This window comes from Coregonus clupeaformis, chromosome 35 (assembly GCF_020615455.1).
Source record: "Coregonus clupeaformis isolate EN_2021a chromosome 35, ASM2061545v1, whole genome shotgun sequence".
In the NCBI taxonomy this organism is placed as follows: domain Eukaryota; kingdom Metazoa; phylum Chordata; class Actinopteri; order Salmoniformes; family Salmonidae; genus Coregonus; species Coregonus clupeaformis.
The window spans coordinates 28782124-28854212 of record NC_059226.1 but is presented as its reverse complement, the minus strand read 5'-3'; the positions used below and the strand labels follow the sequence as shown (position 1 = coordinate 28854212).

The window sequence follows — 72089 nt, the reverse complement described above, 5'->3', positions numbered from 1 at the left end:
ATTAAGTTAATGTTTAGTTCTTATTTAAAGTTAAATGTTTTTCTTTTGTTTTTTTATCAAATACATTCTGTTGTCAGAATCCAATAATTGGAGTAGCTGTTTAAATGTTTTCTCTTGTAATTGAGTTTGAGACTAAGTATGTAGCCATATTCCACCACAGTGGTTTTTGTTATGGTGTGTAACACTGTGCCCCCGTAGTTATCACGATGACACACACCCATACAAAAACCTCTCCACACACCAGAGACCAATACATCTATCAGGGACCTGTCATATGAATGATCTTATTTTTACCATGGAAATGTGTCTTTAGCCAGTAGAGTTGATCTTGCCAGATTTTATCATCCAAATGTATATGAAAAAATGCCAATCCATTCCGTTCTCACCGGCCATTGCGTTTGAAGGAGAACGTGCACAGATGAGCATGGATAATAATACATCTTAGAGTGAGTTATGCAGCATCTCTTTAGGTTGTAAAATATATGTTTTTTGCACTACAGGAATATGAATGAGAATGAGAATTTGTAAGAATGTGGAGTGTGTTACATATTATGGTACAGTATTGGGACATCATTATGTAGAACAGTGGTATTCTAAGAAGCGGCAGTGACCCCTAGGTCGGCCACAGAGGTATTGCGTGTGCATATGTGGCATAGTTTTGGCTGGGTAGTTTTGGTGCAGCTGCCCCAGCAATTTCAGTCACGGTGTCTCTCGAGCACAACAATAAACAGCAGAGTCCTCTGCTCTCAGACTCTTGGCCTCTAAGAACGGTGTGCTTGTGGAGACAATCTCAGTCAGGGTGAACTGGCCTTTCAGGAGTCTGAGTAGTCTGGAGCATCTGTTGAACCAGAGTCAACTCTCCCAATCCACTCCAGAGCTTTGCATGGTTTCTGCCTTATCCAGTTCATGTAGTAGCTTGTCATATCAAACCCAGAGATTTTACAGGACAATTTAACAGTGTCTCCAGGTATTTTCACCTGAGAAGGTGACAGATCAATGTCATCACAGCAAACTCCTGCAAACATCACGATGGTCATTCAATAAATTATTAATTCAACAAATGTAACTTTTCTGGTGAAAATGTACTGGCTTCATAGTCACCCTATATGCATGCTAGTGTGAAAATAACAAAACCACAGCTGTTCAAAATAATTCTGGTTTCTGAAATGTCATATAACTCTAGTAACTAATGTATGTGTTGAATGTTGAGTTGGCAACATGCTGCTTTATACACAGAGGGGAAGGGAAGTAAGTTAGCATAGCTCTCCCTCTGGAGGTTGGCCACAGCTAGCACTGGGCTATTCAACTTATCTCCTGTAGGTTCTACACCTATCACTGAATAGACTTACTATTTATTACCAAATGCTGCATAGGATAGACCTTTTCCATATTTTCCATCATTTGATTCCATATCCAAAAATAATTATTTTGAATAGCACTAGAGATCAAATCAAAGTTGCCGTAACACCTGCAAATCCTATACATGATCAATAAACTTTGATTTGATTTAATCTCCAGCACTATTCAACATTATTCTCTCTTAATAATACTTACTGTATTATATATGGCAGAGATGAGGGCCAGTCTCTTATTACAGTAAAAATACTTCCTTCATGGTGTGACTTCACAGACCTCCAATAGATGATAGTGTTTAACTGGTTTACAAGAGCTGCTGTCCTGAAGCTCCCTGTAATTGTTAGCAGAAGTAGCCTCATGCACTGAATACAAGAGTTGCTGTGGATAGCAGCTCTGATGCCCTGGCAGCCTGTTAGTCTCCAGTAGCATTTACACATATAAAAAGTGACCTGTATCTAAGTCAGTGGTTCACAACCGTGATGGGATATAACATTGGATAAAACATTAAAAATCAAAATCAGTCAGTTTAAGCTAGGGATATATCTGTTTTGTGTGAGATGCCTTCGGCATCTGAGGTGGGAAGTGGCAGGCTACAGTGCTGTTTTTCCAGACCAGGGGACATCTCGAAAATCGGTCTTGTCATTAAAATCTGTAGTGTCTGAATGGATTGGCCAACAGGATGAGACTCTCACAAACACAATGGTGTTCTCTGTTTTGTCCTACAACCCCCAGAGGTATCATAAACCCGGTACCGGTTTGTAAATAACTATATCCTGAGCTTTCTCATATCTTTAGATATAGGATAGACAGTTAAAAACCGTATTACTTTTAATAGATTTGTCTGTTTGCCATTTATAAATGTTTATAAAGGCCAAATTTACTATTTTATGAAATACAAGTAATTTGTTTATTTATTTTTGTTGATACCAGAAGGGGAGTCCTCAAATTCCAAATCAAATAGATAAATGATCCATGTTATGACCATCTTAGCAATTCCCTGTCACGGTTTCGGTGAGGCTGCTCCTTCTCCTTGTTCGGGCAGGCTTCAGCGGTCATTCGTCCCGGAGTACTAGCTGCCACCGTTCGATTTGTGTCTATGTGTGTTTGGTTTGGTCTGATTTGTTACACCTGTTGCTCATTTCGTCTTGATTATGTGTCCTTTAAGTTCTCGTTGTTTCTGTCTTGTGGTTGTGTGTAGTTGTTCTATGTCAGCAGGTGTTACCAGTCAGTTTGTGCTCTATGTTATTAGAGAGTCCATGCGTTGTGCGTTTGCTGTCTCCCTACGCTGAGTCGTTTATTTTCTCCTTGTTCAACCGGCTCTGTTTATAGCCTTGTTTCTGTGGACTTTATTAAAGTGTTTTTGGACTTGCATCTGCATCCTGCAATTGATTCCACACCACACCTACGCCTGGCCTTGACAGAACTACACACCATTCATGGAATCAGCAGGGAGCAGCAGCAGCGACCGAGTCATGGGAGGAGCGCGTCCATGAACAGGATAACAGGATAGCCCAGATCACCAACGCATTACAAGGGAGTAATGAATACTCTGCATCGCCTGAGACCAGTTGGGCACCACGCCTCCTCCCACAGTACCACCAGCACTGGTCAGTCCCTTAGTCCACGCTCCGGAACCCAGTGGGATTCGGCTCTCCTCCCGAGGGCGTATGATGGTACCCGCTGCCGGGTGTCAAGGTTTCCTCCTACAAGTAGAACTCTACCTCGCCACCGTACACCCGGTGCCCTCGGGACACGAGGCGTTTCCGCCCTCATCTCCTGTCTCACCGGCAAGGCGTTGGAGTGGGCCCAACGCCGAATGGAGGAGAATAGATCCCTACGATCACCTATGCGAGTTCTCCCGTCGCTTCAGGGCTGTGTTCGACCATCCACCTGAGGGAAGGCGGCGGAGAACGTCTATTCTACCTCCGACAAAGAGAAGCGCCAGATTTTGCACTGGAGTTCGGACTCTGGCGCAGACGCAGGGGTGGAATGAGCCGGCCCTCACTAGACCACTTCCCGCTGCAGCCTCACGGGACGTCCGTCGTGAGTTGGCCTGCAGGGACACCACCCTCACGTTTGACCAGTTAGTTGACATGGCCTTCGCCTCGACACCCTGTTGGCCACCCGCGGGCGTCCTGAGTGGGGGTCGTCCATTCCCACCCTCCAGCACCTCCGAGCCTAGACCTTGGAGCTCGAGGGTGCTGCGCTAAGAAGGAGAGGAGAAGGGAGCCCCAGGGGAACCGAACCCCTTTACCTACTGCGCCGTGGAGGACACAGCTGCGAAACCAGGTGCTGGGGGGTCTCCTAGGGGAGAGATGGCAGGCCACGCTCTGGGAGTCCCTCCAGGTGAGTAGGCGCCCCACTTACCCAGAGCTCTCTGTTGATCACCTAACCATACTGTTTCTTCCCCCAGGTTGCACCTCATTCCCATCATAAGGCGCTAGTAGATTCAGGCGCAGCTGGGAATTTTATAGATCGCGATTTTGTGCTGAGTTAGGAATTCCCCTCCTTCCAGTCAGTAGTCCCTTCCTGTACATGCTTTAGATAGCCGTCCGTTGGGATCGGGGGTTGATTAGGGAGGTCACAGTTCCACTTAGGATGGGGACGCATGAGGGTCATCCGGGGTTTTGGACAGGTGGCAGCTCCCATACGTCTCTACTAAAGGAGGTCCGGTGCGCTTGCAGTGGTCTGCTGAGGCAGATAGGGCTTTTGGGAGACTGAAGGACCTGTTTACCTCGCGCCGGTGTTGGCGCATCCGATCCCGACTCCCATTCCAGGTCGAGTAGACGCGTCTGAAGCCGATATCGGGGCCGTCTCTCGCAACGATCTGGCACGCCCTGAAACTCCGCCCCTGTGCTTTTTACTCTAAAAGCTCAGTCCGGCGAGGCGAAATTATGACGTGGGGGACAGGGAGCTGCTAGCCGTGGTCCAGGCCTAAAGGTGTGGAGGCATTGGCTAGAGGGGGCTCAACACCCTTTCCTCATTTTGACAGACCACCGAAACCTGGAGTACATCCGGGCAGCTAGGGAGACTGAACCCTCGCCAGGCTAGGTGGAATATGTTTCTGGCCGGTTCGTTTTTAAGATCACGTACATCCCTGGGTCCCAGAATGGTAAAGGCAGATGCTCTGTCCCGGCGGTATGACACGGAGGAGAGGTCCGTTGAGCCCACGCCCCATACTCCCGCCGTCTTGCCTGGTGGCACCGGTGGTGTGGGAGGTCGATTCGAAATCGGCCGGGCGTTGCGATGCAGATCCTAGCCCTCCACAGTGTCCTGTGGGTCGGACGTACGTGCCGTTCGAGGTTCGGGATCGACTTATATATTGGGCTCACACGTCACCCTCCTCTGGACATCCAGGGATTGGCCGGACGGTGCACTGCCTTAGCACTAAGTACTGGTGGCCAACGTTAGCCAGGGATGTGAGGGTTTATGTTTCCTCCTGTTCGGTATGTGCCCAGTGTAAGGCACCCAGACATTTGCCCAGGGGTAAGTTACAACCCCTGCCCGTTCCTCAACGACCCTGGTCTCACCTCTCGGTGGATTTCGGTTACTGATCTTCCCCTCTCCCAGGGAAATACCACCATCCTGGTCGTTGTGGATCGGTTCTCGAGGCCTGTCGTCTCCTTCCCATGCCGGGTCTTCCCACTGCCCTACAGACCGCTGAGGCACTATTCACTCACGTCTTCCGGCATTACGGGGTACCCGAGGATATAGTGTCTGATCGAGGCCCCCCCAGTTTACCTCTCGAGTCTGGAGAGCGTTCATGGAGCGCTTGGGGGTCTCGGTGAGCCTTACCTCGGGGTACCACCCGAGAGCAATGGGCAGGTTGAACGAGTAAACCAGGATGTGGGTAGGTTTCTGAGGTCGTATTGCCAGGGCCGGCCGGAGGAGTGGGCGAGATATGTTCCCTGGGCCGAGATGGCACAGAACTCTCTCCGCCACTCCTCCACTAAACTAACCCCTTTCCAGTGTGTGTTAGAGTACCAGCCGGTTCTGGCACCTTGGCATGAGAGCCAGATCGAGTCCCTGCGGTGGATGAGTGGGTGCGGCGCTCGGAGGAGACGTGGGAACGCTGCTCACGTACATCTGCAGCGGGCCATCCGTCGACACAAGGCGGCGCCGATCTCCCCGCAGTGAGGACCGTGTACGCACCGGGAGATCGAGTCTGGCTCTCGACCAGAAACCTGCCCCTCCGCCTGCCCTGCCGGAAGCTGGGTCGACGGTTTGTGGGGCCTTTTAAAGTCCTGAGGAGGTTGAACGAGGTGTGTTACAGATTACAACTTCCTGTTGAGTATAAGAATATTAACCCCTCGTTCCATGTGTCTCTCCTCAGGCCGGTGGTAGCTGGTCCACTCCAGGAGTGTGAGATAGCAGAGACTCCCTCCGCCCCGCTGGACATCGAGGGGGCTCTGGCGTACACAGTTCGGTCCATCCTGGATTCGAGACGCCGGATGGGGGGTCTCCAATATCTCGTGGAGTGGGAGGGGTACGGTCCAGAGGAGCGGTGCTGGGTGCCGAGGAGAGATATCTTAGACCCGTCTCTTCTGACTGAGTTCCATCGTGGTCATCCCACGCGCCCTGCTCCGCGTCCTCCTGGTCGTCCCCGAGGCCTGGGTCGGCGCACGGCTGGGGGCCGCAGCGTCCCAAGGGGGGTACTGTCACGGTTTTCGGCCGAGGCTGCTCCTTCCTCCTTGTTCGGGCAGGCTTCGGCGGTCGTCGTCCCCGGAGTACTAGCTGCCACCGTTCGTTGTGTCTGTGTGTGTTTGGTTTGGTCTGATTTGTTACACCTGTTGCTCATTTCGTCTTGATTATGTGTCCTTTAAGTTCTCGTTGTTTCTGTCTTGTGGTTGTGTGTAGTTGTTCTATGTCAGCAGGTGTTGCCAGTCAGTTTGTGCTCTATGTTATTAGAGAGTCCGCACGTTGTGCGTTTGCTGTACTTTACGCTGAGTGCGTTTATTTTTCCCTTGTTCAACCGGCTCTGTTTATAGCCGTTGTTTCTGTGGACTTTATTAAAGTGTTTTTGGACTTGCATCTGCATCCTGCAATTGATTCCACACCACACCTACGCCCGGCCTTGACATCCCCCCTCCCCCAAAGGCTTAAACTTTTAGGGTGAAGAGCGTCCCACAAATCTGCTCCAGAAATATATATTTTTAGCTCCAGTAAAATAGGTCTTTACTTTTGAATGGTTTGAGCTGGAGACAAGCTGTTTTCCGCATTGTAAAGGCACAACCACGGACACAAAGCCATGCTCCATTTGTTTATACCGGCAGATGCTGTGCTATAGCTAAGCCCAGAGCCATATAGAGAATACAATACTCTGGCTAAACATAATCATACTTTCGTGTGCTTAAATGGTTTTCACAGACTTTGCCCTTGTTGGTTGCCCCTCAACAGCCTGAGGGCACTGGACTTGAAACAACGATACAGATGTAACCATGTGTCATTTAATGTATTATCTGACCGTCACTAGTGCTCTCAAGTCAAAATTTAATGTGGATTAATTTCATGAGTGATCCAAGTTTCTAAGCATACCTGATAGTTTCTCAACTCACACCAGTGTGTGGCGGCACATCGGTTGGGAACCACTGATCTAAGTTACCAAGTAATCAACAACTTAGAAAAGAAACCTACGTTTGAACGAAATTAATGACTTTTATGACATAAACTAATTCCAACCTATTGGAAATAGTGGAAAAATATATTGTGTGCGTGGTAGCCCAATTATAGAAATACAAGCGACACACCCAAGTTCACACGACCATACGACATACATAGGAAAATCAAAGCACAAAAATACTTTAGGTTTTGTTTATATATATATTTATGTACTGTATATGGGTGTGTGCTTGTGTGTGTGTGTGCGTGCATGCGTTGCTTTCATACAAGCAGTGTTTCTCTTCTTTCAAATAAGTATATTTGTGTTCCTGGCAGTTGCTGGACAGTTTCAGTTCCACAGGTGTGGTATCAAGGGGATAGAGAGAGGAAGCTGCTTTTGCACGACACTATTATTAGACAAGTTAGAGAACCAAGAAACCACCTCAGATCAACTGATAACAGAATGTTGAAGTTTTAGTTGAGTATTACAGATATAGCCCAACGTTGTTTTCATCTGTCCTGGGAGGGACTACAGCCGTAAATTGGCTCCATAGATAACTCTGCCAAGCAGAAACACTCAAATCAGTAATGTCTTTGGATATAGGATGTGTCCTTCAATTACAATCCAGTCGATGTCTCGGTAAAACACAACAACTAAAAGTTAGACTTTATTAAAGTGAAAAAGAACACACAAACATCACAGGATACACAGGATACAATATAAATCAATGAATGAAAAATAACATATCACCACAATGCTTGTATAATATTGAGAACAACAATACTAATCAATCATAATCAATAACGTATTGGATATATACATAACATTATTACTAAAGAACACTATGCCATAACCATTCTAGACCATTTCCTTTCTAATCTAGACACATCTATCTATGCAGTCCATCATGTGTTCTTCACTGCTTCATCTGAAAAGAGGCAGAGACAGACACAGGTTATTACAATAAACAGACAGCGAAGTGGAAAAACGCAGGTTACCTTTGGCCCACAAAGAGTTTCTCACCTCTCCTCCGTGTATATAATCATATTTGGAAGAGAAAGGAGCAACCCTCGCTCACAATCAAATCAAATAAAATAAAATGTTATTGGTCACATACACATATTTAGCAGATGTTATTAAGGGTGTAGCGAAATGCTTGTGTTCAATTAAACACTTGATACCTTATTTTTCATTTAAAATCGTGACGTTTCAGCTGCCAATGGCCTTCATCAGAAGTCTACAATCACATGAAATAAGCGGTGTCAGTACCTTGACCAGGCTGAGCACTGTGCTGTACGTGAGGGAAAGAAGGAAGAGGTTGATGAAGGAGGAGGTGGTGGACCAAAGGCTGCTGAACTCATCCTCATCGTTGTCCGTGCAGCTCAGAGCGAAGCCCGCCTCAGGCTCAGTCAGTAGGATGTTCTCTGAGAACAGGGAGAGAGACAGGTGGTGAGGAACGGACATACGCTTGTGTCTGCGTGTGTGTGTGTGTTCATGTGTGTCTGCGTGTTTGCGTGTGTTTGCGTGTTCATGTGTATCTGCGTATGTGTGTGTGTGTGTTCATGTGTGTCTGCGTGTTTGCGTGTGTGTGTTCATGTGTGTATGTATATTGTACACCTGTATTAGTCTTTATCATATTCTAACAAATACAGCTACATGAGTTCAAATTATATGGACACACACAGACACACACATCAACACACAAAGAACACATGAAACTGAGCTGTGCAGACTTCTATCTTGGCCTAATGTTAACATGCACATCCACTCACATTTATGTCAAACTACACCTATACACTAAATAGTACATCCATGACCACCTTACTGGAAGCACAGTACTACTATGTAGGCTATTCAGTACTGTTGTGTCTTTTCATGCCAAAACAATTGTCTTCATTCTGTTTTTATATGTACAATAGACCAGTATATTTTCTAAGACTTGAAGTAATTGATATAGGAACACGGAACCATGTGATCTCATATGCGATATTGTTTATTAGCCAGCCTCCACATTAGGAAGGCACATTGAACAATGACAGAGGACAACAATGGCAACACAAGACTGTGCAATAGGACTGACATCTTACAACACAATAGACTGGACAATATCACATTAAACAATATACATGTCTACAGTCAACAAAACAATGACAACACTAACATGTTAACTTTAACTCAACAAGGACAACAAAGATGACAACAGTGGACACACCTAGTAATTGGCTATTCTGACCCACAGAGGAGTCAATAAGGAGACACAACGACACAACACACACAGATTAAAATCACTTGTCTTCACATGTGTTACCCATGGACTTCGACACACTCCTCTCCTTAGGTGCGGTGTTGTTGTCCGAGCCGGCGTACTTGACGGCGCATGTGAAATGCACGTTTCTCTGCCACTCATTCTTGGTGGTGGTGAAGACGCTGGTAACAGAGTCGTTGCCTTCCGGGGTTTTCTGAGGACGGCTGGTGAGCCCCTCCTGGTACTCGCCTCTGCCCACCTTCCACATGATGTAGACGTCACAGAGAGACGGGCTGACCACCAGGCACACCAGAGTCACTTCCCCTCCTCCTTCGTGTCTTCCTCCGGGAGAAGGTGGACGGACACTGAAGGGGCTCCGACCTGCAAGAGGATTGATTTTAAGGAGAAACGTTACACTCATGTACGTGTAGGCACCTATGAAAACCAGTGTGTGAATATCAGTTTAAAATCCAACCTAGTAGTCCTTAACCCTAGTTCTGGAGCACCACAGGGGTGTGCAGGTTTCTGTTCTAGCCCAGCACTGACACACCTGATTCAACTAAGCAAAGGTGATGATTAGTTAATGATTAGTTGATTTGCTGACTCAGGTGTGTTAGCGCTGGCTGGAGCAAAAGTCTGCACATCCTGTGGCTTCCTCTCCAGAACCTGGAGTATGTGACCACTTATCACAACCACATTGAGATGTCTCAGTGACCTACATCCTTTGGTGAAGCTGAGGTCCTGAATGACCGGTGTGACTTCACCACTCTTCATGGCCGAACACTGGAGTTTGTTCACTTTGGTCCACTCCTTCATGTCTATGGTCAGAGTACTGACCCTGCTGTTCAGGTTGCACTTTGATTCAATAGGTTTCAGAAGGATGCCATCCATTTTGGCCTGTCCATTGACCTGCCAGGTGATAGTGGTACCAGACACTGTGTCCTTGTCTGTACCAGTGATGACACAGTCCAGCACTGCTTGGTTGTTCAAGAACACCTCAAATCAAATCAAATCAAATCAAATTGTATTGGTCACATGCGCCGAATACAACAGGTGCAGACATTACAGTGAAATGCTTACTTACAGCCCTTAACCAACAGTGCATTTATTTTAAACAAAAAAGTAAGAATAAAACAACAACAAAAAAGTGTTGAGAAAAAAAAGAGCAGAAGTAAAATAAAGTGACAGTAGGGAGGCTATATATACAGTAAAATAAAGTGACAGTAGGGAGGCTATATATACAGGGGGGTACCGTTGCATAGTCAATGTGCGGGGGCACCGGCTAGTTGAGGTAGTTGAGGTAATATGTACATGTGGGTAGAGTTAAAGTGACTATGCATAAATACTTAACAGAGTAGCAGCAGCGTAAAAGGATGGGGTGGGGGCAGTGCAAATAGTCCGGGTAGCCATGATTAGCTGTTCAGGAGTCTTATGGCTTGGGGGTAGAAGCTGTTGAGAAGTCTTTTGGACCTAGACTTGGCACTCCGGTACCGCTTGCCGTGCGGTAGCAGAGAGAACAGTCTATGACTAGGGTGGCTGGAGTCTTTGACAATTTTGAGGGCCTTCCTCTGACACCGCCTGGTATAGAGGTCCTGGATGGCAGGGAGCTTTGCCCCAGTGATGTACTGGGCCGTACGCACTACCCTCTGTAGTGCCTTGCGGTCAGAGGCCAAGCAGTTGCCATACCAGGCGGTGATGCAACCAGTCAGGATGCTCTCGATGGTGCAGCTGTAGAATTTTTTGAGGATCTGAGGACCCATGCCAAATCTTTTTAGTCTCCTGAGGGGAATAGGCTTTGTCGTGCCCTCTTCACGACTGTCTTGGTGTGTTTGGACCATGATAGTTCGTTGGTGATGTGGACACCAAGGAACTTGAAGCTCTCAACCTGTTCCACTACAGCCCCGTCGATGAGAATGGGGGCGTGCTCAGTCCTCTTTTTTTTCCTGTAGTCCACAATCATCTCCTTTGTCTTGGTCACGTTGAGGGAGAGGTTGTTGTCCTGGCACCACACGGCCAGATCTCCTGACCTCCTCCCTATAGGCTGTCTCATCGTTGTCGGTGATCAGGCCTACCACTGTTGTGTCGTCGGCAAACTTAATGATGGTGTTGGAGTCGTGCCTGGCCATGCAGTCATGGGTGAACAGAGAGTACAGGAGGGGACTGAGCACGCACCCCTGAGGGGCCCCCGTGTTGAGGATCAGTGTGGCAGATGTGTTGTTACCTACCCTTACCACCTGGGGGCGGCCCGTCAGGAAGTCCAGGATCCAGTTGCAGAGGAGGTGTTTAGTCCCAGGATCCTTAGCTTAGTGATGAGCTTAGAGGGCACTATGGTGTTGAATGCTGAGCTGTAGTCAATGAATAGCATTCTCACGTAGGTGTTCCTCTTGTCCAGGTGGGAAAGGGCAGTGTGGAGTGCGATAGAGATTGCATCATCTGTGGATCTGTTGGGGCGGTATGCAAATTGGAGTGGGTCTAGGGTTTCTGGGATTATGCTGTTGATGTGAGCCATGACCAGTCTTTCAAAGCACTTCATGGCTACAGACGTCAGTGCTACGGGTCGGTAGTCATTTAGGCAGGTTATCTTAGAGTTCTTGGGCACGGGGACTATGGTGGTCTGCTTGAAACATGTTGGTATTACAGACTCAGTCAGGGACATGTTGAAAATGTCAGTGAAGACACTTGCCAGTTGGTCAGCACATGCTCGGAGTACACGTCCTGGTAATCCGTCTGGCCCTGCGGCCTTGTGAATGTTGACCTGCTTAAAAGTCTTACTCACATCAGCTACGGAGAGCGTGATCACATAGTCGTCCGGAACAGCTGGTGCTCTCATGCATGCTTCAGTGTTGCTTGCCTCAAGCGAGCATAGAAGTGGTTTAGCTCGTCTGGTAGGCTTGTGTCACTGGGCAGCTCGCGGCTGTGCTTCCCTTTGTAGTCTGTAATAGTTTTCAAGCCCTGCCACATCCGACGAGCGTCAGAGCCAGTGTAGTATGATTCAATCTTAGACCTGTATTGACTCTTTGCCTGTTTGATGGTTCGTCGGAGGTCATAGCGGGATTTCTTATAGCGTCCGGGGTTAGAGTCCCGTTCCTTGAAAGCGGCAGCTCTACCCTTTAGCTCAGTGCGGATGTTTCCTGTAATCCATGGCTTCTGGTTGGGGTATGTACGTACGGTCACTGTGGGGACGACATCATCGATGCACTTATTGATGAAGCCAGTGACTGATGTGGTGTACTCCTCAATGCTGTCTGAAGAATCCCGGAACATGTTCCAGTCTGTGCTAGCAAAACAGTCCTGTAGCTTAGCATCTGCGTCATCTGACCACTTTTTTATTAGCCGAATCACTGGTGCTTCCTGCTTCAGTTTTTGCTTATAAGCAGGAATCAGGAGGATAGAGTTATGGTCAGATTTGCCAAATGGAGGGCGAGGAGAGCTTTGTATGCGTCTCTGTGTGTGGAGTAAAGGTGGTCTAGAGTTTTTCCCCTCTGGTTGCACATATAACATTCTGGTAGAAATGAGGTAGAACGGATTTAAGTTTCCCTGCATTAAAGTCCCGGCTACTAGGAGCGCTGCATCTGGATGAGCGTTTTCCTGTTGATTAATGGCCTTGTACAACTCATTCAGTGCAATCTTAATGCCAGCATTGGTTTGTGGTGGTAAATAGACAGCTATGAAAAATATAGATGAAAACTCTCTTGGTAAATAGTGTGGTCTACAGCTTATCATAAGATACTCTACCTCAGGCGAGCAAAACCTTGAGACTTCCTTAGTATTTGATTTTGTGCACCAGCTGTTGTTTACAAATATACACAGACCGCCGCCCCTTGTCTTACCAGAGTCTGCCGTTCTGTCCTGTCGATGTAGCGTATAGCCTGCTAGCTGAATGTTATCATTGTTGTCGTTCAGCCACGACTCCGTGAAACATAAGATATTACAGTTTTTAATGTCCCGTTGGTAGGATAACCGTAATCTTAAATCGTCCATTTTATTCTCAAAAGCTTGAGCGTTGGCTAATAGGATTGATGGGAGAGGCAGTTTACTCGTTCGCCGTCGGATCCTTACAAGGCACCCGGATCTGCGTCCACGATATCTCTGTCTCTTCCTCACGCGAATGACGGGGATCTGGGCCTTGTTGGGTGTCTGTAGAATATCCTTGCGAACGCCTCGTTGAAGAAAAAGTCTTCGTCCAACGCGAGGTGAGTAATCGCTGTCCTGATATCCAGAAGCTCTCTTTGGTTATAAGAGACGATGGCAGAAACATTATGTACAAAATAAATTACAAATAACGCGGAAAAACACACATAATAGTACAATTGGTTAGAGGGCTGTAAAACGGCAGCCATCTTCTTCCGGCGCTGTTGGAGATCCTCTTTCACACTCGGTGGGTTCAGAGTCACCGTCAGTGGTTCTGAAAGGGAGGGAAGCAGTGGGAAAGCATGACATGTTACTGTTACTGATGAGGAACTTCAGTAAATAATAGAGATCCTGTATGTGAGCATGACATCAATTGTAGTACAGTCTACTCCTATGTACAGACCTGTTTTGGAGATCGTCTCGGTGATGGTTTGTTCCTGGTGCTGCACCACACAGCTGTACTGGACCTTGTTGTTCCAGTCAGTGTTGACGACCTTCAGCAGACTGCTGGCTGAGAAGAGGCCTGACTGCTGTTGGCCTACAGTAGGTTTCGGGCCCTCCACCTCCTTGTCATTCTTCTTCCAGGTGACAGTGACTTTCTCCGGGGCGAAATCTTCAATCATACACATCAGGTACTGGGTGGTGCCATTGGGCGCCGACAGCAAAGACACTGTTGGAATCTGTGAGACTGAATAGCGGGAGGTAAAAGAAATGGGCTCATGTTAGTTTAACACGTTATTGAAATTATATTGATATTTTCATACAGGGTAAACAACAAGCATCATTCTATAATCAGGTTTTCTAAACATAAATAGTTTACATCACAAACATTAAAATGCAATCTTTAGAAAAATAGAGCCAACTTCAATATAATATAATGACCACATCTTATCTGTTTTTTTAATGTCTGCTGTCTTTTCACCTCCAGGATGTTCCACTGAACATTTGAAAGTCGTTGAGGTTTTCCAGACATTCTCATCCACGCGGAGCTGACTGACTCCTGTGTAGGTTTCCCCGCTCTGGACCGCCGGGTACTGGATGAAGTCCGTCAGCGCACTCCCGCTGGCGTCTGTCCATTTGAAGGTGAGCGAGGAAGGAGAAAACCCGGTAGCGACACAACCGATGCTGTAGGCGTTGTTAGTAGGGGTTCCACAGTTCATAAGAGTGAGCAGAGTAGGGGGGCTGTGGTTGCTGCAATAAAGAAAGAAAGAAAGAAAGAAAGAAAGAAAGAAAGAAAGAAAGAAAGAAAGAAAGAAAGAAAGAAAGAAATGTAACACTTTATTTGAATGTACAGAAATGACATGGTAACTACTAGGAATTACCGTGGTAAAATGGTCATTACACAGTTATAACCTAAGAACTACATGTTAATTTAATCTTGCACTATAAGGCACCATTTAGTTATATGTAGTTGGTTGTCTTGATTTCTTTGAGATATAACTACCACTAAGTTTAATATTTTATTAGTCGTATGTACAGGATACACATGGTGTGCACCGTCTAATGTAATGCTTACTTGCAGGTTCCTTCTCAACAATGCAACAACAATAAGAAATAATAAAAGATAAGAATACAAACATTAAGTAACTGGCTCAGTAGAATAGAAAAAACTTTTTTGAAAAGGAACAATACAGGAAGGCACAATTAAGTACACATTAACTCATTCAATTGCAGACACATTTACCAGTGAAAACAACCATAAAATAAAACATGCTGTTCCTCTAATACCAATTAATTGAAATAATTTTAATTAAATGATGTATATGGATTTAGGTGATGCCAATTAACACTCAATTCCATATGGGCTAAGATGAACTCTGCTCATATTATCATACCCTTCATTTGGTTTATGTGTTTGACTCCTACATTTTCATTTTCATAGGGTCATTTTCGACTTAAAGCAAAGCCTACATAATTAACCAATTAAACACCAATCGCAAACAGTGAAAGAAGTATGTGAGGAGATGAACAAACAATACTGCCCTACCTAGGTGTACTACGCTAATAACAATATCCAAGTCATAATTTTAACTTTCCTCCATAAAACAATGATTTATCTACAAACTATAGCAATTTAACTGCGTAAAAAAGACACAAAACAATGGCTTACCTGATGATACTGTGACCATTGTCCCTTTCCCCCAATAGTCAAAGTAGCTGAACACAGTGTGACAAGGGCGTATGCCAAGCAATACAAAAACTACCCTCTTTACAGCAATCAGTTTCAACTAATCTTGATAACTTCATCACAAAAAAAATCTAAATAGATACTACATTCTAACATAGTCACACTTGGTCAACAATATATTTCCACAATATGGATCATTTTCTCTTAGACTGTCATTTTTTTCTAAGGAACGAAGGGTTTTCTATTTATAAGACTTTAGGAAACAAACTTCTGCATTATTCAACAACAGCAGAACCTAAAAATTGAGGAACTATTTGACTTTCAAGGAAATAAGTAAACCATTTCTTTAGTGGACCATGAACAGGTCTATTCAATGACGTTTTGCATCTGAAAAATGCACAAGACAACATATGTTATTTCTACACAGAAAATAGAATGGGAAAATTAAACATTTGATGGATGTAATAAATGTAAGTTTGCTTACCTGTTGAGACGGTGACTTGTGTCCCTTTACCCCAGTAGTCAAAAGCATCACAGTGCTATGTCTCCATTCACTGCCTGTACAAAAACCCTGCACCTCAATAGGCAGCTTTAAAGTCATGACACTGAATCCAACAGACATGAAGATATAACGCAATATCGTAATATTATTATACACCTGATTTCTTAAGGACTTACGCTGTGAATTCAGTTTTGTATACCTTTTAAAAACTGATGCTCAGGTCCATGTCATGACATCACTTACTCCATCAAAACATACTTTAAAAAATGTAAAACAATTTACAATGGGGTTATATCAATATCAGACGATCATTTGAAGAATATTGTATGGTTTCTCCCCATTTTCCTATCCTCAGGCAGATATAATGCAAGTTCTGTCTCTGAGGTTTTTTGTACAGCCTCATTTCACTGTGTACCCCACCCCATATCACAGTGATATACCCCAGCACAAAAACACCTCCTTCACATCTCCATAGGGATTCCATATGACTGTCTGCTCTCAGTCAGGTATAAGAAACATAAAACCATGGCTAAAACTATACATTGTAGCATTACTACAGATTCTTACAGTATTATATTCTCCATGAGTTGGTGGATTAATCTTCAATGTTTGTTATTATTGTTTGTGACTAAAGGTGTATCCATTGTCAGTTTGTGACAGTTGTTTGCAAATGTATGGATTTATGTCACAGTACAAAATCCAATATCATGGCTATGGCCAAATCATGTTTATGGTGAGGTTTCATTAGGTTTACATTGGTACCATTGTCGTGGGGGTGTTTATTTGACCTGTTCAGTGTTGATGTGTCCATACAGGAGCAAAGGGGTTTTGTATGCGGCGTAATATCACTGTGGCCCCGTATAGTCACAGTGATACACACCATAACAAAAACCTCCCACCAGTACCAAACACCTGCTCTATGAGGATAGCAACACATTCAGATGGTTGTGGATAGGTAATAACACACATATCTATTATTTCTTCAAATATTTTGAATATTTTAAAATATTATATATTATAACATGATTTAAGTATTCTTTAAAATTAGAACATTTTACCTAAATCCTGCAGGTACAGTGCTTTACAACTGTTATAAACATCTATGAGACTTTTTATTAATGAGCTTTATAATATTTTAATTTTCAACTCACTCAAAATAATTTAGTCAAAATTTGTATGAATGGTTTAACCTTTATTAATATTTGTTACAAAGTCAGCATCAATATGAATGATTTAACCTTTAATAGTTGTTATTTAGTCTGCATCATTATGAACGGTTTAACATTTAATAGCTGTAATTCAGTCAGCATCATTATGAATGGTTTAACCTTTAATATAGTTGTTATTTAGTCAGCATCACTATTAATGGTTTAACCATTAATAGTTGTTATTTAGTCAGCATCATTATGAATGGTTTAACCTTATAATAGTTGTTATTTAGTCAGAATCATTATGAATGGTTTAACTTTAATAGTTGTTATTTAGTCAGCATCATTATGAATGGTTTAACCATGAATAGTTGTTATTTAGTCATTATCATTATGAATGGTTTAACCTTTAATAATTGATATTTAATCGTCATCATTATGAACTGTTTTACATTTAATAGTTGTAATTTAGTCAGCATAATTACGAATGGTTTAACCTTTAATAGTTGTTATTTAGTCAGCATTATTATGAATGGTTCAACCTTTAATAGTTGTTATTTAGTCAGCATCATCATGAATGGTTTAACCTATAATAGTTGTTATTTTGTCAGCATCATTATGAATGGTTTAACTATTAATAGTTGTTATTTAGTCAGCGTCATCATGAATGGTTTGAGATTTAATAGTTGAATTTAGTCAGCGTCATCATGAATGGTTTAAGATTTAATAGTTGTTATTTATTCAGCATCATTATGAATGGTTTAACCTTTAATAGTTATTTAGTCAGAATCATTATGAATGGTTTAATCTTTAATAGTTGTTATTTAGTCAGCATCATTATGAATGGTTTAACATTTAATAGTTGTTATTTAGTCAGCATCATTATGAATGAATGGTTTAACCTTTCTGTTTAATACTAGGCACTCCAGCCCCTTTGGTGCATTTGGATATTCATTATTTCTATCACTAAAATAACGAAGAAAACACATAGTATCACTTCATAAGAAAAACCTGCTTATAACCTGCTTATAAACATTAAACAGTTTTGAACTTACATGTACAAGTCTGTTAATCATTACATTTACATTTACGTCATTTAGCAGACGCTCTTATCCAGAGCGACTTACAAATTGGTGCATTCACCTTATAGCCAGTGGGATAACCACTTTACAATGTGTTTTTTTTTTTTTTTTTTTGGGGGTAGAAGGATTACTTTATCCTATCCCAGGTATTCCTTAAAGAGGTGGGGTTTCAAATGTCTCCGGAAGGTGGTGAGTGACTCCGCTGTCCTGGCGTCGTGAGGGAGCTTGTTCCACCATTGGGGTGCCAGAGCAGCGAACAGTTTTGACTGGACTGGGCGGGACTATGCTTCCGCAGAGGAAGGGAGCCAGCAGGCCAGAGGTGGATGAACGCAATGCCCTCGTTTGGGTGTAGGGACTGATCAGAGCCTGAAGGTACGGGAGTGACGTTCCCCTCACAGCTCCATAGGCAAGCACCATGGTCTTGTAACAGATGCGAGCTTCAACTGGAAGCCAGTGGAGTGTGCAGAGGAGCGGGGGTGACGTGAGAGAACTTAGGGAAGGTTGAACACCACACGGGCTGCGGCATTCTGGATGAGTTGTAGGGGTTTAATGGCACAGGCAGGGAGCCCAGCCAACAGCCGAGTTGCAGTAATCCAGACGGGAGATGACAAGTGCCTGGATTAGGACCTGTGCCGCTTCCTGTGTAAGGCAGGGTCGTACTCTCCGAATGTTGTAGAGCATGAACCTACAGGATCGGGTCACCGCCTTGATGTTAGCGGAGAACGACAGGGTGTTGTCCAGGGTCACGCCAAGGCTCTTCGCACTCTGGGAGGAGGACACAACGGAGTTGTCAACCGTGATGGCGAGATCATGGAACAGGCAGTCCTTCCCGGGAGGAAGAGCAGGTCCGTCTTGCCAAGGTTCAGCTTGAGGTGGTGATCCGTCATCCATACTGATATGTCTGCCAGACATGCAGAGATGCGATTCGCCACCTGGTTATCAGAAGGGGGAAAGGAGAAGATTAGTTGTGTGTCGTCAGTGTAGCAATGATAGGAGAGGCCATGTGAGGATATGACAGAGCCAAGTGACTTGGTGTATAGCGAGAATAGGAGAGGCCTAGAACTGAGCCCTGGGGACACCAGTGGTGAGAGCACGTGGTGCGGAGACAGCTTTTCGCCACGCCACTTGGTAGGAGCGACCGGTCAGGTAGGGCCTTAATCGAAGAGTGAGCCGCGCCGGAGATGCCCAGCTCAGAGAGGGTGGAGAGGAGGATCTGATGGTTCACAGTATCAAAGGCAGCAGACAGGTCTAGAAGGACAAGAGCAGAGGAGAGAGAGTTAGCTTTAGCAGTGCGGAGAGCCTCCGTGACACAGAGAAGAGCAGTCTCAGTTGAATGACCAGTCTTGAAACCTGACTGGTTTGGATCAAGAAGGTCATTCTGAGAGAGATAGCAAGAGAGTTGGCTAAAGACGGCACGCTCAATAGTTTTGGAGAGAAAAGAAAGAAGGTATACTGGTCTGTAGCTGTTGACATCAGAGGGATCGAGTGTTGGTTTTTTGAGAAGGGGTGCAACTCTCTCTCTCTTGAAGATGGAAGGGACATAGCCAGCGGTCAAGGATGAGTTGATCAGCGAGGTGAGGTAGGGGAGAAGGTCACCGGAGATGGTCTGGAGAAGAGAGGAGGGGATAGGGTCAAGCGGGAAGGTTGTTGGGTGGCCGGCCGTCACAAGTCGCAAGATTTTTATCTGGAGAGAGGGGAGAAAGAAGTCAAAGCATAGGGTAGGGCAGTGTGAGCAGGACCAGCAGTGTCATTTGACTTAACAAACGAGGATCGGATGTCGTCAACCTTCTTTTCAAAGTGGTTGACGAAGTCATCCACAGAGAGGGAGGGGGATTCAGCAGGGGAGGAGAATGTGGCAAAGATCTTCCTAGGGTTAGAGGCAGATGCTTGGAATTTAGCGTGGTAGAAAGGGGCCTTAGCAGCAGAAACAGATGAAGAAAATGTAGAGAGGAGGGAGTGAAAAGATGCCAGGTCCGCAGGGAGTCTAGTTTTCTTCCATTTCCGCTCAGCTGCCCGGAGCTCTGTTCTGTGAGCTCGCAATGAGTCATCAAGCCACGGAGCTGGAGGGGAGGACCGAGCCGGCCGGGAGGATAGGGGACATAGAGAGTCAAAGGATGCAGAAAGGGAGGAGAGGAGGGTTGAGGAGGCAGAATCAGGAGATTGGAGGGAGAAGGATTGAGCAGAGGAAGAGATGATAGGATGGAAGAGGAGAGAGTAGCGGGAGAGAGAGCGAAGGTTGCGACGGCGCATTACCATCTGTGTAGGGGGCAGAGTGAGTAGTGTTGGAGGAGAGCGAGAGAGAAAAGGATACAAAGTAGTGGTCGGAGACATGGAGGGGAGTTGCAGTGAGATTAGTAGAAGAACAGCATCTAGTAAAGATGAGGTCAAGCGTATTGCCTGCCTTGTGAGTAGGGGGACGGTGAGAGGTGAGGTCAAAAGAGGAGAGGGAGTGGAAAGAAGGAGGCAGAGAGAAATTAGTCAAATGTAGACTTAGGGAGGTTGAAATCCCACAGAACTGTGAGGGGTGAGCCATCCTCAGGAATGGAACTTATCAAGGCGTCAAGCTCATTGATGAACTCTCCAAGGGAACCTGGAGGGCGATAGATGACAAGGATATTAAGCTTAAATGGGCTAGTGACTGTGACAGCATGGAATTCAAATGAGGAGATAGACAGATGGGTTAGGGGAAAAATTGAGAATGTCCACTTGGGAGAGATGAGGATTCCTGTGCCACCACCCCCGCTGACCAGATGCTCTCGGGGTATGCGAGAACACATGGTCAGACGAGGAGGAGCAGTAGGAGTAGTAGTGTTTTCAGTGGTAATCCATGTTTCCGTCAGCGCCAAGAAGTCGAGGGACTGGAGGGTAGCATAGGCTGGGATGAAGTCTGCCTTGTTGGCAGAAGAACGGCAGTTCCAGAGGCTGCCTGAGACCTGGAACTCCAGGTGGGTGGTGCGTGCAGGGACCACCAGGTTAGAGAGGCAGCAGCCACGCGGTGTGAGCGTTTGTAGCCTGTGCGGAGAGGAGAGAACAGGGATAGGCAGAGGCATAGTTGACAGGCTGCAGCAAATGGCTACAATAATGCAGAGGAGATCGGAATGAAATGAACTAAACATCTGGGAAAGGAGAGAGCGGGGCCTCCCTCAGCACAACTCCCAAATATAACTCTCCCAACTTCCACCTCAGAAACTATAATTGTTGTAAACTACAGCGGTTCAATGTTTCTAGGAATAGACTAACTCAGTTTATTCAGCTAGCTAACTAGGTGCAGTATTATTCCGTGAAAATCGTCCGGGCATCAAGTCATATGACGCCACAGCCAGCTAGCATGCCGGACTCCAGCAACACGGTTTAGCGCCAATACTCTGCCACAACAAACCACCAGTGTATCAACACGCAAGCAGATCGTCCGTGTCCGTGCCTAACGTTGTGGGTTAGTCCCGACAGCTTGAGCGAGTCCGTCGTCAACTTATTCAGCCAGTTAAGTTAGCTAGAATAGTTAGCAAACTAGCTAGCCATTGCTTTCAGACAAAGAAGAACCCCCTCCTTTCACGGCACGAACACACAGAGAGAGCCAAACTAACGTTAACTAGTCACCCATGTCCCAAATTCCTTGAACGACTTGGGCTATCAATATGTAAAAAACTAAACAAATGTAGGTTATGACTTACCCCTAGCAGCTACTGTTAGCTAGCCAAGTGCAAAGTTAGCCACTGAATTGACTCAGCCAGTTTGTCACGCTCTGGCTCCGGGACTTTGTATGTTGAGCCAGGGTGTGTTCGTTTTGTTGTGTTCTGTTTGGTTGGGTTGTCATGTGGTTGTTTTTCCTTGTTTGTATTGAGTGACTCCCAATCAGAGGTAACGAGTGTCAGCTGTTGGCTCGTTAGCTCTGATTGGGAGCCATATTTAAACTGTGTGTTTTCACCTTGTGGTTGTGGGTTTTGTTCCTTGTCAGTCATTGTCACTGTGGACTTTACGATCGTGTTTTGTTTTGTTTCGTGTACTTTTTACCAATTAAAGTCATGTTCGTATCGCACGCTGCGCCTTGGTCCACTCATTTCGTAGACGATCGTGACAGAAAAACCCACCATCAAAGGACCAAGCAGCGTGTCCAGGAATCGGCAGCCTGGATGTGGGAGCAGCGTCGGAGGAACGAAGGCACCCCCAATAATTTTTTAGGGGGGCACAGGGCATGGACGACGGGGCTGACGAGGCAGAGAAGGGGCGAATTCAAAAGGCCACCTGGTCAAAGTAGGAAAGGAGGTTTAGAGGCACGGCGAGAGGTACTGGGGTGTGTTACCAGTCCGGTCCGTCCCGTTCCAGTTCCCGGAGTAGAGCCAGTGGTGTGTGTCCCCAGTACGGTCCGGCCTGTCACGGCCCCTCGCACCAAATGGACGGTGCGCGTCTCAGCCCGGTCCGGCCTGTTCCTGCCTCTCGCACAAAGCCTACGGGGTGCGTCGCCAGCCCAGCCCGGCCTGTTCCTGCTCCACGCACAAAGCCTACGGGGTGCGTCGCCAGCCCAGCCCGGCCTGTTCCTGCTCCACGCACAAAGCCTCACGGGGTGCGTTGCCAGCCCAGCCCGGCCTATCCCTGCTCCACGCACAAAGCCTACGGGTGCGTTGCCAGCCCAGCCCGGCCTGTCCCTGCTCTACGCACAAAGCCTACGGTGTGCGTCGCCAGCCCAGCCCGGCCTGTTCCTGCTCCACGCACAAAGCCTACGGTGCGTCGCCAGCCCAGCCCAGCCTGTTCCTGCTCACGCACAAAGCCTACGGTGTGCGTCGCCAGCCCAGCCCGGCCTGTTCCTGCTCCACGCACAAAGCCAGGGGTACGAGTGGTCGGCCTGGTCCAGCCTGTTCCTGCTACCGCACCAAGCCAAGTGTGCGGAGTCGTCCAGCCTGGTCCAGCCCGTTCCTGCTACTCGCACCAAGCCAAGGGTGCGAGTCGTCAGCCCATGTTCAGCCCGTTCCTGCTACTCGCACCAAGCCAGGAGTGCGAGTCGTCGGCCTGGTCCAGCCCGTTCCTGCTACTCGCACCAAGCCAAGGGTGTGAGTCGTCAGCCTGGTTCAGCTCGTCCCTGCTACTCGCACCAAGCCAAGGGTGCGAGCCGTCCAGCCTGATCCAGCCCATTCCTGCTACTCGCACCAAGCCAGGGATGCGAGTCGTCAGCCTGGTGAGGCCCGTTCCGAAATCCACGCATCAAGCCTAGGGTGCGTATCGTCGGCCAGGTCCGGTCCGTTCCTGCCTCACGCGCCAAAGCCAGGGGTGCGCTGTCGTCAGTCCAGATCCTACCAGCTGGGTCAGATCGGACCGGGGCGCTATGGGGGGATTGAAGGGTGGTGGTCAAGCCGGAGCCGGAGCCGCCTCGAGGAGTAATGCCCACCCAGCCCTCCCCTGTTTGGGGTTTTTGAGGCGCGCGTAATCCGCGCCTTTAGGGGGAGTACTGTCACGCTCTGGCTCCGGGACTTTGTTGTTGAGCCAGGGTGTGTTCGTTTCGTTGTGTTCTGTTTGGTTGGGTTGTCATGTGGTTGTTTTTCCTTGTTTGTATTGAGTGACTCCCAATCGGAGGTAACGAGTGTCAGCTGTCGGCTCGTTATCTCTGATTGGGAGCCATATTTAAACTGTGTGTTTTCATCTTGTTTTTGTTCCTTGTCAGTCATTGTCACTGTGGACTTTACGATCGTGTTTTGTTTTGTTTCGTGTACTTTACCAATTAAAGTCATGTTCGTATCGCACGCTGCGCCTTGGTCCACTCATTTCGTAGACGATCGTGACACAGTTCGCGTCTGTTCACACGGTCGTTCCAGCTATTGTTTACTAGTAGCTATCCAGGTAGCAACAAGCTAGCTAATATTTCAAGCACAGTAGCCACTTGCTACCTAACGTTAACGGTTCAGACAATGAGGTTAGGAAACAGCTGAATGGTAGGCAATTATTGTATGAAATTATTGTAGGCAGCCAGCTGGCGTAATTACAGGCACTCTCAGGCGTGAAATAACTATACCGTTGCTAATAGCTACTCGCCAGCTAGTCCCGGTGGTGGGTTAGCTAGCTAGCTTAGACAGTTTATCTCACATTCCCAGGAAGTGTCATTTTTGACTGTGACAATATGAACTGTGTTGTCCTTAAGGAACAATGGTTTCCTGCAATATACATTTTTGTTGTTTTTGTACAGGTCATGCTTTGCTTCACACCACTGTGTGTAATTATATCTGACACAGTGATAGACAGTTGTGTCTTCAGTTTAACTTCTCTGCCCTTCTAAAGTGACTATGTTGTTTGGAAACATCTTTGGAGATGCTGAACCTGCTTTTGAAAGAATATTTGCAATTTCCATCTGAACCATTCCATAGCTTTATCTACAGGATATCTAATCCAGTCTGTGGTATAGCTATCATCACTGATAGAATACCCAGAGACCTTACAAGTGATGCTCAAAGATTATCTTGGCTTTACAACCATTGAGCTTGGCTGCTGAGTTCTGGGTCAACAATACCATGCATACCTGTCAGGGGAAAAATCTAGATATTTGAAAATGGTCTAACATTAGGTACATGATACATTTATACAGTTTGATTATGTTATAGTAAAATGTATTAAAAAAAAGAAACAGGAGGCAGCTGCCAGCAGCAGCAGGAGAAATGCAGGGAACATGGTTTGTGAGGAAGCTGAACTGATGGGAATAATACTTATTTACTCCAACTGAGTGAAAGGGAAACAGACTCTTCTTTAATACAAAGAGGATAATTGATTTGCATCAAAGTCAAAGATTTAGGATTAAAGGAGAACTACAGTAAAATTACTAGAATCACAGTGACATGTTGAGTAGAACAATTATGTATCATAATACTATTAATAACAATACAATGATCTATTATGGGATGCAATGACTTGCATTATGAATGGTTCTGTTCTGCTCATTGCTTACAGTATGTTATTATAATCATTATCATTGATGCTTTGGAGAACTGCACAAAAGGCACAGATGGTGAGAATCTAACTATTGTTGTCCCCAAAGATACAGTATATGCTGACCCATTACTCTTTTAGATAACAGTAAAAGTCTGATATCAGTAATTAAACTCTTAATTGGATTAGACTGATATACAGGTGAATGTAAATAAGATGTCATCAAGATGATGTTTACTGACTAAAATGGCCTGAAGAGTTGATTAAGCTGTGTTGAGCTTGATAAAGAATGGTATGCTTTGAATAAATTTGGAATTTATGCTGGATCCTTATTTTGTCTGTCTACATCACATTTGACTTTGCTTTGATTTGATTTGGTTTGCTAGTGAGAGAAGTGCTTGATCAGTTTTTGTACAGGGCTGCAGCCTCCTGTGTCACTGTGCCTCTGGCACAATAATAAACAGCAGAGACTGTTCATCTGGAGATACACCCCTGTTTCATGCTATTGTCTCTGGAGATGGTTTACTGACCCTAAACAGACTGGGGGTAGTAAGTGCCACTGCTGTCACAGGTAATAGTTGCAACTCCACTCCAGTCCTTTCCCAGGAGTATGTCTGATCCAAGCCATCCAGTATCTATTCATGTCCAAACCAGAGGCTGTGCAGGTCAGTTTGTGTGGATCTCCAGGCTTTTTTAACAACTGGTCCAGACTCAGTCAGTGTCTGACCCTGAACACCTGTGGGAAACAAAGTAACATTAGAGAAAATCCCTGCGACTCAAAACCTCTGTGATTATTCTTTATCAAACAATAAAACGGTCTAAAAGTGTTCACCTGTCAAGCCTATTGTCATCAGTAGAACCACAATATTAAATGTCATGATTAACTATTAGTAGTTATGGTGTGTCCCTGTTCCTCAGTCTAGTCAGAGCTTCAGTCCCTCTCCTCCACTCTGCAGTGAGATATAGTGATGGAAGAGGTCAGAGTTTTGAATTGACTCCTCCTCACTGGGTGGGAAGATAATGCAGAGATTAAATAGAGAATTCAGAAATGGGGAACAGATTCATATGTTCTGAATAGTTTGTTAATTACTTGTTTGTGTGAAAAGAAGAAAGCTTGACCAGACTGGGCAAGAGATCACGATTTGATTGTGTAGTTTGAATGTAAGAAGCTGGAGTCTTTTATTGTGTAGTGCTTTGTGATATTGATGTTGTATTATTTACGGTAATGATACCCATAACTATTCTAGTGTGACACTGTGGTATCTGAACAATTTATGACTTTGCTAATGGTTGCAAATGGTTTTAGAGGATGTTGACTCAGCTTAAGGGAAGCATCTGGGGAGTATTTCTAGAGGGGCACCCTAAAGCAGAGGAAGTCTGTTAGGTGGAGTCCTGGGATTGGTCTGTAGGGGAAACCACCCATATCAGGTTACATAGGATATATACTATGGTTTGGGACAAAGGACGGGGAGAATAACGTATTTAGAGTTTGGGTCAGGTTATTCTCCAGATGTCTGCAGATGTCTGTAAATTGGCGCTGAGATCTTCAACTGTAATAAATATTTATAATCGAGGACAGTGTCAGTGGATTTCCTTGTTCTCACAGCATAATTAGCATCGGTTTCTCGACACCACATAATGGCGACGAGGTATTGGTCGTGTTGTGTCTTTTCTCAGCGTTCCATTCATGGGCGCCGAGCTGACTCTCGCTCCAGAGTCCGGCAGATAAGGGTGAGTTTTCTCACTACTTTGGGCACTGGTTAGTTCGTGTGTCTGTGTGTGTTCGTTGAATGAATGCACCGTTAAGAACTTGCGTGTGTGCTTTGCTGGTTAATTGCTGTGGGATAGGAGTCCGTTTCTAAATTTTCTAAATTTGTTTGCGCTGGTAACAACGCAAACAGGGGAGATTGTATATAACTATTGAAGAATAGAATGAAGAAATAAGGCCAAGGAAATGTATACAAATTAGAACATCGCGAATCTATGGAAGCCCTCAAACGAGGCGATCATTAGGATGGGCCGAAAATCCTAAAGCACATTAGGTGAATTTGGGTCAGTCCCGGGGACTGGATTTTGTGGTATATACATTCGATTGCAAGTTACCGCATCAACTTATAGTTCATGAAGTATATGTTTGATGTAACCGCTCATTGAATATCCGCGAACTCGAGGTAGCAGAAATTTATGAACAAGGGAAAAAAATGGCGCGATGGTAGTAGCATGCTTGGGGTCCGTAACGGAAATAAGCCTCTTAAACTGTATGTGTGTGTGTGTAGAAGAGAGTAGGATTTGTGTTCTATGTTTTCTGTTGGTTTATGAGCTCTGTTAAGTGTTACTGTTTGTATATGGGGGAAAGAACGGAGGTAAAGTTGGTCTGTCTACTTTCTGTTTAGCTGGGAGAGAGCTCCCTCCACTCTGAAATCGCATTGGTGAATGAACTACGCATGCGTGTGATTTTATCAGTTTAGAGTTACGTCAGAGCAAATATGCCACTCCCCTGCCTGCACTGAGCTGCTGGGAGACGCAGACTCAGAGCAGTTTCAGAGACAGAGAGGGAGATTTAGACACTAATAGAGGGTTCTGTTTGTTAAATCGGCTGTTGCTTAACGATGAAACCATTTGATTGAGATCTAAGGACTTGATAAATGAGAGAGATATGTTGACGGATTAAAAATAAAAAAATAATTAATTAAATAAATAAAATAAAATGTTATTGAGCTATTTATACTATTCCTGAGTTAAGTTGTTTGCTTATTTCTTAGAGCGAATGTGAACGGAGGAATATTGAATGGTTGAAATAACCCAGTGAGTGCATAAAATACTAAATTCTTGTCTGTTCTTTGTTCTTCTGTGATATGAGAGACGATAAGAAGGAGGAGACAGAGAGAGAGAGGAAGTGCTGACGAGTGCATCATGCGACAGAGTGTGCTGCAACTGATCAAGTCAAATCAAGGCTAGTACTGTTCTATTCACAAAACTTACCTTCCCATAGAGGATATTTTGGCTGCCTAGCATATTTGATGTTATGACAATTTGACAAGGACTTGGCAACAGACTGATCAATTGATGTAATTAAGAATTGCATTTTGGAGTTTTTGTGCATGAGTGGGATTGATTAGAGTTGAGTGGGGAAATCCAGTACTGACATTATTCTGTAAAATTAAAGTAATTGGGTGCTTATTAAGCAATGGGGTTTGTGAGTGCTGTAGTGTTGCTGGATTAGAGGTCTTTCTTTTTTGGATTGCTCTGAAGTTGACTACTTTCATTTACTTTCCTGATTGGATGAGGTAAGATTGCCACTAATCAATAATTTGGTAAAATAAAATAAAATAAAATGAATAAATAAGTAAATTGATGAATAAATGAATAGATTCATTAATTAATTTGGGGAAGAAAAAGAAAGAAAGAGGGAACTATAAGCTACATAGTCTAAAATAATTCACAATAAAGGAATATAAAAGAGTTGTTACAAGGGGGAAAAAGGACATAAAAACTATGAAAGTAATTACTCCTGTTGATGTAGTAGAAAATAGTAATCCTTTAGTTAATGGTATTGCAAGGTTATCTGGGAAAGGGAATAAACGTTGGCCTGACATTGAACAACCATGGCTAGTGGAAGGGATTCTTAACCCTGACGTCATCAACATGATGAAAGCGATTGAATAATAGAGAGAGGAGTAGCAGAAACGACCATAAAGATGAATCCAAAACTCCAAAAGTAAGAAGAAAAAGAGATGTCTGGAAACTAAGGATGGAGTGAGGTTCAGGAGGATGGAACTTGAAGAAGAAGAAGATGATGATGATGATCAGAGTGATTGAGAAGAGATCATGGGTGGATATGACTCTGTGATCAGAAGGAAGTTGGCAAGAGAGGAAAGAAGGGGTGATGGAAGTTGAAGGAAGAAGAAGGATACTAGAGATTCGATCTCTGATGAAAGTGAAGATGGAGAATGCGATGAAGATTTGGAGATTAAAGGTGCTTTATGTTCAGGAGGATTTTATCCTACAATGACTAGTACAGAAGAAATAGAAAGAGATATAGACCGATGCGTATCATGCCTGGATAAAGGGAATAATTTAGAAGAAGTAAGAGAATTGGAAGAACAACTCAAGAAGCTGAAGATACAGAAGAGAAGAAAAAACTGCTGAGAAAAGGATCCCAAGAATTGGAGAAGAATAATACATTGAGGAAAAGGAAAGAGGGCACCAGTAAGAAGATGATATTTCGAGGACAGAACCTAGAATATAAGCCTTTGAAGAATACCGATATGTCAGATATACCTGAGAAGCTGTCTATTCTTCAAGATGGAGCATATCCTTGGATTTAAAACAATTGGAAGAAATTATGGTGGGAACATAGTCTGCCATAGGAGACATTGGCTAATCTCCTTGGGATTCCAGGTATGGAAGAAATATTTCAGAGAGCGGGACTTAATAGATATGTGGGGACTGAAGTGAATGACCCTGAATTGTTGGCTGCAAGTAGAAATAGGCTGTGGAGAGCACTGAAAGATACGTTTCCAACAAATGTGCATCCTGACAACATTCTGATTGATCCACTAGGACAACAAGAAAATCTGAGAGCCTATGTGTCAAGAGTTCATCAAGGGAGAAATATTGCTGGAAATGATCCAATGTGAGTCAAATTGAGAAGTCAATTTTGTGAGCTAAACTGCAGATGGGACTGCCCTCACAAGTAAGGAACAAACTGGCAGAGGTGGTTGGACTTGGAAGCATGACAAAAGGTGTCTATAGAGATTATATAGCCCATCAAGTGGATCTGTAGAGGTTAAAGGAACACAACTAGAAAGAACAGGACCAAGAAACTCTCAGAAAACTTGATGAAATACAACTGGGGGAGAATAAGAAGGAGAAAGAAATAAGCTTTGGTTATGAAGAATCAGTGTGCACCAAATCAACAATGACTGCTACAGCTTCAACCGAACCAGGTCAAATGCAATTGTACCAGCGACAACTAGTGGTACCAGTTGTTTCATATCCATAGCCAGTCTCTGGGCTGACACAGAATTGGAGAGGAAGAGGACGAGAAGGCTTAGAAAGAGAAAGAGGAAGAGGAGGAAGATTTAAGCCATACTTCCAGCAATCTTGAGAAGTGTGTTATGATTGTGGACAGGTTGGTGACTTTGGCTGTGAGTGCAATGGGCCAGAAGGAAACACAATAGGGAATTTCAGAGGAAGATACAGGAGCAAGTGAAGATCATCTGGAGGACAGGAGAACACTTATAGGGGCAAGGAGCAAGGATTCTAGAGGTGCCTAGAAGATCCGAAAGGGGGGTGTCAGCTGGTAGCACCAGTTAGGGAAAAAGATCCAACAATTGAGGTGAAAATAAACAACTGACCATGGGAAGTGATGAGATAGTGGAACGGCTTTTATCTGTGTTCAGCCTGAAGAGGTTACACATCTCACTATGTCACATCAACTAATTAGGATAGGGATTTGAGGGAGTGAAACAGTTGATTACTCTTAAGGAACCAATTGAGCTCTGCTATGAAAATGAGAAAATTACAATACCCATACTGGTATCAGAACATACAGTGGGGAAAAAAGTATTTAGTCAGCCACCAATTGTGCAAGTTCTCCCACTTAAAAAGATGAGAGGCCTGTAATTTTCATCGCATAGGTACACGTCAACTATGACAGACAAAATTAGAAAAAAATCCAGAAAATCACATTGTAGGATTTTATATGAATTTATTTGCAAATTATGGTGGAAAATAAGTATTTGGTCAATAACAAAAGTTTCTCAATACTTTGTTATATACCCTTTGTTGGCAATGACACAGGTCAAACGTTTTCTGTAAGTCTTCACAAGGTTTTCACACACTGTTGCTGGTATTTTGGCCCATTCCTCCATGCAGATCTCCTCTAGAGCAGTGATGTTTTGGGGCTGTCGCTGGGCAACACGGACTTTCAACTCCTCCAAAGATTTTCTATGGGGTTGAGATCTGGAGACTGGCTAGGCTACTCCGGGACCTTGAAATGCTTCTTACGAAGCCACTCCTTACGTTGCCCGGCGGTGTGTTTGGGATCATTGTCATGCTGAAAGACCCAGCCACGTTTCATCTTCAATGCCCTTGCTGATGGAAGGAGGTTTTCACTCAAAATCTCACGATACATGGCCCCATTCATTCTTTCCTTTACACGGATCAGTCGTCCTGGTCCCTTTGCAGAAAAACAGCCCCAAAGCCTGATGTTTCCACCCCATGCTTCACAGTAGGTATGGTGTTCTTTGGATGCAACTCAGCATTCTTTGTCCTCCAAACACTACGAGTTGAGTTTTTACAAAAAAAGTTCTATTTTGGTTTCATCTGACCATATGACATTCTCCCAATCCTCTTCTGGATCATCCAAATGCACTCTAGCAAACTTCAGATGGGCCTGGACATGTACTGGCTTAAGCAGGGGGACACGTCTGGCACTGCAGGATTTGTGTCCCTGGCGGCGTAGTGTGTTACTGATGGTAGGCTTTGTTACTTTGGTCCCAGCTCTCTGCAGGTCATTCACTAGGTCCCCCTGTGTGGTTCTGGGATTTTTGCTCACCGTTCTTGTGATCATTTTGACCCCACGGGGTGAGATCTTGCGTGGAGCCCCAGATCGAGGGAGATTATCAGTGGTCTTGTATGTCTTCCATTTCCTAATAATTGCTCCCACAGTTGATTTCTTCAAACCAAGCTGCTTACCTATTGCAGATTCAGTCTTCCCAGCCTGGTGCAGGTCTACAATTTTGTTTCTGGTGTCCTTTGACAGCTCTTTGGTCTTGGCCATAGTGGAGTTTGGAGTGTGACTGTTTGAGGTTGTGGACAGGTGTCTTTTATACTGATAACAAGTTCAAACAGGTGCCATTAATACAGGTAACGAGTGGAGGACAGAGGAGCCTCTTAAAGAAGAAGTTACAGGTCTGTGAGAGCCAGAAATCTTGCTTGTTTGTAGGTGACCAAATACTTATTTTCCACCATAATTTGCAAAAACATTCATTAAAAATCCTAAAATGTGATTTTCTGGATATTTTTTTCTCAATTTGTCTGTCATAGTTGACGTGTACCTATGATAGAAAATTACAGGCCTCTCTCATCTTTTTTAAGTGGGAGAACTTGCACAATTGGTGGCTGACTAAATACTTTTTTCCCCCACTGTATACCTATTGCATTGTTGGGAAGAGATGCATTGTGTAAGTTGAACTGTACAATAAGATGTACACCAGACGGCTGTCTGGTAGAAGTGCAAAAGGAAAAGGTTTACCAATTGTTGATGATGACAGAGATGGATTTGTCTATAGTATTCTGGATTGGAAATCTTAGTGAAGATTCTTGAAGCAGGCTAAGATATGGAAGAAATTAAGGGGGGAAATATGCCAGATGAGAGGCTTCTGGAATATCCATTTCAATTCAGCTGAAGTATTTCAAGAATGCTGCCTGATTGAACTCAGAGGAATGGTTGAGTAATTTTTTAATAAAAAAAAATAAAATGAAATAAAAAAATAAAAATAAAATAAAAAAAGAAAGTTCAACTCAGCTTATGTTGCATTATTTTAGGACCACAAGGAGCAGCTAGGGGTTAGCTAATGTTGCAAGGGGGGAGGTTAGGAGAAAGATTACAAAGGAGTAGGGTTTTTGGGAACCATATTTGCTTGAACAGATTGACTATGTCATAGGCAGGTGGACAATCTGTCTGAAAAATGATGTTTACAGGGGGTGACTGTTATTCTTGGTTACATTCCTACACCAAGAGGTGCATAAGATGTCAAACTAGGCTAAAAGATGCTTAATCGTTTGCCAAGTCTTTGTGTAAAGAAGTCATAAGCAGGTGGGGACTTCCGGATCAAATATCCCTATATTTAGTGGGAAAGGAATTTGTGGATAAATCAGTGAAATTGTTTTTGAAAAATTAAGGAAAAAGTCAGACTAAAAAGTTAAGAAAACTAGGGTTGAAGGAACTCTAGGACAGTCAGCTAAGCTTCAATGTTAGTAAGAGAGAGAGAACAGTGGTGAAGGGGAAATTTAGAGTTCAGTGGGAAGATAGATATGGCAGGAGTTTAGATATGTTAGGAGCAGTTGCATTGAGAAAGTATGCATTGCTGAATGATAAGAGAAGAATGAAGATTGAGGGTGATTGTAGTATCTATTTACAATTCCCAACAGGAAGATCAAGGTGATTGTAAATGTATTTTTTATAATCAACAGTTTGAAAGTGAGGGATTAGAGTTGGGACTGAGAGTTAATGTAGTGACACTTGTGGTGATAGATGGAAATACAAGTAAAGAGTTCAAAGCTTTAGGGAGAATGGATGAATCAACAACAATGACATCAACACTTCAGCCTATTAAAACAACAGTGAGAAGCAATTCAACTCTTTCAACATTGACAGTTATTAAAGCTATAAATATATCACATTTGATTACAAGGGAGCCAATCGCTCCAGCACCAATTTTAGAGGAAAAGACTGTCGTTAGGGTTAGGATGGGTGGTACAGCTCATCTTCCTTGTAGATGTGGGAGAAGGAATGTGTAGAGGTGACATTCCTCTCATGTGGAGAGATAATTATGGAGAAGAAGAGTTGCTATGAGGATAAGAAGTAGAAGCTGTTTCACCTAGTGAAAGGAAGTATATTTTGTACAACGATATGAAGTGGAAGAGGGTTATGAGTGATTGCTAACTTATTTTGAGTAATGTTAGAGGGAAGATAAGGGAGAATACTATCATGGAGGTACAGGATGAGTTGTTTGATTTTAATGGAAGACAAGAAGATATATCTGATCAATACTGCTAGTTAGGGAAGAGAGAAACTAAATGGAAGGCATATGGATTTGATTCTTCTGTTTGGAAATTAAAGATGGATGGGCAGGTAGGAATCTTTAGTTCAAGAAGTTACCTCATTCTGTAAGATCAGTGAGGAATCTTGAGGGTCCATGTCTGTTGAGAATTCCTTCACAAGGAACATGGGGTTGAATCTTAGAGAAGGTAGCTCAACCTCTATCAAGTATGTGTAAATCTTATGCTTTATCATGGCTGTTGTATCAGCAACAATCATTAACAGATACAATAATGTAGTTGTGGAAGCATTTGTTTAGGCCTAGGTTTAAGTGTTATTGGTTAAATTAAATAACCTATGTGAATTTGTTAGATAGGAAGGAAAATCAGTTAACAGCGCTTCATGAAGTATTGGAGGGGAAACCCGTGAGGGCTAAAAGCTGTTTTTGTTAAAATAAAACATATGATGGAAAGGGGATGTTTAGGGGAATATCAGATGGTGATGATTATATGATGACTTTGGGGTAAGCATGAACATAAGGTTAGTAATGAGAAATATAATGTAACTTTTGATGTTTCATTTAGTAAGAAGAGAAGGACTTTGAGGGTGAGAGAAGTTTTTGCATGGTAATGTGACGATTGGGAATTTTAGAAACATCTGGGGTTTGTGGTGAGAAAGAATATATTCTTACCCTATGGATGGAAAGGATGTTGTTACATGTTGAAGATGAGGAAGCAGGGGAAAGAGATTAATCTGATTCTGAAAGAGAGAAATGTCATAGTCTGGAAGACTACCATTCGAGGATAAGTCTAGGAGAGAAGTGAGGACTTTTACTATGGTATGGTGTAAAATTTGGGAAGATAACATAGATAATATTACCTATACTTTGAAGGGTTTTGCAAATGAAACGATAAGAGGGTTTAACCTTTTGTCAAGACTCAAAGGAGTATTGATGGATAGATATCAATTTTTCACATGTTTTTAAATATTAGTGTGATTTTAGTATTTTGTGATGAATCAAAGGGGGAAATGGAATGTGATTCATTTTTATATTTTTAGTTGATATTGATATTTTAATTTGAATGTGTTGTTTTGCAAAAGATACTGTTTGGTCTTTTCTTTTCTTCCAGAAGCATATGGGGGAATGTATAGAGGGGACAATAAGAAGGGACAATATGAATGGACTGGAGGAAGTGGAACAAGGAAAGTGTGGAAAGGTTCAGATTCCATCATCGAAGTTGCATTGGAAGTCGACACTGCTGAGGAGATGAAGAGTAGTGGACTGCAATTCCAGTGTCTGCAATGATATATAGACATATTTGCATGTGTAATACATAATTTGTGTCATATTCTTTCTGTATTAATTTTTGAAGAATGATATTTGCTGTTATTGGGTACATGTGGGGATCTCAGAGGTTTTTGTTTATTTCATGGATGCTTAGGGATATTGGGTCTAGGCAGGGATAGAGAGAATCCACAGGAGGGTCCGATGGCGACCAGCCTGAATGTGGACAAATTTCATTGTATTTTGTTTGCTGAGGCTTTCATGTGTATTTAATTACATCATAGTTTAAAATGCATTGATAAAGATGTATGAATTGATCTGGAGTACTTAAGTGGTTGCCTGGGGCAGAGGGGCCGTGAGAGAATTTTACTGTCTTGATTGATTGATGGATATTTGGAAAGAAAGCTGCCAGACAGGTTTTTCGCTCTCACACTCCATAAAGATTTGTTCATATTTAATAGAAATGTATTCACACTCCATAAATATTTGTTCATATTTCATAGAAATATATTTACACTCCATAAAGATTTGTTCATATTTCATAGAAATGTATTTACACTCCATAGAAAAAGGTGTTTACTCTCCATAAAATTTGGTTTATTGTTAAAGTTACTCAATAAGAGAGAAATTGTTATTTGTCATAATCCTATTATTTTTGTTTTCGAGACTTAGTTAGTCTCAAAGGGGGGAAATGTGGTATTTGAACAATTTATGACTTTGCTAATGGTTGCAAATGGTTTTAGAGGATGTTGACTCAGCTTAAGGGAAGCATCGGGGGAGTAGTTCTAGAGGGGCACCCTAAAGCAGAGGAAGTCTGTTAGGTGGAGTCCTGGGATAAGTCTTTAGGGGAAAACACCCATATCAGGTTACATAGGATATATACTATGGTTTGGGACAAAGGACGGGGAGAATAACATATTTAGAGTTTGGGTCAGGTTATTCTCCAGATGTCTGCAGATGTCTGTAAATTGGCGCTGAGATCTTCAACTGTAATAAATAATTATAAACGAGGACAGTGTCAGCGGATTTCCTTGTTCTCACAGCATAATTAGCATCGGTTTCTCGACACCACAACACAAAGAGAGGAAGTAGTGCACCAGCTAGCCATGTTGTTAGGTGGGGTGTGGATTTCTGTACAGCTGATTCACCAGCTTCAATCAGTGTGTCTCTCGAGCACAATAATAAACAGCAGAGTCCTCTGCTCTCAGACTCTTGGCCATTAAGAACTGTGTGCTTGTGGAGACGTCCTCAGTCAGGGTGAACTGGCCTTTCAGGGAGTCTGAGTAGTCTGGAGCATCTGTTGAACCAGAGTTAACTCTCCCAATCCACTCCAGACCTTTGCCTGGTTTCTGCCTCATCCAGTTCATGTAGTAGCTTGTCATATCAAACCCAGAGATTTTACATGACAATTTAACAGTGTCTCCAGGTCTTTTCACCTGAGAAGGTGACTGATCCATCTCATCACAGAAAACAACTGCAAAACAAAAATGTTGACGCTCAGTTGAAGATCTGGTATTAACAGACATTTTGAGTTTTACCATGATACTCACACATTCTTCAGTCACCATGTAATGCTTTACTTACTGTGTATGGACATCACTATGAGAACTAAACTCCAGACAGTCATAAGCTCCATTGTTCAGTATTAGTTAATACAGGACTTGTAATGTTGTAATATCAGTCCAAGCTGCCTATAATGAGAAGCCAGAGCTCAGTGTCTGATTATAAAGGGATGAAGGGGAGGGAGACTTTGCATAGACCGCCCTCTAGAGGTTTAAATATCCTGACAGGGAGAGATCTTCTATTCTATTCCTTGATTCTCTTCTCCCTGTCCTTTATTCTACTCTCTGTAGTTCAGATTTTACTGATGAGACGTGTTGACTATATATAATGGCTTTAGAATGATGTGTTGACTATATATAATGGCTTTAGTTTGATGTGTTGACTATATATAATGGCTTTAGTATGATGTGTTGACTATATATAATGGCTTTAGTATGATGTGTTGACTATATATAATGGCTTTAGTATGATGTGTTGACTATATATAATGGCTTTATTATGATGTGTTGACTATATATAATGGCTTTACTATGACGTGTTGACTATATATAATGGCTTTAGTATGATGTTTTGACTATATATAATGGCTTTAGTATGATGTGTTAAAGATCAGCAACACGGGAACATACGTTCAGCATTTTTATTTGGGTTTACATTTCTTTAATGCTAACGATTTTTGTAAGGTTAACTTATCAAATTATAATTTAACAGTTTTTGAGACTGAGCATTAATCTGAAATATCTTGATATCTTGGTGTTGTGCTTGCACCATTCTCCCATGGGTACATGGGTATTTGTACAGGTCTGGTGCTGGTTTGTATCACTGTGGAGGGTAGCGAGCACAGTAATACACAGCTGTGTCTTCAGGTTGCAGGCTCTGCCCTTGTAAAGACACAGAGTTGCTGGAGGCATCTCTTGAAATGCTGAACTTGTTTTTCAGTGCATCATTTTTGTAGATATCTCCATCATCCCATATATTGGAAATCCACTCCATTGCTTTCCCTGTAAGCTTTCGAACCCAACCTGTGGCAAAGCTTGCACTGCTATCACTAACAGAATACCCAGAGACATTACAGGTGATGCTCAGAGACTCTCCAGGCTTTACAACCATTAAACTTGGCTGGCTGAGTTCAAGACCACCACAGTACACATCTATGGGGAAAAAACACATAATTAGTCATATGGTAATTAGAATGAGTGTTAAGGATATTGTTAAAAATATATTTTCTCAATGTATTTTTATTGAGCATCAACCCATTCCTTCCCCCAAATCCCAAAGAGACTCACGGGAGGCAGCTGCCAGCAGGAGCAGCAGCAGAGATGTAGGGAACATGGTTTGTGCTGAAGCTGAACTGGTGGGAGCTCTTCTCTACTCCAACTGACTCTGAGACAGACAGTCCACTTTTTTATTCAGAGAGAGAGGTGGTGTGTTAGGCTCCTTTGCATATAGAGTTGGTATAAAAGGATAAGACTGTTATTAACTGTGTTGACCTGCATTATGAACGGTCAAAATGAAATACAAAATGTAGTCAACTTCGGATTATCAATTTCTTTACAGTACAGTATATTATTACTATTATCGCTTCCATTGTTTTAGTCATCACAGAACAGCTGTGTCAGAAAATAATAATTACATTTTGGGTATTTCTCAAGGATCTCTCCTTGGTCCATCACTGATTTTAGTTTACATTAATTACTTTCATCTGGTATCTAAAAGTATATTTGAAAAGTTTCATTCCAAAACTCTATACATCCATTTTCAGAAATATTGGTAAATTAGCTTTTATTGTTTAAAGAAATTATGACAGAGATTGTGTGTTGTTCAATGACATTCATGTTTTTGTTTCATATCTAGCACTTGATGGTTTCATTTCAGAAAGACAAATAATCATGTTTTTTGCAAAACGCTATATATATTCGCCTGACTCTCAGATAAATAAGTAGTACTGCTAGTTTTTACACAGTCAAATGAAACAAATAACTATTTTTATAAATAACTGTAGAGAAACAAGAAGAAACCCACACACTGCTCTTGCTAGTATCACTGCTCTTTATTCAGCTTTACGTATCGGCCTCAAGGCCTTCGTCAGAGCTTTTGTGAGTGTTTTTCATTTGCACCCTTGTGTAGACACTGCTCTACACATCCGTTCAATGCAATGAATGGGGTTGGATTCGAGGGAAAATAAACACGTGTTACCAAATATAACAATGTGCATTTCATAGGTATTCTAATAAAGTGTGTACATAAGACGTATTAAACATGTCTCTAAAACCACAATGAGGACATCACCTATCAAGTAAGTTTTCATAAATCATTGGGTACAGAGAAAGAAAAAACGTCAGAGTAGGCTGAAGTGGTGGCATTAGTTCATGTTCACAGTTAAAACATAACATGCATGGGCATAATTAAATGTTTTGTTTTTGGTCATTAAAATGTACTGCGACTGGATGATCCAGTCTGGATCATCCCGGTCGTTTCTCCTGATTGAACTTTTATGTTCACTAATTGTCTGTTTGAGAGAACGAGAGGTTTTACCAGCATAACACAGCCCACGTGGACATTTAATCATGTAGATTACATGGGTGGTGGAGCACGTAACAATGTAATTTATTTAGAACCGTTTTTCTGTATGTGGGTGGCAGAAATATCGGCACTTAATCATAATGCAGCGCTGTGCGCAGCCTCTGCATTTATAGCTACCATTCAGAAGAGGGCGGAAAATAGCATGGCTCATTTTATTTTGTGGCTGTCAGTTGGCATGGACCAATTTGTCACGTAAATTGCGACCTCTCCTATATACAATAAGTGGTGGGTTCATAAATTCAGCTGGCAAAGCTGGGTCCGATGATAAAACATGCCAGTGTTTCTTGACAGCGTCTCCCACTATGCGCGAGTTCAAAGTATATGTGTTGGTGAACATTACAGAGTGTTCTTTCGCTCTAGTGGGTCTGTTTTGTAGCGGTTCATCTCATGTTTTCCCTAATGCCAAAATTAAGAGCTTCATCCACACATTGTGGAGAGTAGCCTCATAGAAATCTATTACGCATCTCCGCTGATTTTTCTAGATAGTCCTCTCTGGAGTGGCAAATATGGCGCAGTCTGAAAAACTGGCTTCTTGGAAGTCCTCTTTTTAATGGCTCAGGGTGGAAGCTTCCCCGTAATAGAGTATTTCTGTCTGTTTATTTTCTGTACAGAGCTTTAAACAGGGTTCCGTTGGATTTCAATCCACATATCGAGGTAATGAACACGTTTAGTGTCACATTCAATAGTGCATTTTAGATTAGGGTCCATGTCATTGAGTAATGCCATAAAGGTTGACAGCTCTTCTCCCGTTCCTCCCCATATGCAAAAAATGTCATAAATATATCCATACCACTTCCAATTTTTTTTCAATCATGGAAATAAGTAGTATTGCTACTACATTTTTAATAAAGAACTGTTCAAATGATACGTTTCTGACATTGCCATTTAAAATAAAGTTTAAAAAAAATAATTCAATACAGTAATGAGATCTGTATGTAAAACATTTACATTTGACAAAAATAACATTTACATTTGAGTCATTTAGCAGATGCTCTTATCCAGAGATCGACTTACAGTAAGAGCATTCATTTTAAGATAGCTAGGTGAGATAACCATATATCACAGTCAAATATCTATATATATATGCCATTTAGCAGACGCTTTTATCCAAAGCGACTTACAGTCATGCGTGCATACAATTTTGTGTATGGGTGGTCCCGGGGATCGAACCCACTACCTTGGCGTTTCAAGCACCGTGCTCTACCAGCTGAGCTACAGAGGACCACGTATAGGATACGAAAATGTCATTCCAGCTAAACAATGGATATATAGCATTCCCCCCAAAAAATAATAAAAATAAATAAATAATAAAGATAATAATTCATACACATCTAAAATCTACCAATTTAAAAATCTGAGAACAGTCATATTTTACACATACAAAAACACATCCTTCACATCTCCGTAGGGACTGCATATGACTCTGTCTGTTCTCAGTGAGGTATAAGAGACATAAAACCAAGGATTATACAATATAATATAACAATACTAAAGATTCTTACAGTATAATATTCATCTATGAGTTGTTGGATTAATCTTCAGTGTTCGTACCATTGTCAGTTTGTGACAGTCGTTTGCAAATATATGGATTTATGTTGCAGTATAAAACCCAATATCATGGCTATGGCCAAAATCATGTTCATGGTGAGGTTTCATTAGGTTTACATTGGTACCGTTGTCGTGGAGGGTGTTTATTTGACCTGTTCAGTGTTAATGTGTCCATACAGGAGCAAAGGGGTTTTGTATGACATAATATTACTGTGACCCTCCAATAGACCCCAACCATAACTGTATAGTCACAGTGATACACACCATAACAAAAACCTCCCACCAGTACCACACATCTGCTCTATGAGGATAGCAACACATGCAGATGTTGATAATGCACATTTCTATTATTTCTTCAAATATTTTAGAATATTTTTTACCATCGGTTAACTGTTTTGTAAACTGTTATACAGTATATTATAAAATGGTTTAATTCACCTTTACATTTGTGGGTAATATTTTTCCTAAATCCTGCAGGTACCATGCTTTATAACTTTTTTATAAACATGCATGATCCTTTATAATGTCTTACAATGAGGTTTATAATATTTTCATTTTCTACTGACACAAAATAGTTGTTATTTAGTCCGCATCAATAGGAATGTTTTAACCTTTAATAATTTTTATGTAGTCAGCATCATTATGAATGGTTTAACCTTTAAAAAACACTAGATTCAATTGAAGCACCCGTGTGTCAATCTAAGTTACATAACAAATAAATCCCCATCAAAATCTGTCAGTTTGCATTGGATGCGTCTCAATATGCCACATCTGCCCATGTCTCACTTTCGCAACTGTGGTGAAAGGTGGCAGAGCTAGAGCGGTGTTTGTCAGACCATGAGACATCCCGACAGTCTTTTCACAAAAACGTCTGTAGTGTCTGAATGGTTAAATATACAGTGCGTTCGGAAACTATTCAGACCCCTACACCTTTTCCACATTTTGTTACATTACATCCTTAATCTAAAATATATATATTTTTAAATCTCATCAATCTACACACAAAACCCCATAATGACAAAGCAAAAACCAGTTAGTAAAAATGTTTGCAAATGCACAAAAAAATATTAACAGAAATATTACATTTACATAAGTATTCAGACCCTTTACTCAGTACTTTGTTGAAGCACCTTTGGCAGCGATTACAGCCTCGAGTCTTCTTGGGTATGTCACGCCCTGGCCGTTGGTTTGGTCAGGCGTGAGTTTCTATGTTATATTTTCTATATTGCAGTTCTAGGTTGTGTGTCTATGTTTGGCCGGTGGGATTCCCCAATCAGAGACAGCTGTCGCTCGTTGTCTCTGATTGGGGATCATACTCAGTAGCCTGTTTGCCTACCTTAGTTGTGGGATCTTGTTCCGTGTTAGGCTTGTATGTGTATAGCCTGAGGACTTCACGTTACATTGTTTCTTGTTTTGTTTATGTTTATTGAGTTAAATAAACATGTACGCTTTTCACGCTGCACCTTGGTCTGACCCGTCTCAACGATCGTGACAGAAGATCCCACCAACAACGGACCAAGCAGCATACTCAGGAGCAGCAGACACCCTGGACACAGGTGGGGAAGAGTTTTTGGACATGGGAGGAGATTTTGGCAGGTAAAGGACCCTGGGCGAAGGAGGAGGCCCAGGCAGGAGAGGAACACAGAAGGCGCCGGCCGAGGAGGAAGCCCGAGAGACAGCCTCAAGAACGTTTTTGGGGGGCTAAAAGGGTGGTAGGGGATCGATAGAGAAGAGCCCCGACCACTGCACTCGTGGGGGGCTCAAGGAGGAGTCCTCACTGGAGGAGGATTGGGCGCGGAGAGTAAAGGACTGGTACAGTCGTAGACCTCCAGCGCCGGTTCCCAGTCCGGTACGCCTCGTGCCTGCTCCTCGCACCAAGCCAGTGTTGCGTGTTCCCAGTCCGGTACGGCCCGTGCCTGCTCCCCGCACCAAACCAGTGGTGCGTGTCTCCAATCCGGCACGCCCCGTAACTGCTCCCCGCACCAGGCCAGTGGTGCGTGTCTCCAGTCCGGCCCGGCCCGTGCCTGAACCTCGCACCAAGCCAGTGGTGCGTGTTCCAGTCCGGTACGGCCCGTGCCTGCTCCTCGCACCAGACCAGTGGTGCGTGTCCCCAGTCCGGCCCGGCATGTTGCTGCTCCTCGCACCAGATGAGTGGTGCGTGTTCCCAGTCCGGCCCGGCCCGTGCCTGCTCCTCGCACCAAGCCAGTGGTGCGTGTTCCCAGTCCGGCACGGCCCGTGCCCGTTCCACCGGTGCCCAGTCCAGCTCCGGTCAGCAGCTCCACTCCGGAGCCAGAGCAGTCCGCTCCACCGGTGCCTAGTCCAGCTCCGGTCAGCGGTTCCACTCCGGAGCAGTCCATTCCACCGGTGCCCAGTCCAGTCCATTACCCCTATACATACAGTGCGTTGCAAAAGTATTCATCCCCCTTGGCATTTTTCCTATTTTGTTGCATTACAACCTGTAATTTAAATGAATATTTATTTGTACGGCCCGTGCCTGCTCCCCGTACCAAACCAGTGGTGCGTGTCTCCAATCCGGCACGCCTGTACCTGCTCCACAAAGGGGGCGTTGTTGGGGCTGTGTTTCTGGACCTAAGGAAGGCTTTTGATACTGTTAACCATGAGATTCTCATCACAAAATTGTCCAACTTCAACTTTTCCCCGATGCCTTGAGATGGATGAAATCATACCTTGAAGGCAGAACTCAGTGTGTCAGAGTGAGCAATGAGCTGTCGCCCACTCTTAGCTATGATGTGGGTGTGCCCCAAGGGTCAATACTGGGGCCCCTCCTGTTCAGCCTGTACATTAATGATCTGCCTTCTGTCTGTACTGGGTCTGAAGTTCAAATGTATGCAGATGATACAGTGATATATGTGCATGCAAAGAGCAAACAACAAGCTGCACAAGAACTCACTACTGTAATGGTCCAGGTTACAAAGTGGCTCAGTGACTCGTGTTTGCATCTCAATGTGAAAAAAACTGTTTGCATGTTCTTCACAAAGAGGGCAACAGATGCTACTGAGCCAGAAGTCTATGTGTCAGGGGAGAAGCTCCAGGGGGTATCTGATTTTAAGTACTCTCTTTTTAAAAAAGCATGTGAAAAAGGTAATTCAAATAACCAAATTCAACCTAGCTAATTTCCGATTTATACGAAATTGTTTGACTACAGAGGTAGCAAAACTGTACTTCAAATCTATGATACTCCCCCCACTTAACATACTGTTTGGCTAGTTGGGCCCAAGCTTGCTGTACAACAGTAAGACCTATTCAGTCTGTCTACAAACAGGCTCTCAAAGTGCTTGATAGGAAGCCCAATAGCCATCATCACTGTCACATCCTTAGAAAGCATGAGCTCCTGAGTTGGGAAAATATTGTGCAATACACCGATGCATGTCTTGTATTCAAGATCCTAAATGGCTTGGCTCCCCCCTCCACTCAGTATTTTTGTTAAACAGAAAACCCAAACATATGGCAGCAGATCCACAAGGTCTGCCATGAGAGGTGACTGTGTAGTTCCCCTAAGGAAAAGCACCTTTAGTAAATCCGCTTTTTCTGTGAGAGCTTCCCCATGTCTGGAATACACTGCCATCAGACACACATAACTGCACCACATATCACACTTTCACAAAATGCTTGAAGACATGGCTAAAGGTCAATCAGATTTGTGAACATGGTCCCTAGCTGTGTGTTGCCGCTTTCCATGTCTGTTGTCTGTAACTTGTGAGGTGTGGAAACACTTTGTTGCTTTTATGAATTTTGTCTTTTTGCTTTTTTGTTCTATGTTGCTCTGTCTGTATGCTACGTCTTGCTTGTCCTATGTTGCTATGTCTGTATGCTATGTCTTGTTCTATGTTGTTATTGTCTATATTGTAATTGTTTTTAATAACCTGCCCAGGGACTGCGTGTTGAAAATTAGCCGGCTGGCTAAAACCGGCACTTTTACTGAAACGTTGATTAATGTGCACTGTCCCTGTAAAAATAAACTTAAACTTAAACTCAATGGACATACACAAAATAGTCCAAATTGGAGAAGTGAAAAAAATAAAAATTTTTTTTACTAGTTTCAAAAAATTCAAATAAATAAATAACGGAAAAGTGGTTTGATATGAAGCCCCTAAATAAGATCTGGTGCAACCAATTACCTTCAGAAGTCACATAGTTAGTTAAATAAAGTCCACCTGTATGCAATCTAAGTGTCATATGATCTGTCACATGATGCAATACCATTAAGCAAGGGCCACCACTAAGCAAGCGGCAAGGAGCTCACCAAACAGGTCGGGGACAAAGTTGTGGAGAAGTACAGATCAGGGTTGGGTTATAAAAAATATCAGAAACTTAGAACATCCCACGGAGCACCAATAAATCCACTATAAAAAAATTGAAAGAATATGGCACCACAACAAACCTGCCAAGAGAGGGCCGCCCACCAAAACACACGGACCAGGCAAGGAGAGCATTAATCAGAGCGGTAACAAAGAGACCAAAGATAACCCTGAAGGAGATGCAAAACTCCACAACAGAGATTGGAGTATCTCTCCATAGGACCACTTTAAGCCGTACACTCCACAGAGCTGGGCTTTACGGTAGAGTGGCCAGAAAAAGCCATTGCTTAAAGAAAAAATAAGCAAATATGTTTGGTGTTCGCCAAAAGGCATGTGGGAGACTACCCAAACATATGGAAGAAGGTAGTATGTTCAGATGAGACTAAAATTGGCCATCAAGGAAAACGCTATGTCTGGCGCAAACCCAACACCTCTCATCAACCCGAGAACACCATCCCCACAGTGAAGCATGGTGGTGGCAGCATCATGCTATGGGGATGTTTTTAATGGGCAGGGACTGGGAAACTGGTCAGAATATAAGGAATGATGGATGGCGCTAAATACAGGGACATTCTTGAGGGAAACCTGTTTCAGTCTTCCAGAGATTTGAGTCTGGGATGGAGGTTCACCTTCCAGCAGGACAATGACCCTAAGCATACTGCTAAAGCAACACTCGAGTGGTTTAAGGAGAAACATTTAAATGTCTTGGAATGGCCTAGTCAAAGCCCAGACCTCAATCCGATTGAGAATCTGTGGTATGATTTAAAGATTGCTGTACACCAGCGGAACCCATCCAACTTGAAGGAGCTGGAGCATTTTTGCCTTGAAGAATGGGAAAAAATCCCATTGGCTAGATGTGCAAGCTTATAAAGACATACCCCAAGAGACTTGCAGCTGTAATTGCTGCAAAAGGTGGCTCTACAAAGTATTGACTTTGGGGGATTGAATAGTTATGCACCCTCAAGTTTTCTGTTTTTTTTGTCTTATTTCTTGTTTGTTTCACCCCAAAAAATATTTTGCATCTTCAAAGTGGTAGGCATGTTCTGTAAATGACATGATACAACCCCCCCAACCCCCCAAAATCAATTTTAATTCCAGGTTGTAAGGCAATAAAATAGGAAAAATGCCAAGGGGGTGAATACTTTAACAAGTCACTGTATCTGCCTCTATCACTCAAGCATCCCTGAACATTGTAAATGATATGGGAAGTTACGCTGTATATAGCTTCTTACTTTCTTATTTTTATTTCTTAGGTGTTTTTGTTCTACCTTATGTTATTTTTTTGTATTACATTGATATTGATTACTACATTGTTGGGTTTGGAGCTTGCAATAAATACATTTCACTGTACTAGTGCATATGACATTCAAACTTAAAACTGAATTCTGTTTGCTGAAATTTGACATTTGGTTTCATGCAAATAAGTTCCCCAAATTGAAAAATATTACCCAAAAAATGGTTTTAGCTGCTAGATATTGATAATTAATTTGACTGAATGACTGCATAAATTATTGAAACTGTTTGGAGTTACAGTATTTACCATTGTCAACTGACTTTGAATGGCTATAAAGTTTTCAGTTGAAGTTTCATGAGGATATTCATACTGTTATGTTGACAGGTTGTCAGGTATATTTTATGGATTTGGATGATAATTTAGAATATGATGTGTCTACTCTCTCCTAGTGTTGGTGGGGGCGATGGGATTGATGTTGACAGAAACTGGAGCTCAGAATTGTCTCACTGACTCTCACAGTAAAATAAGTGCTTGATCAGTTTTTGTACGGTGCTGCATCCTCCTGTGTCACTGTGTCTCTGGCACAATAATAAACAGCAGAGTCTTCAGTCTTCAGGCTGTTCATCTGGAGATACACTTGCTGCTTGCTGTTGTCTCTGGAGATGGTGAACCGACCCTGAACTGACTGGGAGTAGTAGATGCTACTATCACTTGGACCATAAATGTAAGCTATCCATTCCAACCCTTTACCAGAAGCCTGTCTGATCTAGTTAAAGTCAGAGCTAGTTGAGATTCCAGAATATGTACAGGTTAGTTTGTGGGATTCTCCAGGCATTTTAGCCACTGGTTCAGACTCAGTCAGGAGTTTGGCCATGAAAACCTGCGAAAACTCAAAATGACAAACATTGTTTAACAAACGATCAAATAAAAAAATAACTTTGAAGTTTGAACACATCCCGTTTTATTAATCTGTAGGGCATAATTCTGTTGTTATTGAGTTATAACAGTCACAATGAAAACTATTTGAAAAAGCCTGTCTGAGAATGATTCTAGTGGACACAACAGACTCACACACATACCTTGAATGAACACCACCATAAGTATTAAACTATAGAGAGTCCTCATTGTTCAGTATTAGTTAGTTCAGGGCTCGCTGTAATGTCAGTCCAAGCTTCCTATAATGAGAAGGCCAGAGCTGAGTGTCTGATTATAAAGGGATGAAAGGGAGGGAGACTTTGCATAGACTGCCCTCTAGAGGTTTAAATACAGACTGAGAGGGAGAGATCTTGTACTCTATTCATTGATTCTCTCCTCCCTGTCCTTCATTCTTCTCTCTGTTATTATCAGATGTTTCATATGGGATGCTCAGACTAGATATGTTTAGTATTTTATACAATGTTGAACAGCACAGAAACAAGAATATGTCCCTATGTGAGACAATACAATTAGTATTGAATTGGACTTCTTTATGTTTACTGCTTATCTGCTCTTGGGAATCTATTGTGGACTTCCGAAGGATCTATAAATGGTCTATTACCGTATTTAGTTTGAGTGTATCCTCTATGTGTTTGCTGATAACATTAATATAATTCTGTCCGAAATAGATACTCGAAACGTAATAGTTAATGTGAATTCTGAATTGCAAACAGTTGACTTTGGGTTCTGGTTATAATGTGAGTGGATTATTTTGTCAGGATAATATTGATATCAGTGTTTTTTCCACTACTGTTGAGTAGTTCTGCTCTCTCATAGAGTGTGTTTGTGTGTTTAAAGAATAGACACGCCTCTTTGCCTCGCACACTGAGATCAGTATTACTCCGTTTTTGTACGGTGGTTCAGGCTTTTCGCCTCTAAGTACAGCTGGTTTTTGGAGCTGTATTTGGTGATGATGAACTGGCCCTGGAGAGACTGGGCAAATATAGTGCCAGTGCTCGCATCAAATGGCCCATTTCACTCAAGTCCTTTCCATGGTTTCTGATGGATCCAGTGCATCCAGTAGCTACCCATGGAGATTCCAGACACAGTACAGGACAGTGTTACTGATTCTCCAGGTCTGTTCACCACTGGCTCAGAGGAGGTGAGTAACTGCCCCTGAACAGCTGAAAAACAGACAGAGTTTAGATGATTGTTACCCTCCAGCCAATAAGCACAGCTCCTCTCCTCTCTCCTACACTGGACAGAAATACATCCAGTTAACTCACCTGAGATGAGAGACAGAAAGAACACACATTCTAGAACTGTCATTGTGTAGAAGATCTACAATTCTGGAATCAAAGGATGAGACTGGAAGGGGTTGTCGTGACTGAGGGAGATGGTCTTGGGACATGGTCTAAATTTAAAGCTGAAATGTCATGAGTCAATAAGTATTCAATCCCTTTGTTATGGCAAGCCTAAATAAGTTAAGGAGTCAACATGTGCTTAACAAATCGCATAATAAGTTGCACCGACTCATTCCATGTTCAATAATAGTGGTTAACATGATTTCTGAATAACTACCCCATCTCTGTACCCCACACATTCAATTATCTGTAAGGTCCCTCAATCGAGTAGTGAATTTCAAGCACAGATTCAAGTACAAAGACCAGGGAGGTTTTTCAATGCCTCGCAAAAAAGGGCACCCATTGGTAAACGTGAAAATAAATAAAAATAAAGCAGATGCTGAATATCCCTTTGAGCATGTGAAGCTATTAATTAGGTTTTAGATTATGTATCAATACACCCAGTCACTACAAAGATACAGGCGTGCTTCCTAACTCAGTTGCCGGAGACGAAGGAAACTGCTCAGGGTTTTCACCATGAGGCCAATGGTGATTTTAAAACAGTTACAGAGTTTAATGGTTGTGATACAGTATGAGAAAACTGAGGATGGATCAGCAACATTGTAGTTACTTCACAATACTAATCTAAATGACAGTGTAAAAAAAAGGAAGCCTGAACAGAATAAAAATATTCCAAAACATGCATCCTGTTTGGAACAAGGCACTTAATTAACACTGCAAAAAATGTGGCAAAGAAATTAACTTTTTGTCCTGAGTACAAAGCGTTGTTTGGGGCATATCCAACACAACACATCACTAAGTGCCACTCTTCATATTTTCAAGAGTGGTGGTGGATGCATCATGTTAACTGTATGCTTGTCATCGGCAAGGACTAGGGAGTTTTTTGGGATAAAAATAAACAGAATACAGCTGTAAGCACTGGCAAAATCCTAGAGGAAAATGTGATTCAGTCTGCTTTCCACAAGATACTGGGAGACAAATTCACCTTTCAGCAAGACAATAACCTAAAACACAAGGTAAAATATACACTGGAGTTGTTTACCAAGATGACATTGAATGTTGCTAAGTGGCCTCGTTACAGTTTTGACTTAATCGGCTTGGAAATCTATGGCAAGACTTGAAAATGGCTGTCAAGCAATGATAAACAATCAACTTGACAGAGCTTGAATACTTTTTAAAGAATAATGGGAAAATAATGTACAATACAGGTGTGCAAAGCTCTTAGAGACTTACCCAAAAAGACTTACAGCTGTAATTGCCGCCAAAGGTGATTGTACAAAGTATTGACTCAGGGGTGTGAATACTTATGTAAATTGGATATTTCTGTATTTCATTATCAATACATTTCAAATATTGTCTAAAACATGTTTTCACTTTGTCTTTATGGGATATTGTGTGTAGATGGGTGAGATCAGTTTTTGTATTGTGCTGCAGCACACTGTGTCACTGTGTCTCTGGCACAATAATAAACAGCAGAGTCTTCTGTCTTCAGGCTGTTCATCTGGAGATACACCTGCTGCTTGCTATTGTCTCTGGAGATGGTGAAACGACCCTGAACTGACTGGGAGTAGTAGATTTCACCACTATCATATCTTATTATTGCAATCCATTCCAGTCCTTTCCCAGGAGCCTGTCTGATCCAAGCCATCCAGTATCTACTGAAAGTGAACCCAGAGGCTGTACAGGTCAGTTTGTGTGATTCTTCAGGCTTTTTAACCACTGGTCCAGACTCAGTCAATGTCTGACTCTGAACACCTGTGGAAACAAAGTAACATTTGAGATATTTCCTGAACTGAAAACATCTGTGATTATTCTGTTTCAAATAAAAACGGTCTAATAGTGTTCACCTGTCAAGCCTATTGTCATCAGTACAACCACAATAGTAAACGTCATGATGAACTATTAGTAGTTATGGTGTGTCTCTGTTCCTCAGTCTAGTCAGATCTTCAGTTCCTCTCCTCCACTCTGCAGTGAGATAAGTAGTGATGGAAGAGGTCAGAGTTTTGCATTGACTCCTCCTCACTGGGTGGGACGATCACACGAAGATTAACTAGAGAAGTCTGGAATGGGGAACAGGTTCATGTGGCCTGAATAGTTTGTTAAATAATAAATAAAATAAAAATAGCTTTATAGCAAAGAGCAATTTCTCAAGTAAGAATTTTGCTAGGACTGTCTGGGTGTGGTCTGAGGGGGGAGGGTAAAATGAAAAATGTGCTGTTATTGGCAGAGAGGTTTGGAACTCTTCTTCTTATTGGTATATTAATTAATTTACTGTATGGTGATGTCATCATGGAAGAACAACACTCCCTCCCTCCAAAACAGGCTGAAATTTCAGGCAGTCTTTTCAAAAAGCTCTTAAACTAACATGGCAATATCATAATTTTCACAATTTCAACGTATTATTCCAACCTTGCAGTGTGGAAATATATATAAAATATGGAAAAATCACAGTTTTGACAGCACAGGGCCTTTAAATACTTGTTCATGTGTCAACAAGAACGCTTGACTAGACTGGGCAAGATATAGTTGGAATGTTAGAGGCTGATCTCTTTTATAGCGTAGTGCTTTGTGATATTGTTGTTGTATTATTTACAGTAATGATACTCAGTATTATTCTAGTGTGACACAAAGAGAGGAAGTAGTACACCACCTAGCCGTGTTGTTAAGGGGTTTCTGTACAGCTGCTTCACCAGCTCCAGTCAGTGTGTCTGTCGAGCACAATAATAAACAGCAGAGTCCTCTGCTCTCAGACTCTTGGCCTCTAAGAACTGTGTGCTTGTGGAGACGTCCTCAGTCAGGGTGAACTGAACTTTCAGGGAGTCTGAGTAGTCTGGAGAATTGCTATTCATTCTCCCAATCCACTCCAGTGCTTTGCCTGGTTTCTGCCTTATCCAGTGCATGTAGAAGCTTGTCATTGTAAACCCAGAGGTTTTACATGACAATTTAACAGTGTCTTCAGGTCTTTTCACCTGAGGAGGAGACTGATCCAGCTTGATATCACAACAAACACCTGCGAAACAAAAACGTTTCAACATTCAGTTGAAGATATGATATTGACATTGATTTACCAGTATAAAAAATGTATGCACTCACTAACTGTAAGTCGCTCTGGATAAGAGCGTCTGCTAAATGACTAAAATGTAAATGTAAATTTAGAGTTTAACCATGATACTCAGACATTCTTCAGTCACCATGTAATGCTTTACTTACTGTGTATGGACATCACCATGACAACTAAACTCCAGACAATCCTCAGTTCCATTGTTCAGTGATATTTAGTGCAGGACTCGCTGTAATGTCAGTCCAAGCTGCCTATAATGAGAAGGCCAGAGCTGAGTGTCTGATTATATAGGGTTGAAGGGGAGGGAGACTTTGCATAGACTGCCCTCTAGAGATTTAAACAGAGACTGAGATGGAGATGTTCTTTGAGGGTTGTTATTGGCAGCATTGTTTTTCAGAACAGCACAGGATTACAGAATCTATTGGGATTAATACAATACACCTGTTCCATCTCAACTTGTTCCATCTATACTTGTTCCATCTATACTTGTTCCATCTCAACTTGTTCCATCTCAACTTGTTCCATCTATACGTGTTCCATCTAAACATGTTTCAGCTATACTTTAACATTATTAACCTTCATGGTTCTGTATTACATATTGTATTAATTTGACTTATAGTTCCATATAAATAAATGAATTAACTCACTAAATTGAAAGACATGACCAAATAGTCTTAAATGGTTTTAGCTTCTAGAGATTGATAATGAATTTGACTGAATGACTGCATATAGTATGGATCCTGTTTGGGGTTATTTGCCATTGTCAACTCACTTTGAATGGCTGTAAGGTTTTCGGTTAAAGTTTCATGAGGATACTCATACAGTTATCTTGACAGGTTGTCCTATATATTTTATGTTTTTCAAGTTATCATGTATATTATGGTTATAATTAAGAGTATGATGTGTCTACTCTCCTAGTCTTGGTGGGGCCTTGGGATTTATGTTAACAGTGACTGGAGATCAGAATCACAGACTCTCACAGTGAGAGAAGTGCTTGATCAGTTTTTGTACAGCGCTGCAGCCTCCCGTGTCACTGTGTCTCTGGCACAATAATAAACAGCAGAGTCATCAGTCTTCAGACTGTTCATCTGGAGATACACCTGCTGCTTGTTATTGTCTCTGGAGATGGTGAACCGACCCTGAATAGACTGGGAGTAGTAGATAGTACTACCACTGCTAATATAGGAAACCCACTCCAGTTCTTTTCCAGGAGGTTGTCTGATCCAAGCTGCATCAATATTTCCACCAAACCCAGAATATGCACACATCAGTTTGTGGGATTCTCCAGGCTTTTTAACCACTGGTCCAGACTCAGTCAATGTCTGACCCTGAACACCTGTGGAGAAAAAACAATACTATTAGAGATACTACCTGGACTCAAAACCTCAGCAAGCATTCGGTTACAAATAAAAACGATCTAATAGTGTTCACCTGTCAAGCCTATTGTCATCAGTAGAACCACAATATTAAATGTCATGATGAACTATTAGTAGTTATGGTGTGTCTCTTTTCCTCAGTCTAGTCAGAGCTTCAGTCCCCTCTCCTCTACTCTGCAGTGAGATAAGTAGTGATAGAAGAGGTCAGATTTTTGCATTGACTCCTCCTCACTGGGTGGGACGATCACACAGAGATTAAGTATAGAATTCAGAAATGGGGAACAGCTTCATAAGGCCTGAATAGTTTGTTAAAGGTCCAATGGAGCCGTTTTTATCTCAATATGATTATCACATTTCTGGGTAACAATTAAGTTACATACTGTGATTGCTTTCAATAAAAAAAATCTAAAATAGCTTCATAGCAAAGAGCAATTTCTCAGGCAAGAATTTTGGGAAAACAGAAAATGTGCTGTTATTGGCAGAGGTTTGGAACTTATTGGTCTATTAACTAATTTACTGCATGGTGATGTCACCATGGAAGGCCACAACTCCCTCCCGCCAAAACAGGCTGAGGTTTCAGGCAGTGTTTTAAAATGGCATTATCATCATTTTCACAATATCACAGTATTATTCCAACCTCATAGTGTGGAAATATATATATATATAAACACAAGAAAATCATGTTTTTGACTTGACTGGGCCTTTAAATACTTGTTCATGTGACAATAAGAAGCTTGACCAGACTGGACAAAATATAGTTTGGTTGTGTAGTTTGAATGTTAGAGCTGGACTCTTTTATTGTGTAGTGTTTTGAGATATTGTTGTTGTATTCTTTACAGTAATGATACTGAGTATTATTCTAGTGTGACACAAAGAGAGGAAATAGTACACCAGCTATCCATGTTGTTAGGGGGTGTGGGTTTTTGTACAGCTGCTTCACCAGCTCCAGTCAGTGTGTCTGTCGAGCACAATAATAAACAGCAGAGTCCTCTGATCTCAGACTCTTGGCCTCTAAGAACTGTGTGCTTGTAGAGACGTCCTCAGTCAGGGTGAACTGGCCTTTCAGGGAGTCTGAGTAGACTGGATAATTGCTATTCATTCTCCCGAACAACTCCAGGGCTTTGCCTGGGTTCTGCCTCATCCAGTGTATCCAGTATCCACTCATTGAGAAACCAGAGATTGTACAGGACAGTTTAACAGTGCTCCAGGTCTTTTCACCTGAGGAGGAGACTGATCCAGCCTTATATCACAACAAACACCTGCAAGAAAAACACTCTGTTGAAGATGTGGTATTTACACTGATTTCGAGTTTAACCACTCAGCCATTCTTCAGTCCCCAATGTGTAATGTTTTACTTACTGTGTATGGACATCACAATGAGAACTAAACTGCAGATAATCATCTGTTCCATTGCTCAGTATTAGTTAATACAGGACTTGTTGTAATATCAGTCCAAGCTGCCTATAATGAGAAGGTCAGAGCTGAGTGTCTGATTATAAAGGGATGAATGGGAGGGAGACTTTGCATAGACCGTCCTCAAGAGGTTTAAATACAGACTGAGAGAGATACAGACGTAGGATCTTAATTTGAGCCAGTTTTCTACAGCAGGAAAATAATCCTGCAGCAACAGGAAATATGAATTATTATGTGGATTGCAATTAATGGACATTTTTTGTTGGGGTGATACATTTTCTGTTAGGGCAAATCAAGTCTGACATTTTAAAGTGGAAATGTAAAACTTGAAAAGCCTTTTTAAACCTTGAATACGCTACAGGTTGGCATGAAAATGATCAACATCTGTATATATCTTCTGCTCTATTCATTGATACCCTCCATATCCTTCATTCTTCTCTCTGTGTTTCAGATGTTTCATATGGGATGTTCAGACTAGATATGTTTAGTCTTTTATAAAATGCTGAACAGCACAGAAACAATAATATTTGCCTATGTGGGACCATATAACTAGTATCCCCTCTTGGGAGTCTATTGTGGAGTTCATCAAGGGTCTATAATTGGTTTATTACTGTTTTTAGTTTAAGTGTATTTCTGTTTGCTGATCACATTAATATATTTCTGTCTGATAAAGATGTTCAAAACATAATAGCTAATATGAAGTCTGAATTGCAAAAAAATTTACTTCTTTGTTAATGTAAATTGTGTGCTTTTCACTGTTTATAATGTTTGTGGATGTTTTATGTGGATAACATTGATATCAGTGGACAGTGTGTTTTCCACTACTGTTGAGTAGTGTCTGTGTGTGTTTAAAGAACAGACATGCCTCATTGCCTCTCATACTGGGATCAGTGTTGATCCGTTTTTGTACTGTGCTGCAGCATCCTGTGTTACTGTGTCTCTGGCACAATAATAAACAGCAGAGTCTTCAGTCTTCAGGCTTTTCACCTCTAAGTACAGCTGGTTTTTGGAGTTGTCTTTGGTGATGGTGAACTGACCCTGGAGAGACTTGGTATAATAAGTAGAGGTTCCACCGTCAATGTATCCAATTTCCTTTCCCTGGTTTCTGACGGATCCATTGCATGTAGTAGCTATCCATTGAGAATCCAGACACAGTACAGGACAGTGTTACTGACTCTCCAGGTCTCTTCACCACTGGCTCAGAGGAGGTGAGTGACTGCCCCTGAACAGCTGAAAAACAGACAGAGTTTAGATGACTGTGAGCCACCAGTCAAGTAGCACAGCTCCTCTCCTCTCTCCTACACTGGACAGAAATAACTCCAGTTAACTCAACTGAGATGAGAGCCAGGAGGAACACATATTCTAGAAGTTTCATTGTGGGGAATTTCTAAGATTCTGGAAGCAAATTAGTAGACTGGGAGTGGCAGTTGTGACTGGGGTAGATGGTCTGTGGAGTTCAGTTATTATAGCAGACTATTGGATTGGGAGGAGACATTCGATCTTGGTACACAGAACACATTTGCATCTCTATGGTGTTAAATGGTTCTTCCCTTAGAATTGGTCTAAATACTACATGCAGTGCCTTCAGAAAGTAGTCATACCCCTTGACTTATTATACATTTTGTTGTGCTATAGCCTGGATTCAAAATGTATTAAATCAACAACAAAAAATTACACACAATACCTCATAATGACATTGTGAAAACATGTTTTTAGATAATCTTGCAAATGTATTGAGAATGAAATACAGAAATCTCATTTACATAAGCGTTCACACTGAGTCAAAACTTTGTAGAAGCACATTTATCCGCGATTATATCTTTTGAGTTGTCTTGGGTATGTCTGTATCAGCTTTGCACATCTGGATTTGGGGATTTTCTCCCATTCTTCCTTCCAGATTTTCTCAAGCTCTGTTACGTTAGATGGACAGCGGCGGTGAACAGCAATCTTCCAGTTATTCCCTAGTTTGTCAATTCGTTTCAAGTCTGGGCTTTGGCTGGGCCACTCAAGGACTTTCACATTCTTGTTCTGAAGCCTTTCCAGCATTGCTTTGGCTAAATGATTGGGGTCATTGTCCTGTTGGGATGGATATCTTTGCCCCAGTCTGAGGTCGTTTGTACTCTGAAGCAGGTTCTCATCAAGGATTTGCCTGTATTTGGCTTCATGCATTGTTACCTCTATCCTTACCAGTCTCCCAGTCCCTGCCGCTGAAAAGCATCCCCATAGCATGATGCTGCCATCACCATGCTTCACGGTAGGGATGGTGTTAGACAGGTGATTAGCTGTGCCTGTTTTTTTCCAGACATCGCGCTTTGCATTCAGTCCAAAGATTTCAATTTTTGTCTCATCCGACAACAGAATATTTTGCCTTATGATCTCAGAGTCTTTCACGTGCCTTTTTGCAAACTCCAGGTGTGCTGTAGAGACTCCAGGCATTCACCAGATTGGCGAAGTGCTGTAGAGACTGTTGTCCTTCTGGCAGGTTCTCCCATCTCAGGCAAGGAACTCTGTAGCTCTGTCAGAGTGGTCATTGGGTTATTGGTCACCTCCCTGACCAAGGTCTTTCTTGCCCGGTTGCTCAGTTTGGTCGGATGTCCAGCTCTAGGCAGAGTCTGGGTAGTTCCATATTTTTTCAATTTCCCAATGATTGAGACCACTGTGCTCTTGGAAACTTTAAACACTCTAGAAACAGTTTTAAGCCTTATGCCTCATCACAATTCTATCTCTGAGATCTACAGACAGTTCCTTGGACTTCATGTCCAACAATTGAATTGGCCACAGGTGGACTCCAATCAAGTTGTAGTGACATCTCAAGATCAAAGGAAATTGGATGCACCTGAGCTCAATTTGGAGTGTCATAGCAAAGGGGTTTGAATACTTACGTTAATGAGATATTTCTGTATTTCATTTTCAATAAATGTGTAAAATAAAAACATTAAAATTGGGGGTCATTATGGAGTATTGTGTGTAGATGGGTGAGAAAATGAAAGGCTGTAACACAACAAAATGTGGAATAAGTCAAAGGGTATGAATACTTTCTGAAGGCACTGTATGTTGGCACTGTTGTAAAGAATACCCAGAGACCTTACAGGAGAGGGTCAGAGGCTGTCCAGGCTGCAGGGTCATAGAGCCTGGTGTGTGAGCTCAGTCTGACAGAACACACCTGTAAAACAAAACAAACAAAACAGTATAGAACTTTTAGTGAATCATATTTTCCAATTATTTTATTGAATATTACTCTATTGTTTGTTCGTATGTCGCTCCCCAAAACTCACAGGAGGCCCCTGCCAGCAGTACCAGCAGGTATGCAGGAAACATGGTTTGTGTTGAAGTTAGACTGGTGGGAGATGCACTTGTTAATTCCGACTGAATGATTCACAGATACACACGTTTCTTTATATACAGAGAGAAAAGGGGGTGGAACTTTGCATACAGTTGAGAGAGTTGGTATAAGAAGAGAGTGAATCAACTAGTATCACACTGACATATTGAGTAGATTGATTGGTATGAGCTGCAACAACCTGCATTACAAACTTTGGAATCTCACTTTGTTTAAAGCATCTTATTACTATAAAAACAATTATCATTGTCATCAATGTTTCTTGCAATAGCACAGAATATAGCAATCTAATTGTTGGTGTCCCTAAAGGATCTATACTCGGCCAATTACATTTTCATTTGTGAGATATTTATATTATTTTCAATAAGTATATGTTTTTAATATTTTATTATTTTAGATATAATTGAGCATATGACCTGTATGTGAGAGTATGGTATGTGTCGAACTGTGTGTTGTTGATGACATGGTGTTGATGCTGACAGAGTGGACCATAGACTCTTTTTAGAGACATACTGAGATCAGTGTTGACCAGTTTTTGTATGGCATTGCAGCCTCTTGTGTCACTGTGTCTCTGGCACAATAATAAACAGCAGAGTCTTCAGTCTTCAAGCTGTTCAACTGGAGAAACACCTGTTTCATGCTATTTTTTCTGGAGATGGTGAACTGACCCTGAACAGACTGGGGGTAGTAAGTGCTACCACCATCACTGCCAGTAATAGCTGCAACCCATTCTAGTCCTTTCCCAGGAGCCTGTCTGATCCAAGCCATCCAGTAGCCATTTATGTCTAAACCAGAGGCTGTACAGGTCAGTTGGTGGGATTCTCCAGGCTTTTTAACCACTGATCCAGACTCAATCAGCGTCTGACTCTGAACACCTGTTGAAAGAAAGTAACATTAGAGTTAATAGCTGGACTCAAAATCTCACATAATAACAATCTGAAGGTTTTCTTATAGCAATATTAAAGTTTCCACCTGTCAGGCCTATTATCATCAGTAGACACACAGTAGTAAATGTCATGATGAACTCAGTATGATGTGTCTCTGTTCCTCAGTCTAGTCAGTGTGCCTTTCATCCTCTCTGCAGTGAGATAAGTAGTGATGGAAGAGCTCAGAGTTTTGCATTGACTCCTCCTCACAGCATGGGAAGATCACATAGAGTTTATACAGTCCATGGATTACTTCACTACTCAAGGGGCACTGTATTGTACATCTAGATGATTGTTAAGCATTTAACTTACTTCATAAAATGTTTATCACAATTATTTAAATATTCTTAGTATAGGGTATAGGGTTGTATAGGGTATTTTGACCAAGTACTTCTTTAGTATGTAAAATCTGGACATACTGGATTCATAATGATGCTGCCTAGTAAACACCACATGTTCTGCTAACAAGCATGCAATTATACTGTATTTCATGCCATAACAACCATCCAGTTAACCTAGCTCTCCCTCTAGTGGCCTGATTAGGGATGATTAGTCAAACCAATGGAAACAAAGAAATAAAACGAGAAGAATGCTACTAAATTATATCATTGCATCACTAGTTCAATATCACTAGTTATGTGCTAATACTGTGATATTAGTATAAGTATTTCTGCCAGCTAACATTTTATGTTCATAAGGGGCTAAGGGTTTTAGTACAGGTCTGGCCCTGGTTTGTATCACTGTGGAGCCGTGCACAGTAATACACAGCTGTGTCTTCAGTCTGCAGACTTTGACCTGTTAAAGTCACTATGCTCCTAGCAGGGTCTTTGAAAATGCTGAACTTGTTTTTTTAGTGAATCTTTGAATCTAATCGTTCCACCACCCCAAATATGAGTACTCCAAAGAGTACTCAGAGATATTACAGGAGAGGGTCAGACTGTCCAGGCTCTATGGCCATTGGGCCTTGCTGGGTGAGCTCAACACCACAGTGCACACCTGTGAAAAAGAAAACAATTGACGACGATCCAAAGTAACTCAGCATTACTAATTACTTGGGCTTTTGAAATAATAATCCTTAACTTCTTATTTGTGTGTTTCTATCCGCCCAAATGGAGAGAGACTCACAGGAGGCAGCTGCCAGCAGCAGCAGAGATGCAGGGAACATGGTTAGTGTTGAAGCTGAACTGGTGGAAGATGCTCTTATCTACTCCAACTGAGTGAAGGACAGCTAGATACTCCTCTTTATATACAATGCATTAGGAAAGTATTCAGACCCCTTGACTTTTTCAAAATTTTGTTACGTTACTGCCTTATTCTAAAACTGATTAAATGTTTTTTCCCCTCATAAATCTACACACAATACCCCATAATGACAAAGAAAAATTTTGTTTTTTATTAGTTTTTTAAATATCACATTTACATAAGTATTCAGACCCTTTACTCAGTACTTTGTTGAAGTGCCTTTGGCAGCGATTACAGCCTCGAGTCTTCTTGGGTATGACGCTACAAGCTTGGCACAACTGTATTTGGGGAGTTTCTCCCATTCTTCTCTGCAGATCCTCTCAACCTCTGTCAGGTGGGATGGGGAGTGTTGCTGAACAGCTATTTTCAGGTCTCTTCAGAGATGTTCAATCACATTCAAGTCAGGGCTCTGGCTGGGCCACAGAAGGACATTCAGAGACTTGTCCCGAAGCCGCTCCTGCGATGTCTTGGCTGTGTGCTTAGGGTCGTTGTCCTGTTGGAAGGTGAACCTTCGCCCCAGTCTGAGGTCCTGAGCGCTCTGGAGCAGGTTTTCATCAAGGATCTCTCTGTACTTTGCTCCGTTCATCTTTCACTTGATCTTGACTAGTCTCCCAGTCCCTACCGCTGAAACACATCCACACAGCATGATGCTGCCACCACCATGCTTCACCGTAGGGATGGTGCCAGGTTTCCTCCAGATGTGGCTCTTGGCATTCAGGCCAAAGAGTTCAATCTTGGTTTCATCAGACCAGAGAATCTTGTTTCTCATGGTCTGAGAGTCCTTTAGGTGCCTTTTGGCATACTCCAAGCGGGCTGTCATGTGCCTTTTACTGAGGAGTGGCTTCTGTCTGGCCACTCCACCATAAAGGCCTGATTGGTGGAGTGCTGCAGAGATGGTTGTCCTTCTGGAAGGTTCTCCCATCTCCAAAGAGGAACTGTGGAGCTCTGTCAGAGTGACCATCGGGTTCTTGGTCACCTCCTGACCAAGGCCATTCTCCCCCGATTGCTCAGTTTGGCCGGCCGGCGAGCTCTAGGAAAAGTGTTGGTAGTTCCAAACTTCTTCCATTTAAGAATGATGGAGGCCACTGTGTTCTTGGGGACCTTCAATGCTGCAGAAATGTTTTGGTACCCTTCCCCAGATCTGTGCCTCGACACAATCCTGTCTCGGAGCTCTACGGACAATTATTTCGAACTCATGGCTTGGTTTTTGCTCTGACATGCACAGCCAACTGTGGGACCTTATATAGACAGGTGTGTGCCTTTCCAAATCATGTTCAATCAATTGAATTTACCACATGTGGACTCCAATCAAGTTGTAGAAACATCTCAAGGATGATCAATGGAAACAGGATGCACCTGAGCTCAATTTCGAGTCTAATAGCAAAGTGTCTGAATACTTATATAAATAAGGTATGTTTTTTATTTTTTATACATTTGTAAAAATGTCTAAAAACCTATTTTTGCTTCGTCATTATGGTGTATTGTGTGTATATTGATGAGGATTTGTATTTATTTAATCCATTTTTGAATAAGGCTGCAATGTAACAAAATGTTGAAAAAGTCAAGGGGTCTGAATACTTTCCAAATGCACTGTAACAAGGTTTATGTTGAAGCTGCAACTTTTCTTCTCCAATTGAGTGAAGGACAAATAGACACACCTCCTTATATACAGAAAATAGCTTATTTGCATAGAGGTGAGGGAGTTGGTATAAGAGGAACATGAAGAAAAAAATCTAAATTGTGTATATTTGTTATAAACTGCATCAACCTTTATTACTGACTGAAATGAAATACAAAATTCTGTGAACTTTGTACTGTCTCTTTATTTACATTATGTTATTAAAATCAACACAATTATTATTGTCATCAATGTGTCTTGAAATGTCACAGAATATAGTAATCTAAATGTTGGTGTCTCTCAAGGATCTATACTCGGCCCATTACATATTTAAATGTGTATTATTAAGTTTACTTCATATTCTTATCCAAGTGGCAGGTGTTCTTTTAGATTGAATTGAGAGTATAACATGCGTATGACATGGTATATGTTAACCAATGTGTGTTATTGATGCCATGAGTGGAACATAGAATCATAGGGCCAGTTTCCCAGACACAGATTAAGCCTAATCCTTGACTAAAAAGCACTTTTAAAGTTTTAAAAGCACGTTTAATTGAGCTTCTCTATTGAGAATGCTTTTCAGTCCAGGACTTGGCTTAATCTGTGTCTGAAAAACCACCCCCTAGAAACTTTCATACTAAGATCAGTGTCCACCAGTTTTTGAACAGTGCTGCAGCCTCCATGTGTCACTGTGTCTCTTGAGCACAATAAGTCTTCAGTGTTCAGACTGTTCATCTGGAGATACACCTGCTGCTTGCTATTGTCTCTGGAGATGGTGAACCAACCCGTAACTGACTGGGAGTAGTAAGTCTTGCCACCACCATCGTTAATAGCTGCAACCCACTCCAGTCCTTTCCCAGGAGCCTTTCTGATCCAATAATTCCAGTTGTTGCCACCAAATCCAGCATATGTGCAGGTCAGTTTGTGTGATTCTCCAGGTATCATAACTACACATTCAGACTGAGTGAGTGTCTGACCATGAACACCCGTGGAGACAAAGCAACATAGAGATAATACCTTGACTCAAAAACAAATTGTTTACATAAAACCAGTCTTAAAGTGTTTACCTGTCAAACCTATAATCATCAGTAGTAAAGCAATAGTATATTTCATCATGAACTGTCAGAAGTTATGGTGTGTCCCTGTTCTTCAGTCTACAGTAGTCAGTGCTTCAGTCCCTCTCCTCCACTCTGCAGTGAGATAAGTAGTGATGGAAGAGGTCAGAATTTTGCATTGACTCCTCCTCACAGGGTGGGAAGATGGAGAGTCAGAGATTGGGAACAGGTTCATTTGAACTGAAAACTTCACTTATCGTGACAGTGAGTTAATTTATATTTTAATGAGGGGGAATGAATTACAGTATATTGATCCCTCATATAATAAAAACCATTCAGTTCACCTTAATATAATAATAATAATAATAATAATAATAATAATAATAATAATAATAATAATAATAAAATAAATAATATGCCATTTAGCAGACCTTAACCTAGATCGCCCTCTAGTGGTTAAAAAGAGGGGTGATTAGTTAATCTGTACTGCATATATACAGACAGAATACACCACACAATAGGCTCTATGCACGCATCACTTCCGCATTGGCGTAAGGATGCTTGGGCATTTCCGTTACCGGAAAAAACATTAGACAGTGACAGTAGACCGTTATGATGGCAGAGATTAAGTTTACAAGATGTTTGCTGGAGTTGCCTAAAGTATCTGTTAATGATATACGGAGGGTCGTCCGGACATCCAGTACGACACCACGTAGCAAACTGGATAAAGGCTTCAAATTTTTAGTTTCTTATTTTCTTTGCAACTTTGAAGGTAATATGCTAACGCTAGCTAGCCTGAGCTAGAAGCCTTGCTTTGGTGTTTTAAGTCATGACTCCGTCCTGCTTCAGGTTAATCATGCTTTAAATAAAGTTGAATCATGTGTATATACCTCTCACTTCATGTGTTTGTACTTTTATGAAAGTATCAGGTAAAAACAGGGCTACAAATGAGATCTCTGTGAGAGCCCACTGCTACCACTCAATGAAGATACTAAAGCCACCACACCAGCTGAGAGTAGGACTAGATTAAGTGACACGTTCAAAGTTCTGTTGAACTTGTTCAAGGTTCTGTTCAACACATGTTTTACTCGTTTAATGTTACCACAGCTTTGATTGCCATTGCTAAGAGAACACATTAGAACTTTAGTGGTTTTCATGACAACAGTGGTAGCCTAATACAGACCAGGGTAGCTGAGTGGGAATTGCCATGCTTTGTTCTTGGGTCTGTTGTAAACAAATTGGAGTTTGGTTTGAAATGTAAACAATAATGAGATTACTACTTTTTCCCTGACTTGATGACTGCAATGACAGTAACATATTCCACTCAGCTATTCTTCAAACTGCTGATGTTCTACTCAAAACTGTCCTGTCATCTTTACTTCTTTCTTTATAAACATATGGCCCAACCTCGTTGCTTTTGTACTTGATGTTTCTACTTTTCAAGAGGAATTAGGAGCAAAACCTTCACTCTACTGTTGTTATTGGTACTAGGCTACAATGTTGCACCACTCACCTACTGCTCTGCCAATACTGTTTGAAGGTAGGTAAATGGCACAAGACAATAGGTAAGTGGTGGGAGACAGTATAGCCACGTGGTGCAAGACAGTAGGAAAGTGATGCAGAAAGCACAAAAGTGACACGAGACAGTAGATAAGTTGCTTACACCAGTAAAAGTAGAAAGAACAAGTTTTGCTCCTACTCCTGCTGCTGTAGACCCTCGTCTTTCAAAACCCATTAAATTATGCTTCTGTGTATTTCAGATGACATTGCGTGATTCACAACCAGTTGTGCTTGTTAAAAGCTACTGTTCCTGTGTGGCTGGGTGTGGGATATGCAATCATTTGGTTGCATTACTATATCAGACTACCCATTACTCTGAATGTGGCATGTCTGTCGTCCCTCCTGTACTTTCGTGCACTGAAACAGAGCAGAAGTGGCATAAACCACGAATAATGGTTTGTATCATTTCAATACCAGACAGTTGTGTCACATGCATACTAGCATCTCTCCTAATCTCCATCTCATAAATAAATAGGGAGTGAAGCCAGGACCTGTGGATGCCATGGTTGTAGTGAAGCCCAAACCAGATGCTACTCTGGCAAGCGGAAATAGGTATGCAGAGTCCAATTAAATAGGCAGACTACAATGTGTTGCGAAATAAATGTTATTAATCGCTGTTAGATTCTGGTGTATCATCAGATCATTCATGGTTTCTGTGTTGGGACGCTCGGTCCTTTCCCAAACTCTGGGCCGTGGGGCTGGAAGACTGAAATTGTTCCATTGAAACAGCACTGGAACAGCTCCCTTCTTCAGACGTCTGCGCCCAGCTGGAGTCGGAGGCTCTATCACATCTTCACTTAGAAAGGGTCGGCTGCAGACTCGTGTGTTTGTTGTAAGAAAGTTCACTCGTCGAATGTTAATCACCCACCGTTTATGTAATTCACTGTCTTTGAGAAAAAAAAAAAACTAACAGAAGAATTGCATCTGGCAGACACTGTACATTGCGGCACACAGCAGTGATGGCTGGAAGAGATGTCATCCCGTTTCTGAAAGGACACTTTCGTACATTTACACGTCATCGTGTTATAAGTCAAGACGAAGTATTACAAGTAAAAACATTAACATAAACATTAAGATAAACAACAACAACGACGAAAATTAACAGTTTCGGATGTTTTTGACGACAAGCATGCAATGCTAGCATACGGTAGCACAGCATTCTACGATAACCGGAAGTTTACATCCATCCTGAGATTTAACCGAAAATACGTCATGTGCATATCGCCTATTAAAGGGAAACATGATGCTAACATCCCCTATTAAAAGGGAAACATGATGCTAATCATACTTCAAGGCTAGGTAACATAAACATAACCACATGTAACATATGGATTTGCATTAGCAACCACATGTAACATATGGATTTGCAAACATTTTTGAGTTATTACATGAAACAATCAGAATTCCGAAGAATGCCGAAGTCATGTCGGAAAAGCTTTTTCCAGGGTGTGATATAATATGGAAGACCCAGCAAGCCAGTCTATTCCCTATAATGTAAACTCGAACAGAAATAACTTCAAATCTATAAATTCAACTTAAACCAAATTGTTTGCACTCATGACTGCTGGTTTCAATTACATTTTCAGATAATTTACAAGCAAATACTTTATGAATGTATTGTTACAAAACAACTTTCAAGGTTGCTAGCCAACTATCCTGCTAATGTTAGTTCTACTAGCCCGCTAACGTTAGCCCTACCAGCCTGCTAACAACACATAGCTTACAGCTACATTCAAGTAAACGAAAGTTTTGTAAATACATAACGCCATCCAACCAGTTATCATCTAACGTAATCAAAGAATGTTAGCTACATGTATATGCAGTTATCTTAGCCAGCAAGCAAGCTAGCCAGCCAGCTAATATTAGCTATTTAGTCAACTATTAGCTTAGCCAGCCTAGCCAACCACCATTGTTATGGTTGGCAAAGCCAGAGCACAGCAACTGCAGACCAGCTAGAACACAACTAACACAACAGAAGTAAAACATAACCGCAGATCAAAAGCAAAAAGAGAGCAGAGACTTACATATTGATGGATGGGGCCCATCCGATGGTAAAACTTTTAAAAGAGTGCAGGCTGAGATAGCTACCAAAGCGAGTGGGAGGCGGGCAATTCATCGGGCAGAGGGAGAGTTAGTAAGGGAAATCCAATAGCTACAGTCGTGGTCAAAAGTTTTGAGAATTACACAAATGTTAATTTTCACAAAATCTGCTGCCTCAGTTTTTATGATGGCAATTTGCATATACTCCAGAATGTTATGAAGAGTGATCAGATGAATTGAAATTAATTGCAAAGTCCCTCTTTGCCATGAAAATGAACTTAATTCCAAAAAAACATTTCCACTGCATTTCAGCCCTGCCACAAAAGGACCAGCTGACATCATGTCAGTGATTCTCTCGTTAACACAGGTGAGAGTGTTGATGAGGACAAGACTGGAGATCACTCTGTCATGCTGATTGAGTTAGAATAACAGACTGGAAGCTTTAAAATGAGGGTGGTGCTTGAAATCATTGTTCTTCCTCTGTTAACCATGGTTAACTGCAAGGAAACACGTGCCGTCATCATTGCTTTGCACAAAAAGGGATTCACAGGTAAGGATATTGCTGCTAGTAAAATTGCACCTAAATAAACCATTTATCGGATCATCAAGAACTTCAAGGAGAGAGGTTAAATTGTTGTGAAGGCGACTTCAGGGTGCCCAAGAAAGTCCAGCAAGCGCCAGGACCGTCTCCCAAAGTTGATTCATCTGCGGGATCGGGACACCACCAGTGCAGAGCTTGCTCAGGAATGGCAGCAGGCAGGTGTGAGTGCATCTGCACGCACAGTGAGGCGAAGACTTTTGGAGGATGGCCTGGTGTCAAGAAGGGCAGCGAGGAAGTCATTTTCTCTGATGAATCCCCTTTCCGATTGTTTGGGGCATCCAGAAAAAAAGCTTGTCCGGAGAAGACAAGGTGAGCGCTACCATCAGTCCTGTGTCATGCCAACAGTAAAGCATCCTGAGACCATTCATGTGTGGGGTTGCTTCTCAGCCAAGGGAGTGGGCTCACTCACAATTTTGCCTAAGAACACAGCCATGAATAAAGAATGGTACCAACACATCCTCCGAGAGCAACTTCTCCCAACCATCCAAGAACAGTTTGGTGATGACCAATGCCTTTTCCAGCATGATGGAGCACCTTGCCATAAGGCAAAAGTGATAACTAAGTGGCTCGGGGAACAAAACATCGACATTTTGGGTCCATGGCCAGGAAACTCCCCAGACCTTAATCCCATTGAGAAATTGTGGTCGATCCTCAAGAGGCAGGTGGACAAACAAAACCCCACAAATTCTGACAAACTCCAAGTATTGATTATGCAAGAATGGGCTGCCATCAGTCAGGATGTGGCCCAGAAGCTAATTGACAGCATGCCAGGGCGGATTGCAGAGGTCTTGAAAAAGAAGGGTCAACACTGAAAATATTGACTCTTTGCATAAACTTAATGTAATTGTCAATAAAAGCCTTTGACACTTATGGAATGCTTGTAATTATACTTCAGAATACCATAGTAACATCTGACAAAAATATCTAAAAACACTGAAGCAGCAAACTTTGTGAAGACCAATACTTGTGTCATTCTCAAAACTTTTGACCACGACTGTATATAGCGAGAAAAATCAAAGAAATATAGATTCCAGACGTCAGTCAGCTAGTGTGCTAGCACTAGGCCAAGGTGGGAAAAGTTACAAAACTCCCGTAGTCTAACTTCACAGATAACATGCCGAAAAGTTGACAAAACAAAAAGGAGAACTGATGAGGTACTACACCATTAGAGCAAGCAGGAATGATTTTCTCTTTGTTTTGAGCCCATGCCAAGAAGGCACCAGAGCATGCCGTGCTAATGGGTTCCCACTAGATAAGACAACCACAAATTCCGTGAAGAGCATGAGGATGCTAAAGTTAACCAACTTGAGTTAGCTACCGAGCTAGCATACGAACTCAGTAGCACAGAGTAGATTCTCCAAATGACGTTGGAAAATAGTGCATTGTGGGTAGTTTAGAAGACATCTGGAAATAAGGTAAAAAATATATAATAACCCCAAAATATAACGACACTGAACAAAAATATAAACGCAACATGTAAAGTGTTGATCCTATGTCTCATGATCTGAAATAAAATATCACATAAATGTTCCATACGCACAAAAAGCTTATTTCTCTAAAATTTTTTGTTTACATCCCTGATAGTGAGTATTTCTCATTTTGCCAAGATAATCCATCCACCTGACAGGTGTGGCATATCAAGAAGCTGATTAAACAGAATGTCATTACGCAGGTGGACCTTGTGCTGGGGAAAATAAAAGGTAGCTCTAAAATGTGCAGTTTTGTCACACAACACAGTGCCACAGATGTCTCAAGTTTTGCGGGAGTGTGCAATTGGCATGCTGACTGCAGGAATGTCCACTAGAGCTGTTGCCAGATAATTTAATGTTAATTTCTTTACCATAAGCTGCCTCCAACGTCGTTTTGGAGAATTTGGCAATACCTCAAACCGGCCTCACAACCGCAGACCACGTGTATGGTGTTGTGCGGGCAAGTGGTTTGCTGATATCAATGTTGTGAACAGAGTTTCCCATGATGGCGGTGGGGTTATGGTATGGGCAGGCATAAGCAACTTTCAACTAACACAATTTCATTTTATCAATGGCAATTTGAATGCACAGTGATGCCGTGACGAGATCCTGAGACCCATCGACGTGCCATTCATCCGCCGCCATCACCTCATGTTTCAGCATGATAATGCACGGCCACATGTTGCAAGGATCTGTAAGCTGAAAATGTCCCAGTTCTTCCATGGCTTGCGAACTCACCAGACATGTCCCCCATTGAGCATGTTTGGGATGCTCTGGATCAACGTGTATGACACCGTGTTCCAGTTCCCGCCAATATCCAGCAACTTTGCACAGCCATTGAAGAGGAGTGGGACAACATTCCACAGGCCACAATCAACAGCCTGATCAACTCTATACAGAAGGAGATGTGTCACACTACATGAGGCAAATTCTGGTCGCATCAGATACTGACTGGTTTTCTGATCCACACCCCTACCTTTTTTTTAAGGTACCTGTGACCAACAGATGCATGTCTGTATTCCCAGTCATGTGAAATCCATAGATTAGGGCAGCCTTTCTTAATCACAGACCTGTTAATGGTGGGTCGCGGCGTGTCAGAGTAAATGTATTATTATCTCATTAATTACTGGAATTGATTTGGCCAAGTGCATCTGTACTCTTTATTCAGTGCGCTCTCTGCTTAGCAGCTGTCTCTGCTCAGTTTGGCAGCTGCGCGATTGGGAGAGGGAGATGCCTGTGTGCTTCGAGGTTTACCAGATATTTTTTCTGCAGTTTTCTTGAAGATCACTCCGCGACACACATGATGCATCGTTGTCGTTCAACAGCAGATGATGCGCTGTCAGCCACTGACTTGTCTTTCCCATTCGCCATCACTCACCGCTGTCATCAAATGGACTCATGCTAGCCACAAGTTCTGACTGAGATCAATCGTAATGAAACGCAAATACAGCAATGAGGTTCTTTCTCTTAGTTTCATACAAACTTTGAGAAATAACGAGGAGCGCCCACAATGTGTTTTGTGCGGGGAAGTGATTAGTAATGAGTCTCTCAAAATGAACAAATTAATAAAACGAAACGTCCTGACCAAACATCCACAGCATGACGGTAAACCCAGGGAGTTCTTTCAGAACAGGGCAGAATGCTTTAGGAAACAGTGCTTCGACCGTGGAAAAGTAAGTCAGCTAGCAAGGCATTGTTGTCATTTTATAACAGGTGATGATAAGCAGAAATAAGGGAGTACTAACTCTCATAGTAGTAGATGCGAGTTTCTCTTTCAAACAATCCCCTGGCCTTGTACACAGCTAATATCTAACATTAGCCAAATCAAGCTAGCTACTGATAGTGCAACCCTTAGTAACAGTACAGATGAAGATGAAACATGATCAGGCCTGTACATCTTACTGTAGAAATTATTGTTGAAAATTAAAATACAAGTAATAATTTTTATTCTGAACTGGAATAAACTGATTGAAGCAAGATGCTTTTTGAGGCAAACACACTCACACAGTTTTGGGTTGCTCATCTACAGCAGGAAGCAGTCTCCTGCCTGAAAGCAGTAAATGTTCTGATCCAGTTTGGCACCACATACCAATGCGAGTCAGGGTTCTCAACTCTGACATACTTAAAAGACAAGTACAGAAACAGTCTCAATGCTTGTTGAAATTTTCAACCAGCCACTGTCACGGTCGTCTATGTCGTCCAAGTATGACCAAGGCGCAACGTGTCCAAGAAACATGACTTTATTTAGCAAAGTAACCAAAATCCAAAACAAAAGACGACTCAATGAAGTCCACGGTACACAGACCGAAAACGGAACAAAAACCCACAAAACCAAAGAGAAACCGCACAGTATAAATATGGCTCCCAATCAGAGATAACGAGCCGACAGCTGACACTCGTTACCTCCGATTGGGAGTCATATGACTAATCACCCAACATAGACATGAACAACTAGAAATACCCAACATAGAAATACACCCAAACAATGAAAATGAACAACCCTGGCTCAATAATCAAAGTCCATGGAGCCAGAGTGTCACAGTACCCCCCCCTAAAGGTGCGAACTCCGGGCGCACCAGCATACAGTCTAGGGGAGGGTCTGGGTGGGCGTCTGTCCACGGTGGCGGCTCTGGCCCCGGTCGTGATCCCCACCCCACCACAGTCACAACCTGCTTCAGTAGCCTCCTCCCAATGACCACCCTCCAACTAACCCCACCTGGACTAAGGGGCAACACCGACTAAGGGGCAGCACCGGACTAAGGGGCAGCACCGGGATAAGGGGCAGCACCGGGATAAGGGGCAGCACCGGGCTAAGGGGCAGCACCGGACTAAGGGGCAGCACCGGGCTAAGGAACAGTACCTGACTAAATGGCGGATCCTGGCTGGCTGGCTCTGGCGGATCCTGGCTGGCTGGCGGATCCGGGCTGGACGGCCCTGGCGGATCCTGGCTGGACGGCTCTGGCGGATCCTGGCTGGACGGCTCATGGCTGGCTGACGGATCTGGCTGCTCATGGCTGGCTGACGGATCTGGCTGCTCATGGCTGGCTGACGGATCTGGCTGCTCATGGCTGGCTGACGGATCTGGCTGCTCATGGCTGGCGGAAGGCTCTGGCTGATCCTGTCTGGCGGACGGCTCTGGCTGATCCTGTCTGGCGGAAGGCTCTGGCTGATCCTGTCTGGCGGAAGGCTCTGGCTGATCCTGTCTGGCGGAAGGCTCTGGCTGATCCTGTCTGGCGGAAGGCTCTGGCTGATCCTGTCTGGCAGAAGGCTCTGGCTGATCCTGTCTGGCGGAAGGCTCTGGCTGCTCCTGTCTGGCGGAGAGCTCTAGCGGCTCCGGTCTGGCGGACGGCTCTGAAGGCTCATGGCAGACGGGCGGCTTTGCAGGCTCAGTACAGACGGGCAGTTCCTGCGGCGCTTGGCAGACGGACAGTTCAGGCCCCGTTGGGCAGACGGGCAGTTCAGACGGCGTTGGGCAGACGGACAGTTCAGGCCCCGTTGGGCAGACGGGCAGTTCAGACGGCGTTGGGCAGACGGACAGTTCAGGCCCCGTTGGGCAGACGGCAGACTCTGGCTGTCTGAGGCGCATCGTAGGCCTGGTGCGTGGTGCCGGAACAGGAGGTACCGGGCTGAGGACACGCATCTCAGGGCTAGTGCGGGGAGAAGCAACAGGGCATGCTGGACCCTGGGGACGCACCGTAGGCCTGATGCGT

At 42.6% G+C, this 72089-nt stretch overlaps 1 pseudogene and 1 gene segment (V, D, J or C); both read right to left on the bottom strand.

The window, feature by feature from the left end:
• Nucleotides 1–7647: 7647 nt before the first annotated feature.
• On the bottom strand, nt 7648–10091 carry LOC123482555. The segment is given in 4 exon segments: nt 7648–7883; nt 8225–8379; nt 9264–9581; nt 9920–10091. Coding segments are annotated over 4 exon segments (657 nt in total).
• A 3572-nt stretch (nt 10092–13663) lies between these two features.
• On the bottom strand, nt 13664–59959 carry LOC123481207 (annotated as a pseudogene).
• Between the last annotated feature and the right edge of the window lie 12130 nt (nt 59960–72089).